At 36.1% G+C, this 72,089-nt stretch overlaps 4 protein-coding genes across 4 annotated transcripts; 3 read left to right on the plus strand and 1 right to left on the minus strand.

The window, feature by feature from the left end:
- The first annotated feature begins 5,279 nt into the window (after positions 1 to 5,279).
- Positions 5,280 to 20,938, plus strand: LOC113732628 (ankyrin repeat protein nuc-2). Its single transcript, XM_027258541.2, has 13 exons — positions 5,280 to 5,449; positions 5,561 to 5,623; positions 5,725 to 5,895; positions 7,284 to 7,415; positions 10,555 to 10,694; positions 12,469 to 12,555; positions 15,447 to 15,572; positions 16,920 to 17,072; positions 17,763 to 17,807; positions 19,288 to 19,389; positions 19,785 to 19,955; positions 20,041 to 20,120; positions 20,524 to 20,938. Exons 1-13 carry the CDS (start codon positions 5,416 to 5,418, stop codon positions 20,576 to 20,578), a joined length of 1,359 nt encoding a protein of 452 aa, XP_027114342.1. The 5' UTR covers positions 5,280 to 5,415; the 3' UTR covers positions 20,579 to 20,938.
- Positions 20,939 to 29,479: 8,541 nt separating this feature from the next.
- On the minus strand, positions 29,480 to 30,805 carry LOC113732629 (PRA1 family protein E-like). Its single transcript, XM_027258543.2, has one exon. It carries the CDS (start codon positions 30,725 to 30,727, stop codon positions 30,095 to 30,097), a length of 633 nt encoding a protein of 210 aa, XP_027114344.2. The 5' UTR covers positions 30,728 to 30,805; the 3' UTR covers positions 29,480 to 30,094.
- Positions 30,806 to 32,838: 2,033 nt separating this feature from the next.
- On the plus strand, positions 32,839 to 33,870 carry LOC113729265 (protein FAR1-RELATED SEQUENCE 5-like). The gene has a single exon (XM_027253583.2). The coding sequence runs from the start codon at positions 32,839 to 32,841 to the stop codon at positions 33,868 to 33,870; it is 1,032 nt and encodes a 343-aa protein (XP_027109384.2).
- Positions 33,871 to 51,181: 17,311 nt separating this feature from the next.
- Positions 51,182 to 52,234, plus strand: LOC113729267 (putative F-box protein At1g67623). Its single transcript, XM_027253585.1, has 3 exons — positions 51,182 to 51,306; positions 51,406 to 51,568; positions 51,827 to 52,234. Exons 1-3 carry the CDS (start codon positions 51,182 to 51,184, stop codon positions 52,232 to 52,234), a joined length of 696 nt encoding a protein of 231 aa, XP_027109386.1.
- Positions 52,235 to 72,089: the final 19,855 nt, after the last annotated feature.

Below are 72,089 nucleotides of genomic sequence, written 5' to 3' on the forward strand. Positions count from 1 at the left end.
CTTGGAACCTAGTTAGAAACTTGGAACCTTTAGCTTTGAACCTTTAGCTTAGAAACTTGGAACCTTTAACTTGGAACCAGGTGCATTAGTTTAAAAACTTGGAACCTTTAGCTTTGACTCCATTAGTTTAGAAAATATTAACGCTCCTTTATATTCTAAAACTTGGGTATGAGATTAGAAGTTTTGAGAGATGAAAACCATCTATCCTTTTCGCGATTTTCGTGCCGAAAGTAAATATGGTACTTTCATTTCGAATTGAGAGTTCTTGCTAAGACTTAACTCGAAAACGACTTTTGAGTTTCCTTTGAGCATTATTTCAATGATTTAGTGAGAAAAACTCCTTTAACTTGACTCGAACTTGTAACCTTGAGAATGAGTAGCAAGAAGATGTTTTTCTTTTTAACCTTGGTCGAGTACCTAGGTAATCGTGATTGTGCATATCTCAGATGGTCACGAGGACACCGAGGAGCTTGTCTGACCTCTCGCTTTGCTCTTGTTTTGCCTTGACTTTTGGTGAGTGTCAAGTGCACGTTCAATGTTACTATGATTCAAATGATATTTGTACAAGTGCTATATGATACATGAACTTGCCGAAGCGAGAATGTACTTTACCGCTCTCGTCATCTCTCTCTCTCTATTAATTAAATGATACTTGTTAAATGAATGTATATGACTTGCACTTGTACTTGAACATGTTTTCACTCGTGAGCACTGAGCAGTAGAATGTACCATGCTCTATTCGGGTGGGAGGTGTCGCTCATCCCGACTCAGTGCTATGAACGATTCTAAATTGATTGGAGCGTTGTCTCGTTGACCATCATACTTGTGGGGCGCCCCAACCTATTGGCTAACCTTGTAACTCAAGCCGGTAAGGGTTTGGTCGAGAAGTTTGGTGAATCTTGAAAAATTTTATAACTTGATCTTTTGAGATCTCGCTTGATATACTCGAATAGTATTTCCACCTCATACATGTTTGGTTCCGGATCTGAGTGGGTGTTATGTTGGATGGAGAAAGTAAGTGGAGCGCTATGGTCTTGTTGTTACTTGAGTTGACGGAGAGTCAACCTCGGATAGCTTGAATCGATCAGACGTGAAAATAGCTCATGAGAGCTCCTGTATCCTTTTATGTGTGTTTATTTTTTACTTGTACACTTAAATAAAAATTCATGTTAAAGTTGCTTTCAAGAATGTTATTTGATTAATTGGTGCCACTTGCTTGCTTGCTTGATTTTCTTGGCCTCATGAGCGTTAGCTCGTCCCTTTAAGTTTGTTTTCCTTAACAGGCTTTGGAGGTGGAAGTTGGAGATTCTAGACTAATGACTTTTGGTTGAAACTAGTATATTTTTGTATGTTATTAGAGACCGTTAAAGTGTAAATTTTGTTATACTTGGGTATTTTGGATTGTAATTGTAATGGTATACTTGAGAGTTTTGGAATTATATATTCGAAGTATTTCTTAATTAAGTCGATGGTTGACTTGCGATCCTTTATTAAACTTGAATGAGTGCGTGAGTCCTGACGAGAGTTGGGTAGGCGTTCCATTGATATCCTAAGGTTCGTCCTAGAGAGAGGTGGAGGCGTCACAAAATCACCAATCTTAGCCCTTGAGAGAAGAAGAGATGCGTGTTTCTCAGATGAGAGAGGACAAAGACTTAGTCTAAACTACTTTCTGTAGCATATCAGTATATATATGTCTATATAAAAGTATTATCCCTTAGACTGTGTGAAGCTTCTGAATTTTGAGGGAAGGATTTTTCAAAAAATTTTTTTTTAGGGAAAATTAAAAAATTTGGAGGGAATAAAGTGGGTGAGTTCCAACATGTAAAATGATGTCGTTTTGTGTCTTTCTTTTTTTTTTTGGTATATTTCACATTTTCTCAAGCGTCATGATAGGTAGTCTAAAGGCACATTATTATTTTTATATCAGATAAAATAAAAAAATTAGAGTATATATTATTGAGTTGATAACAAGTGTTATGATAGAAAGTGCTATAATGACACAAACCAACAAGTGTCCTTATAGGTATGTCAGGAAATGCTATTTTTGTTGTAGTGTTGCTCATGAATAACTCAATCTCGCAATCCAAAGTTTAAACTATTAGGAAGAAACAATTTCGAGAGAACCCGATATATAAATTAAGAACCTAACTCTAATCTAAAAGTTTAAACTGTTAGGTTTCAGACTCTTACTTATATATTAATCACTCTTTTTTTATCTCTCGAATCAATGTGGGATATAATTTTTTATTCATGAACCTAACATAGGACAATTAATCATTTTAATTTTGATGGGAAATGTATTTTCTTTCATTAGGTACAAGTGTTCTAAACATTGTGGTTCGTTGAAATTATATTGGTGCCCCTCTCTTTTGCTTCCAACATGCTTGTCACTTTTGAACGGTGGGTAATTATAGTCTAATAACTTTTGAAATCACTTTTATGTCTCTATCTAAGTTGTATTTTAGAAGTTTAGATAGCAAAATCTTCATGATTTTTATGTAATTTTGACCTTCTCATTAAAAATGTAATAAATATGCAATTGTCCAATTCTTCTATTGTGTATGGAAGTAGAAATTAACACATAATTGATCCCATATTCATTTCCTAGTCTATAATACAAAATATGCCATTGGCTTTCTCAAAATACTATTTCCATGTGTTGATTTTTAGGTCTAAAAGAGGGTAGAGATTAGGAGTGTGCAAAATCGAAAATTTCCGATTTACCGACCAAATTCGAATTAAATTCGAAATTTTCAAAATCGCTAATTTGGAATTCAGAACTGAAATCGGATTTTCCGATTTTGAATTATGTGAATTTGATTTGAATTTGGTAATGGGATTTTTCAAATCGGAATTTCTGATTTCGAATTCACAATTCGAAATCAGAATTCAAAATTCCTATTTCAATTTCAAATTCATTTTTCATATATATAATTTTTATATATATATGTAATATAACATTTATATTATAATAATAATTTTTATATTCCTAAATTCGGTGATTCGAAATTCCTATTTCGATTTCAAATTCATTTTCCATGTATATATATATATATATATATGTATATTATTTTATATATATATATATGTAATATAATATTTATATAATAATAATAATTTTATATTCCTGAATTCGGTGAAATCGGAATTTACCGAGTTTCGAATTGAATTCAGAACGAATTCGAAATCGAATTTGATCTAAAATTCTGATGCCAAAATTACGAAAATTTTCGATTTCAAAATTCTGAATTATCAATTTCGATTTTGATTCCGATTCACACCCCTATTAGAGATGAGTGAATATGGGAGGGCTAAAGAATTTGCTAGATGACATTTGCACAATTAGGATTTTAATGTCAAAGTAGTTTATGCAATAGAAAAACAAGATTATGCCTTTCAAAGTAGTTTACGCCTTTCAAGTCTAAATGCAACCTAAGGGTGCGTTTGATAAAATTAAAATTTGAAATCTAAAATATGAATCCATTAAGTTATTGAATTGTTAAGTATTAAATCTAATACATTTATATATATATATTATATTCAGTGATAAATGAATATCTTATTACTTATTTTTAGGAGCAAGATTTGTCTAGAAAATTCAGTGCTACTTAATTAATTTAGATGTTCAATTTTTTGTTATTAAACGCGTCTAAATATGTTAAGATCTAAATTCATTAAATTTAAGTGTAGAATTGAATTATCAAATAGGATCTAACTTGAGAAACAAAAATTTGATCAACTGCACAAATGAAATGTTAGTATATTCAAAAAAGTTAATGTGGTTTCAAATTTGGAACTTTGGAATTAAAAATATGACCTCAAAAAAATGTTAAGAGCCTATTTGTTCGGTTTTCCCTGCCTGATTTATTCCACTTTTTTGACCTTTAAGACAAATAAACAAGGGAAAATTGCAGAAACCTCCCCTGAGGTTTCTGACACTTGCACTCGCCTCTCTCGTGGTTTGAAAAATTGCACTGACCTTCCTTAAACTTACTAATTCTTTGCATATTCAATCCAGAGGATTAAAATATTATTTTAGGGAATGAAATGACAGATTTGAGCCAAATTTGCCCTTTGTATTATATGCCAAGTAATATTACCAAATGAATAACAAAGTACTACAAATCAATTAACAATTAATAAACTTTAAGAGTTGTAGTTTATGGGCAAATAGATATTACCTATTCAAAGTACCAACTCCTTATGGGCATTTTACTCTCAAACATTTAATTTATGATAAATACATCAATATTTGTAAGTAAAATTCAAAAAGTATTACAATAATATTCTTATAAAAAGGAAACTTGTAACTAAAATTGAAAAAGTGTTACACTAATATTTTTACGAAAGAAAAATTGGTAGATTTTATATTTAACAAAAAATAACTATGTGAAAGTAAATACAAATTTAAATAGAGGTTTTAGATTTTGAGGCCATATCATGTGAATAGAGGTAAAATACAAATCTTTTCTTTTAAATGTAAATTGCCTGATAGAGATTTTGAGGCCATATCACGGGAATAGAGGTAAAATATAAATATTTTTTTAAATTTAAATTGCTTGATAGAGGTATCAAATTTAAATTTGTATTTACTTTCACATATTTAATTTTTGTTAAATACAAAATCTACCAGTTTCCCTTTCATAAAAATATTAATGTAACACTTTTTCAATTTTATTTACAAACATTTATGTATTTAACATAAATTAAATGATTCAGAATAAAATACCCATAAAAGCTGATACTTTGTTCATGTAATTGAGGAAAGCCATAAAGAATTAATATTTTATGGGCCATTTCTTTTTTTAAAAATATTCAATTTATATTAAATAAATAACCTACCGATTTCCTTTTTGTAAGAATATTACTGTAATACTTTTTGAATTTTACTTACAAACATTGATGTATTTATCATAAATTAAATATTTGAAAATAAAATGCTCATAAAGAGCTAGTACTTTGAATAGGTAATGCCTATTTGCCCATAAACTACATTTGTTAAAGTTTATTAATTATTAATTGATTTATAGTACTTTGTCGTTTCTTTGCTAATTCTATTTGGTATGTAGTACAAAGGGCAAATTTGGCACAAATTTCTCATTTCTCATTTTAATCGCTTGGACTGAATATGCAAAGAATCAGTAAGTTTAAGAGAGGTTAGTATAATTTCTCAAAATATGAGGGAGGTGAGTGCAAGTGTTAGAAACCTCAGGGGAGGTTTCTGCAATTTTCCCAATAAACAAATGCTAACTCCCTGTTCCTCAAATTCGTTCAAGCCCTTCTTCTTTCTCCTTTTTACGCGTGCCTCCTAGAATCTTCTTCCACAGCTTTTACCACGACTAAAACCTCAATTTGCAGTCAGTCCGTTAAAAGGATTTTAGAGTCTTCTTCTTCTTCTTCTTCTTCTCTCACACTATGGTTGGTCCTGATGCTTCTGATGCTCTAGCAGGTTCCTCTATTTTTCACATATTTGAACATAATATTATGTTTTTCTATCTTTTTTTTTTTTGCATTTATGATATGTGGTTTTGCTTTTTTTTTTTTAATCAATTTTCCACAGTGAGGGACACAGTTCAGCAGTTCTTGAATGCTGCACGTACTGGGAATTTAGACCTTTTCAAGAGTAAGTTTGAACTTCAGTTCCAATTTATACTTACAGATTGTTCATCGCTCTTCTGTTATTGATATTAAAGTTTTTTTTTTTTTGGTTGGGGGGTGGTATAGAATTGGCTAAACAACTTGATGATGGGAAGGGAATAGCTCAGACAGTGGCAGATGTTAAGGATGCGAACAAGAGAGGGGCTTTGCATTTTGCTGCCAGAGAGGGCAAGACTGATATGTGCAAGTACTTGGTTGAGGAGTTGAAGCTTGATGTCAATGCAAAAGATGATGATGGTACGTCCTTTGCTCTCTGAGTTATTCTTTCCATGTTAGTTTTTCTGTTGGTTGTTTGGAATATTTGAATAAACAAGATTTAAGTTGTGCATGGATTTGTACATTCTGGTATTTAATGTCAATGCCAATTGTAAAGATTGTAACTTTTTCGTTCCATGCTCTGTTATCTTGATTTGATCTTTTGCCTAAAAAGGAAAGGAGAGGGTGTGCATATCTTTTTGCGAGCAAGTTTTGGTATCTGAGAGCTTGATTGCTTGATGAAACACATTAGGATGGATGAAACATCCATTATAGGGAATTCTAAGGTTGAGCATCTTGGAGTTACCCTAAAGAGGTCTCCTGAATTTGGGACAAGTACTTGTGTGTTATTTTTCTGACCAAACACGGTAGTAGGCTAGACATATTTATCTAGTCCACCCGCTTTGGATAAGGGTAGACATTTTCCTTTATCTGTACGATTCTACCTTGATACAAACCTCTTATCTGGTTATGCAAATTGAAAATGTCAAAGCAGCATTTGCCTGAAGGTGAGATTCAGTTGTACTTCTTAGCATTTGATGATTGACTTGTAATTGTTGTATTTTCTAATCTATTTTAGCTAGACTGGGTTTTTTGGCTGAATAAGTTCAGAATTGATGGATCTTCTTCAAATACATAATGGTAGAGGTGCATTACTATTTTACTAGAACAAAGAGGCGAAAAGATAAAATGTAGATTAGGGGACACCTGCACTTTGTAAGTAGCTTTGCTACTTACATTGCTGCATGGTTTTTATACGAGCAATACAGCAATAAAGGCAAGAGATACTTGAGCTCCGTCACATTCTGGCACTGGACAGTCTAAACAAGGAACATAAGTTGTGATGCCTTCTCATTAGAGGTTTCCCTAATTATTTGAGATGTGTACTAGAATTGATCTGCCAATGCAGAAGATGAGAAAATCGAGTAAAGCTGGTATCTGTTTATTGTTATGTTTCAGTGATTGTTGAGGTCGTTTCTTCCCTGCAATAGAAATTTATTCTGTGGACTTCTGATTTTTGGGGCTTCTGATGCAGTTGTGAGGCTATGGATGTGAATCCTGGATTCTGCTACTTTTTCTTCTTGCTTCCTTCTTAATTCCTGATATAACAATTCAGTCATTATTTAGCTGCTTTCTTGGGCTTGGCTGCCTGAAAATTCTTCTTCTGAACCTAACAAACTTGGTAATTGCCCAAGCATTTGGTTCTGAAATCATTTTTTTTTAAAATTTGTTTAACTGTAAACGTTTGCCCAGATGAACTGAAGCACCAGTGCCTATTCTGATTGCCTGTATAGATTTAAATTGTAATTTTGTTGGCTTGTGTCCTTGTCACATGAACAACTTTGTAACTTGTCGGCTATGTCCTGCAGGTGAGACTCCTCTTCTTCATGCTGCGAGGCAAGGACACACAGCTACTGCTGAATACCTTACTGAGTGTGGTGCTGATCCTAGTATACCCAGTCAATTGGGTGCAACGGCTCTGCATCATTCTGCAGGAATAGGTGTGTGGATTATCTGCCTCAATTCTCAGAAGCAACAGTATATAAGTCTTGTTCAAGTACTGTAGTTTAGTTGATTTAAAACTCTCTTTTTCCTTCTTCATTTGGGATTCCATGTAGCCATTACGGTCATATAAGACCTTGATATCTTGGCACTATGGCCACCAATTTAGAAGGATAGAAGACAGACAGGAGATGAAATGAGCAGGAAAATTTTCATGTTCTGTACGATTGCACTATTGTCTGGCATGGTAGAAAAGATTTTGCATCCACTAGATAAACACATCCCCATATAACATGGTATAGAGCTCTACACTATTGCTCTACAAGTGCCAATGAATTTGACTAACTATAAACGCAATGAACCAAAGAACCTAGTAATCAAATAAGATTCTGGAGTGTCAGAAGTGAGAACTGTTTTGAGGGAGATGAAATAGATCTGGTACATTTTATGTGAAAATCGTCTAAACTAGTCATTGAAGCAGAATTGCAAGCTCAAAGTGCAACTCAAGTTTAATGTAATCTTTGACCTTGAATGTGGGAACAAGAAATGTTGATTTCCTAGCATTTCTAACCTTTAGTTGGTTATGCTTTTTTTTTGGTTAGTTTTAAGAGCTTAACTGAGTACAAAAACCATTTTTACTAATGAAATTGAAAATACGAGGATATGAATTTATTTGCTTGTAACAGTGTGTTTTAGATTATAACGAAAAAATATGTGCTCAAGTTCCACTAAGTAAAGCTTATAAGAGCTGAGCTTGTCTGGTAAAGAAGCTGAAAATTAAGTCTGATCAAAGGGCCAGGCCTAGTTTTATTCATGCATCGTTCAACAGGCTTACAGCTTTCTCAAAAACAAGTCAATTGAGGACTTTTATCCACCAATCCAGTATTCTCATGAACATGAAACTGATATTAAGGTGTAATCTTCACATTATAGAAGTCATGGAAAAGTATCAAGAAGATTATATTTATACTGCATTCTCTGTTAAATAAGCTTAAGGAATAAAATTAAGTTGATATGTCCTTCACTTTAAGGTGGGAAATATCTTGTTTTGGCAATATCTGGCAACTTGCAATTGGAAGTATATCAGTCAAATAAGTACTTGAATCAAACAGTGGGCACATAAACTGTCTTTATTTTGATGTACATTGTTGTTACATATCTATAGAATGATGCAAGTTAAAGTTGCTCCCTTGCTGCTCCAGAAAATTAGATTTGGCGAGATATGCAGAACGTAGTTTAGTTTTTTCCTTTACACGATATGATACTATTATTTGCTCAACATGCTACTGGATATTTGATAGTTCAACAGGTTTGAAGCAAAGAGAACTACCTTTCACTACTCTTTCTGTTTGGCATGGGAGCCTTAAGCAAACTAATGGAAGATCATTAATAAAAGGCCTTCCAAAAGATTTTGAATCAAAGAGAGGATATCTTGTACTTTAGACCAAAGATGCATTATGTCTTGGTTGAGCTCAAAAAGTTTATTGGACATCAAGGCATCATGTGCTTGAAGCAGATTCTGGTTTGAATAGAGTTAACTTTTTCGTATGGGGATATCCTTGATGTGGTGGAGCTGGCTGTAATGTTAGATTCTAGTTGGGAAACTTTCGTTATCTTAGGCTGGTTCTTGGGCTAAACACAAGAATATAGAATTGTGGAATTGTGTGGTTGATAAATTTAAGGGAAAAGCTGGTATGGAGAAACATCATCATTTCCAAGGGGGAGCTGACATCCACCACAATCACTTGTTCCAGCATGCCCACTTATTTGGTTTCTCTACCCTTTTGTACTGCTCAAAGTTGCCAAAAGATTGAAAGGCAGCAGAGAGTTTCATTATGGGAAGGATATCCCAATGATCAAAAGATACAGTTTATTCATTGATAAGTGAACCTCCATTTTTATTAATGTAGGCCTAGGGTGAAAGTAGTTATGGAGATGTGGTTTGGAACAAATTGCCTGTCAGAAGAGCTAACCTGTGCAAATAGTCAAGTTAATTGGGAATTGAAAATCTGGAGGTTCATCAAACTTGTGGAGTCATCTTGAGAGAAATTATGATCTTTGGGGATTTTTTTAAAATAAATTTCAGTCAGTATTGTGAATGGAAACATTGGAGCAAATCTGCCTGTGGCTGAATTTTTTTGAAAATGGTGAGGGTGTACTTTAATGACTTTCAGAAGATCCATGGAGGATCATAAATATGAATTTCTTACTGACACTGTGAACAGGATATGTAGTTAGATTATCAATGTAGGTGGAGATGAAGAATCGGGTGCTGAATTATTGTTAGGTGTATCTTTTTCCAAGTTGAAGGTTGAATCATCTTGCGGAGTTTTTGTGTAGTGAAATGGAGAATTTCCGTGAATACCATTCCAAAACTTAAGCCTCCTAAGAGGTTGCTTTACTTACCTGGTTGACAAGCTGGATATATCTGAACTGCTGAAATTTTGAGAAAAGAGTAACAGAAGTTACATAAGGAATTATTGTTTATATTTTGGCTGTATGATTACCATAGAGTGCTACAATGAGGCTGCTTAGAGCTCACGTTTACAACACTTAAGCTCTTTGAAGCTTTATCTTGTCATGCTGGAGGCTACCTGAAAGACGTGTGTAGGCTTTTGAAGATAACAATGACAAAAATAACAAATAATTTTGAAATGTGAATCCTTTGGGTATTCTCTGGATTTATGGAAGGCTATAAAATCTTTTTACGAAATCCAAAACCTTTTGCAAAAAATAAAATATCAAATCATTTATCTTTTTGTTTTTATTGGTTTATAGAATCTGCGTCAAATGTACAGAAACTTGGATCAATATTTGCAGCAGCTTTGGGGTTGAATCGATTGTGTGTCACTCATAACAATAGATGCTCGTATGCTGTCTTTAATTGATTAGTGTTGCATATCATAGCAAATAGATCATTTTGCAAGATCGATTTAAAATGTATCAACAAATAAACTGTAGTCTTTTATCTTAAACACTTTAATGAAACAATAGTGGCCAAATTATAATGAACTCAGGTACATTATCAGTGGATATGAAATTCACCTTATACTCTTACCAGTAAGTAGTTAATTATAATTGGGTATACTTCGAATTAGTCATAAAATTAGCTATGGTGGCATTTGTTCTTTCTTGCAGGAGATACCGAGTTATTGAAATTCTTAATTTCACGAGGTGTGGATGTTGATTTACAAAGTGATGCTGGTACTCCCCTTATATGGGCTGCTGGTCATGGTCAGCAAGATGCTGTCAGAATACTGCTAGAACACCGTGCTAATGTTAGTGTACTTAGACTTTTTTCCCCCTTCTTTCCTCTTGTTCACCCAAGCCATCGAGTTCTATGACGAGGCTTAGGATCCCGTCCTACGGAGTCATATGATCTTGTCCTTTATAAGTAATTCTCTGTTGCTGCAAGGTTGATTCCTTGCGTTTTTTATTCCTTGGCTATGTTCTAGGAATCGTTATATGCAGTTTCATTTTTCACATTTTCTTTTACGCCAAATTTTTAATATCAGAATGTTATACCTTTTTGGGTTTTTTGTTGGTTCTGCATATCTTCTAGTCCTTCTGTTCTTCTTTTGTTATTCTTCTTTTGCTTTTTCCATTCGTCAAATATTTTCTCCTTGTGGTGTAGCTTTGCTTTGTATACCCTTTAAATTCTTTTACTTTCACTCCTTTCAATTATGTTCTTCAGTTATTGAACTTTTCTCTTTAACCTGTAGGATCCTTTCGAGTTGTGTGTTCTTGTGCTCCCGTGTTACAATTTTGTGTAGTATGTTTCGTGTTAAGTTTAAAATGACGGATTCTTATACATCTTAGACAATCCTTTCTTCACAAGGTTTGCTTGTTATGGAGAGTAGAGATCTTGCAGACTGTGTGGCAATTTCATTGTCTATTCTCATCAAGTATCCATACATTCAATGGCTGAACTTTGTGTTTCGGCTAAAATGGTCTGAACAATCTGGTCAAGCGATGCAGTAGGTGTAAACTTTATTGCCTCGGGAAAAGCAACATATTGTTGATGGGTCTGTTTGGATTGTGAATTATTAGAGATATTTTTACTGTAGCACTTTTTGTGATGTGATGTATGTGAGATAAAAAGGTAATTGGGAAGGTAAAAAGGTGTATTGAAAATTGTAATGATGATGTAAGTAAATAAATTTGGGGAAATAAAATCCAATCCAAACAAACCCGACGTCATTGGCACATCACCAGGACACAAACAATTAGTTTTGCAAGCCAGTCATAATTTTTTGCAATTATCAGATTTAAAGTTTTTTTGCTGATTGGTTTTCCTTTATCTTTCTTTATGTGGAAAGTCTGAAGGATAAGATTGCAAAAGCTGAAGTTTGATTTGTCAAAAGCTTTGACGTTCTGTATTCCCCTTTGACTTTTATTTGCTAGCATAAGTACCATAAAGGGAGTTTACTGTGGTCACCAAATAGCCTAGATTGGACTATGACTAATAGTTTGGTCTAGGGAGTGGAGTTTTCTCTAGTTGGAGATGCTTGAGGTTTAGTTGAGTATAACAAAGTTCCAACTCTGTCAAATCTTTTTTAATCTTTGAAGTGCACTGGTTGGGTTAGTAGTTGGGGTTGACAAAAGCTTTTGTTGCTTTGGAGTGCCAAAGTAGGTTGTGCTTGTTTTGTCTAGTGAAATTGCCCATATGTAAAATGGTTTCCACTTATACTTCTTTCTCTGATTTTAGTTATTATTACTACTGATATGCCTCATTCACTGAAAGATATGTCAGTTACATATACAATATGATTTCAATTTCAATCCAAAATAAAATGTATACTGGGGTTCATGGCCCTATTGTTGAAAAGTTTAGCAAAGTGTTCTTTAGCAGGCTTACCATATGAATATGGGAAATGTATCTGGATGTACTTTGTTATAAGATAAGTTGGATTATTACTTTGTCATATCGGTCGCTCCAAATTTATGGTTTTCATTATTCTTACAGTGTGAATTCTAGGACTGAGAGTTAAAGGAAAAGATGCATTTTTTGTTGTGGATTTTCATCTTTATGTTGTCCGATTGTTTTTGCAGCCAAACATTGGAACTGAAGATGATGTCACTCCTTTGCTGTCTGCGGTGGCAGCAGATTCATTACAATGTCTAGAGTTGTTAATTCAGGTCTGTAGGTCTTGTAGCCTGCATTCTTTCTGAATTGTACACAAATTTTCATGTGCTTCTGCTATTATGAGAATGCTACTAAAGTTCACTTCTTATTAAATCATTTAGGATTTTGTGAGTTAAACTTGCTTCATCTGATTGCATTTGGTATGGTGCTTCACAATTCTATTGCAATCTGCTATATTTTCAACACTTGCATGGGGTTTTACATCTTTGATTCATTGCAGATGTATTCCTCTTTTTGACTTGAAGGAAATTTTTTGTATTGCCACTTGATTTCATGTATCTTGCCACTGGATGAAGTTACTTGAATAGAGCCCTGATTTCATGTATCTTGCAGATGTATTCCTCTTTTTGACTTGAAGGAAATTTTTTGTATTGCCACTTGATTTCATTTATCTTGCCACTGGATGAAGTTACTTGAATAGAGCCCTGTTATGAGTAATGGAAGCATAAAGACAAACAAAAGTTGTGATAGACATTGTTCGAAATGATTAGCAAGTTGTTAAAGTTTCTTAATCGTTTATTGCTTAATCATTTTAGTTGTAGTTATTTTCTGGTATGATATGTTGCAATCTGTACCTAATGCATTTTATAGTTTATACTCTTGTGAAGTTTTACGTTGTATTATCTTCAATTCGTAAAAGTGGTATTTGGGCAAAAAAGAAGCTATGCCACATATTATGTCTCTAGGATTTCCTTAGCTCATCTTCTGGGTGAAAATGTATAGATGATAATGTTTTCTATTTATTTTTTTATTTTTTTAACTTGTGTATCTAAGCTGCCTGCAGCATGCTTATTATCTTTGATGTGTCTTGGGTCTAGTACCTTTTCTAAATGCAGTAATACTCATTTAGTGTTTAGCAAGAAACCTGCATTCTTCTAATTGCAATTGTATATATCGCACAATTTTTAATGAAAAATAAAGAAGTGCCAAGCTTTTCTTGTTTTTCTTTGAGAAGGTAAAGCTTTTCCAACATAAGAAGGCATCTTGGACCGTGCAACATAAGATACAAGTGCAACTTATCTGCGTTTTCAATACCTTGTATTTTCAAGAACAATGCAAAGAAAAAACTGTCTGCAGGAACAGTGTTCTTGATCCATAGGTACTGAATATTTCAGAAAGCCGTTCCTAGCCATCTGTGTTCTTGTTTACTCTTTTAAGGTTCTGTAAATTCTCTCTCCGTAGAGTCAAGTAAGTGAACGGTGGATGTGTCCCAACTTTTAATTTTTTTTTCGTACAAGGGCTCTACCACAACATCGAGTTTATCACGCTCCCTAGCATTGTCTTTTGCACTGTGCAAGTAGCTAATGCATCTGTCTGTGAATTGTGGGCCGCTGGACAATGCAATAGCAGATGACAAGTTGTTTCTTCATTGTTGAGATGCAAAGAGCAAATATTGGCATAGATTTTGTGCATGTCTCGAGATAAGATTAGATGCTTTAGCTGGAGCTTCCCAGGGGAAAAGTGGTACATTTTTTGGTTTGCTAGTATTCAAAATCTTTTTATAGGAAACTTGTTTTACTTTTCCAGTTTAAAGTGTCTCTGAAAACTCGTCGTTTGAAACATAACTTGACCATCCCCACTTGGTGATTACTGACTGCAGACAAGGACGTCTTCTTGGAATAATCCAATTGTTTCAGCTGCTGGTAATTAAAATTTTTCTTGATCTGTGGCTGCTATGCCACTTGATTGAATAGTAGTAAGCATATCAGCGTTGGTTCATCCTGGTTGTCACCAATGTCATATAAGTGAAGAGATATATATACACATATATTTATATATTTATCTTTTAATTCTGCACTCCGACAATGTCTCCAAAAATGATTCTTGTTCATCCACAGCATTGAAATGCTGTTGGCTTTTGAAATTGACCATTTTCTTGGAAATTAAGATGCTTTTCCATACAGCCATAGTGAAGTATCGTTAGTACTTGCAGTGGGTCCAAAATTATTTCCTAGTACCACCCACCTTGTTGAGGGTTATCAAAATCGTTTCTGATGTGCCCATTTACTTGAGGAAAAGTAGGTTTGCTTCCGAACTGTTTGCCTGATATTTTCAATTGACTATTCTTGCTTGGTTAACTTCCTTTTGCTTTGTTTTTCTTCATTATGTCAAAGTAGAGTAGTTCTCAAGGGGCTTATAACAACTTTTTGTGCTTGAGCGTAGCAATATGGATGAAATCTCATGTCTCTTTCTTTGTCATGTCATTGGAAATCTAATATTTTGTTCAACCTTAATGCGATAATAGAGATTGATTGGTAAAATTGTATCATCCCCAGAATCTGTAATTGGTTTTAAGTCCAGCATGCTGATATTGCTTGCTATCACTGGTCATTTCTTGAGATTGATCAATTAGTTGATAAATCTTATCAAAGGGTAATGAACTTAAGGGAACCTCATTTGGTCTCTTTGTATGGTTTATGGAACCTCATTTGCCTGTTTGCCCTAGTCCCCGATGATTTAAGCTTCTGGAGTAGATATTTATTAATGAGATAATAGAAGTTTAGATCTGTAAGGTACTTGTTTGATGTAATTGTACAATTGAGCTTCCCCGTAAAATTGTATGTAAGCATGTTCATGAACTCTGCAGCATTTGTGTGAAGAGTGAAAAATATTGATTGTTTTTTTAGTCAGTGTAGGTTGTTAGGCACTACAAGGTTCTGGATGAATGAAGAGATTATTTACTTGTTTACAAGGTCTTGTAATGTATTATATTCCTCATTAATATGTAATTGTTGCATAGGTGTTTTTGCCTATCTTTGTTTTCATAGTCCTCTTTCCTGAGAAATTTTGGAAAAGTAAATGTGTGTGTAAGGTGGCAAGGGTGTTTCTTATGTTAAAGAATTTCTCTGTGTCAAGCTCTGACATTTTCTTCTCCTTCATACAGGCAGGTGCTCATGTTAATGTTACTGCTGGTGGAGCGACTCCTTTGCACATTGCTGCTGACCATGGTAGCCCTGAAATTTTAGAATGTTTACTAAAAGCCGGAGCTAATCCTGATTCCCTTGATGAGGTAATACTTAAAGACGAAGTAGTCAAACATCTGGGTTGATTTTTCAGTTACTTGGTTTAATCCTTTTACCAAAGCCTTTCTCAAAATGACTTAACAAGTTAGTAGTGTGAGGTAGGTAGGCACCGTTAAATTACCTGCAGGAGACAAAAGGATAGTGTAGAACAGGATAATTCAAGAACTTTCTTGCAATTTTGAGAGTTATGTGTTTTCATGATGGAACTAGTTTGATGGTGGAAGGAATAATTAGATTTATGATGGGGATTTCACTTTTATATAGCAATATTACAAATACTGTTACAAATAAACCCATTACTTTAGAATCAAGAATTTTCTGTTGATGTCAACCTATTCGCAGATCTACAGGCATATGATTTGATTTTATGTTTCGTTGGTAATGTACGTTGAAATGCTTGTTTGCTGAAAATTTAAAAGGTGTCATTTTTTTTTCTTTGTAAGTGGTGTAATTGACACAAGATATGTGTTATATTATGTACAGAGAGAAATGGGCAGACATCTTCAATCTAATGTCATAGCGTATACCTGAATCCTAAATTTAAATTTAAAGAATCTGTGCGCTGTTTATGGTGATCTACCTTTCTTTTGATTTAAGGCAGGAGACCAGAAAGCCACTCCCACTCTGCATTGATGGCTCTCAAGTTGATCCAGGATAACTAAAATTGCAATTTTGAATTCTGCTATTGCTACTATGGAAAAACAAATAAGCTGGTCTAGTACTAGGAATATAAGTAATCACAATTTCCCTTTCTGAAAGTCAATATGTACCGGTTCTTCTGAGAAGCATGCTAAGTACCTAAAGTCTTTGAAGAAATCTGATCTTACTCTTAGTAGGATTTCAGAAAACAGTGATAAGTAGGCATTTTCTGACATAGAGTGATTTTGATTTCCCAGTCCTTTTTGACATTTACTTTTTGAGGGAAGTAATGTGGAATTCTTCCCTAGTGATGAGTTGTCCAAACTCTAGCATGAAGGTTGTCTGGTGTATGTGATTTATTGCATTCCTGCCATTTGAAAATGTGTGTTATTTACTTATTTAAATTATTTTTCAGCATACATTATATTGTCTGATTTGAATGTGTTGAGGATGTTCTAGTTATTACAAGGAAATTGACTTGTCTGATTTGAATGTGTTAAGAATGTTCAAGTTATTATAAGCAAATTGACTACTTCACCAAAAGGTTAAAGATGTTATCTGTTTACAATCATGCATATTGGTTCATTCAGTTTGAGACAAATTATGAGTATCTAGTCCACAAAACAAAAACATGTATTTTAGTATAAATTGGCATAAAATGATCTTACTTGATGCTTAATTTTATCATCTAACAGGAGGGTGTGAAACCTATAGAAGTTGCTGCTGCAAGAGGTCATCGAAGAGCTGTGGAGATTCTATTTCCTGTAACCTCACAAATTCCAACAGTCTCAGAGTGGAGTGTTGATGGAATACTTGAGCACGTTGAGTCTGAAACTGACAAAGTGAAGGTATTTACTTCTGTTTTAACTAGTTAAGGTCTTAAGATGTTCTTTTTCTGTGTCATAGTGCCTAATTTAGAAACTTTTGCCCGTGCTTAGTTATTTCCTTCTGATCAATTGCTTTAAACATTTTAGTTATCAAAGTTGAGTTCTTCAAATTGATTTTCTCAATCTTCAAGTAAGAAGTTGAATGTTCGGCATACAGCTATCATAGGCTTTCTGTACTAAGAAGCAATGTTTATTGTGGTTAAGGGCCTGTTCTAATTTTGTAAACACAGTTGAATGCTGAAAGGTGGCTATTGAAAAAGTTGTTCGAAAGGTGGAAAGCATGTTCCTTTTTTTTTTTCAAAACTTTTTGAAGCTAGAGGCTATTTCCACAAGTGCCTAAAGGGTTGCTTCTTGATATCAGCTTTTGCCACTTAAAAGAAACTCAAAGGAGAAGTGAAAAATGAATAAGAACACCTTGAAAGCTTTTAGCTCTAAATAAGCTATAATTATCTGATTTTAAGCTACTAAGAGGCTCCAAACATACTTGTAGTGACTCCCATTTTTTGGTTTTTTATGTATGTAGGGTTCGTTGAGACTAATTGAAAATCAACACGAATCTGATGCTCACGCCCTCTTTGATCGTCCATTTTTAGGATTTGGATTTTTTACTCTCAGTGTTTGCTAACTGATTTTCAATTTTAACAATTACAGGAAGTAAAGCAAGTTAATAAGCAGAAGGCTGTTTCTGCGCCTGAGGTACAGTTTTGATGTCTATTTAAACACATATGATTACGCATTGTTCTAGCATTGTTTCTTTTGTTCATACATGGTTTATAAAGTGCGTCGTTATCATTAACTCTCGCTCTGTCCCCCCCCCCCCCCCTCCTCCCTCCCTCTCCCTCTCCCTCCCTCGCTGCTTCTTCCAACTTAGTTGAGAAATAAAGAAGTTAACAGTCATCTGATGCTCCCTTATAGCTATATCCTTTATGATTTTTGTGATTGCTGTAGTGGAAACTAATTTTACAAAGAGAATGTGCATGTTGCCAGCCTCTCTCCATGTCTGAATAATGATTGCACCCAATCAATCTGAACGTAGAACTTTCAATAACTTAAAATTTGGTGTGAGGTTTTGCATATATTAAAATGGCATAATTGGCTTGAATTTCAGAATAGATAATTGTAGACCATTTCACTCATGTAGCATCAGCAATTAGGATTACTAAGATGGGCTATTTGAAGCTTTTCTCTCCTCTGGAACTTCCTTAACTGGAAGATCATAACAAGAAAGTAAACTCCATTACTTTCATGTAGTCTTTATGTGAATAACACGGATCGCTGTTTCATTTTTGTGATATCTTTTCTGTGAAAGTTTAATCAGTCAATAGTGGATATGTAGAGTAAATTCTGCAATGCATATTCATTATCATGATATCAATCTGCTATATTTATGAAAACGAATGTAATAGTCTGTAGCCACTCCGATTCTGCTGCCATCACTTGCAAAATTTCATGTTCCTAGGCAAATGCGGGCAATGAATACAACCTCATGCTTTCAGTTGTATCGAGTGGATCACATTTCCTCATTTAACCCTTTGGTTGGAAGGGCAAGCAATTGACATGCACAAAAAGTGTTCAAACTTTCCTACATGTTGAAATGAATAATGGCCAATTTGCTAAATATTGGCTTACTGTACAGGGCAAAAATCTTACATGGTCAATAAAGTATATGGATAGTGTACTTTCAGTCGCTAAACTTAATTTGTTCTGAAATCACCCACTCAACTTTGAAATGGTGTACTTTTGGTCGTTCTGTCTAAATGCGTAGCTTGTGTGATGATTCTTCTGTTAGTGGTTACTTTTAAGCCTAATGGAATGGCCAAAAGCATACCACTTGAAAGGAGTGGCCAAAAGTGTACCATTTTAGAAATTTAGTGGATGGTTTGGTATCAAAACTAATTTAATGGCCAGAATTAGACTATTCAAATAGGGTAGTGGCTATTTAAGTAGTTTGCTCTACAACAAATGTTATTTGACCATTACTGATCTGAATTTACTATCTGGTACTGTTTGGTTCACTTACAAGAGAATGACTGGACATTGATTCATTTCTCACTTCCTTTTTCTGAATAATAGCAAAGTAATTAATTTGAACAAAGCAATGGCTGTAATATAATGAAAACTGAATAGCTACATTTAATTGTATTTTGCACTTTGCTTGTGAATGCCTGGTTATCAGGTGACACCTGAAACAAGAAAGAAGGCTTCTGAAGCAAAGGCAAGAGGAGATGAAGCTTTTAAAAGAAAAGATTTTTCACTAGCTGTGGATGCTTATTCACAGGTAGGTCCTAATCTTTTTATTGTTCTTTTGTTTCTTTTTGACTTATAAATCTCATCCTTTAGTTTGCAAGCCATGTGAACGTAGGAAATATAATAACACAAAGGCCTTAGTGGTAGTATCTAACTAAACAGGATCTCATGCCTTTTTTTAAAATAAATTTTATTGTTTGACCCACAAAATTACTGCTCTCAAAAGGGTCCACTAGATAGATTTCAAGGTCTTAAAATGGTGCATAAGAATGGAGCATCATGGAATTACTTGCACCAAAGCAGTGCCACTCCAAATTTTCGTTTATAGTAGCCAGCTTAGCATACCTTTTTTGCGTGATCATATGTTGAGTCTTCTAGCTTCTGTGGACATTGGACTCGCATTGATTTGTGCCGATGGATATACAGGCTATTGATTTTGATCCTACGGATGCAACTTTACATTCGAATAGAAGCCTTTGTTGGCTCCGCTTGGGCCAAGCTGATCATGCCTTGTCTGATGCAAGGGCCTGCAGGGCACTAAGACCTGATTGGCCTAAAGCTTGCTACCGTGAAGGAGCCGCTTTGCGTTTATTGCAGGCATGTTTCACTCAGGTCAACTCTTTAATCTTTTAGTAATACATCTTGTAATCATTTTCTCAAGTCTCCATGATGTATGTTGCAGAAGTTTGAGGAAGCAGCCAGTGCTTTCTATGAGGGTGTCACGCTTGACCCTGAAAATAAGGAGCTTGTAGCTGCTTTCAGGTATAATGGACTGCTTCTCACTGTCTGGATCTTACTGTTTAGGATGGTCTGTTTAATCACATAAACGCTTCATGAGCTTTTGAATTATTTAAATCATTATTGTGTGCGCGGGTGTGGTGGAGGATAGGACTATAGGTTGTATGGAACATGAAGCACAACAGATGTATTGTTGTAGATTTTTCAAGCTTTGAACTTGCAACTAGGTTTGAGTCACAGTACTTCGCTTCAAGAGCATGAAGTTTTATTCAGTCATCCACAAATTTGGATAACATGTCTCCATTTCCCATGATTACATGTAAAGTTCGGCTTGACGTTTTGTCAACTCGAAGAACTGAACGTCTTTTGGTGAAAAAGGATGTTCAATTTAAGTCTGCATATTACGAATAATATTACTTCACTGCAGGGAAGCTGTTGACGCAGGGAGAAAGTTTCATGAAAAAGAAAAAGAAAAATCCTAATGGAATTTTTAGCAGCAGAGGAGAAAGAGGTAGGAAGAACTTGGATAGGATTCATGTAAACCAACCTGCACAAGGTGACGCCTGGCATTTTCAGATTGCAGTTATGTGGGGAATTCTCATGCAGAAACTGTGCTTGTGCAAAGAAACCACACCTAGATTTTGTCAATGTACTCGTAAAAGAGGTGAGGTAGAGAAGGAAAATTATGTTTCCATTTTTTTTATTCGAGTATGTGTGTGACTGTAACATTATTCAGTGGTTTATGGATAACTCTCTCATATATTATGTAGAAGTACCAGTATCTTCAGCAATTCAACAATCAACCACATATGCACATGCAGTTTAGTTTCTGCATGACTTAATTATTTTTGTCAAAGTTTTGAATAATTTTAATAATATTGTCATTTTATACCAGGTTTGAAGCCCATATTAGCTTATGTGGTATAGTTGTTTAACACACTTACTGCAAACAAAAGCATTTGAATTCAGGGTATTGTGAAAAAGAGTGCAAAACAAAATTATCTGTTTCTCTTAGTGGGAGTTTTCTTTTTCTTTCTCTTGGGAGTTGTGTAAATCCATCTTTTATGAGAGAAACTAAACTGAATTTTTCTTTCATTGAAAAATTCATGACATATGTGCAAAAGTTGAATTTAAAATTCAAATTTTGCGTAGTTGTCATTTATCTAACGCTGACAGTGTAGGAAAGATTAATCCATAAGTTAAAGCGTACTTTTGGTATGAAATATTCTTCTCATTCTTGAAATTATTTTTTTTACTGTTGATTTTTTTGAATTGGGCTAATTTGTTACAAGAACATTAGTTTTAAGGGAGGTTAATGATATTTTGAAAACATTAAGGGAGAGCAGTGAAACTGTCAGAAACTTTAAGGGAGGTTTCTAAAATTATCCCAACCAAAAATAAGACTAGATATATGGAAAAATTTTAAAAAAAAGGCTAAATTTTGAAGAGTGCTATGTGGTGAAGGCAATGGATAGATCCATGGAATGACATTGCTATGGAATAATGACATTAAAGTCTTGCATATCCAATAATCAGCTCTAACTATTGAAGCTCATGTGCTAGACCCTGAAACACAAACAAATTGTTGGTTCATTGGGATCTATGCAAGCTATTTGGATAAAGTAAGAAGGAAACAATGGAAAGTGACTGAAGAAAAAAAGAGGATTTGGGGAAATAAGTGGGATTATAGATGGGGAGTTTAATGATATTGTGTCAAATGAAGAGAAGAGGGGTGGAAAGACAAGAGAAGAATGGACTTTTAGTGACTTCAGGAACTTCATCTTAGACAATGAGCTGGTGGATGTAGGCTTTGAGGGCTAGCTATGGATATGGTGTAATAACTAGGAAAGTGAGGGAGAAGTAAGACAAAGGTTGGATAGAGCCTTAATTCTGGTTCGAGACTTTTAACAAAACCAAATGTACTCATGTGAAAAATAATGGCTCTGATCACAGTGCTGATTGACACTGGCCTACATTCTCATAGAAGAAAGAAAAGGTTTTTCTTTTATAAAAAGTGGGTGCAAAATTAAGAGATACAACAAGTGATAAGGGATGCTTGCAACAAGGAATGTGAGGGACCTAAAATATTCAAAGTGACAAGGAAATTTGCCAACTGTAGAGTGGCTCTCCTTAGATGGAGGAATACTTTTCAAGGGAATGTGAAGTTGAAAATAACAAAAATTACACAACAACTTGAAGATATGCAAAGATCAAGTAGGGACAATAGAAAAGACAGGAGAAGGGAACTAAAAAGTTAGTTGAAACAGGAGGAACAATTATATTGGGGTTAAAAGACAAGGGTAGTTGGTAGAAAGAAGGGGATAAAAATACCCAATTCTTCAATGCCAGTGTTAAAGGGAGAAAGAAGAGAAATAGAATGCAAAACCTACAAAAGAAGATAGGTCTTGGATTGGCAGTGAAAAGGAATTGTGAGTGGAAGTAGCAAATTAAAATCATTAGATTTTCAATAGCTCAAGGGTGGAGTGTCTAAATGAGATTTTAGATGGTATACCACAAACAATCTCCCATCAAATAAATGATAGTTAGAGGAAGTGGAAATTAAAACGATACTAAAATAGTAGAGGAAGTGGAAATTAAAAATGCAATTTTTTCCGCGAACCCAAACAAATCTCTAGGTACTAATGGCACGAACCCCCTCTTTTTCCAAAAGTTTTGGCACATTATAAAAGATGATATCATTAGGACTATTCAAAGCTTTTTCCATTCTTGTTTTATGCTCAAATTCATGAATCATAGTGTGATTTCTTTAATTCCTAAAGTAGATTACCCCATCACCTTGAAGCACTGCAAACCAATAATTTCTTGCCAATAAACTTAAGAAGGTATTGGATGTTTGCATTAGTAGAAATCAGGCTGCTTTTGTTCCTTGTAGGCAGATTTTAGATTTTAGACAATATCATAATATCTCATAAATTTTTGCACTAATTAAAAAATAAAAGGTAAGGAAAAAATGGATATTATGCTTTAAAATTAGATATGTCTAAAGCATATCATAGGGCGGAGTGGAAGTTTTTGTAGGAAATAATGAAAAGAATGGGATTTTGTGACAAATAGATCGAACGGATTATTAATTGCATCAAAATAGTCACTTATTACTTCAATATCAATGTGAGCCAAGAGGCTATATGACTCCTAAGAGAGGGATTAGATAAGGAGATCCTTTTATCTCCTTATCTATTTTTACTGTGCTATGAAGGTTTTACCAACTTGCTCAAGAAAGTAGGGAAAGAGAAGTAGATCACAAGAATGAAAATATGCAGACAGGGACTAGCAATTACTCATTTGTCTTTTTTGGCAGATGATTCCCTTATTTTTAGCAAAGCAAATCCCAAGGAGGCAAAGGAGTTGATGGGGATATTGAGAAAATATGAGAAAGGATCTGGTCAAGTGGTTAACCTAGAAAAGTCCTTAGTTTTCTTCAGTAAGAATGTCCCTCAGTCACAGCAAGTACATGTATGCAGAAAATTTGAAAACATCCGGGTAGTGACACAAGGAAAATATCTAGGATTGCCAATGGTAATATCTAGATCAAAACAGCAGATTTTTGGTTTCATTAAGGAAAAATGTGAAAAGAGAATGAAACACTAGAAGAACAAGCTGTTAAATGCTACTAGCAAGAAAGTTCTGCTTAAGGCAGTAACTTTAACAATGCCCACTTATGTCATGTCATGCTTCAAACTACCAGTTAGATTGTGCAAAGAACTGAGTACTATGATGTCTAATTTCTAGTGGGAAAAGGAAAATGAGAAAAGGAAAACTCATTGGTGTTCTTGGCAAACACTCACCTAGGAAAGAAAAATGGTGGCCTATGCTTTAGAGATTTGTAGAATTTCAACTAGGCTTTGTTAGGAAAACTAGTTCAGAGGCTAATAACAATGCCTAACTTCTTGGCAAGTAAAGTTCTGAAAACCAAATACTATCCAAAGGAGACAATTTTCAATTGCAAAGTCCACAAAAATGCTTTCTGGATCTGGCAAGGTCTGATCCCAGTGAGAGAGAATGTTGAGAGAGGCACTAGAAGGAAAATAGGAAATGGCAAAAGTTAAAAAATCTGGGAGCAGAATTGGATACCAGAGAACCCACAAGGAAAGCATATATCATTCAAGTCTTAGGATTGCAAAGCTTAGAAACTGGAGGATCTAATCTAAAACTTCAGATGGAAATGACCATGTTCAAACTTTTCAATGAAGAAGTGGCCAAGAAAGTGTTGAGAATACCAATAAGCTTAGCAAATAGAGAGGATTGTCACTTCTAGATACACAGTGGAAATGGCCAATGCACAGTTGCCTCAGGATATAAGGAACTCAGTAGGCAGAGGGGTAATTAGAAACACAAAGGACAACTAGGAGAAAAGGCAAGTTTGGAGGAGAAACATCTATGAAAACATCTGTGGAAACTCAATATAGATCACAAATTGAAGCTGTTTATCTGGAAATGCATGACTAAGGCTCTCCTTGTAAATGAAACTGCATTTCAGCAGGACTAAGAAGGGGACTCCAATATGTGAAGGTTGTGGTGAAGACATAGAAACTGTGGAATATCTGTTCTTTCGCTATAGGAATGCTGAGGAAGTATGGCACACATATCACCAGTGAGATGGGATGGAATTGAATATCAAACAAGGAATTTCAAAAATGGTGGAGTGAGGCCAGGAGCAAACCTAAAGGGATGGAACACATAGCACTATCTGTAAATATATTATGCCAGCTTTGGAAGGCTAGAAATGAAAGAGTATTTAAAGAGTATAAAAGACCACCCATCAAGATTATATAGAAAGCACAAAGAGAACGGCTTGAATTTCAAGAAGCGGTAGCAAGAGACAGAAAGATGAGCATGCCAGAAACAAGAGCTGGAACAACACAGCAAGGAAGCAGAGGTAGAGATAACTCCATTCATCTCAGTATAGTTGTGAAAACTCAAGGAAATGGCGGTCAAATGGGTATTGGAATATTTACTGAGAATGAAGACAAGCAAGTGGTAGCTCAATGGCCCTTAAAGGAGCATAGCTCAAGAAACAATTTGATGGACAATGCTGCGGCCCTTAAACTTGCATTAATCAAAGCAAGGGAATAATAGTGGAGGAGAATCAAAGTGGGAGTCCCACAACAACAACTGATGAAAATGATAGAAGAGCAAACATGGCCAAAGACATCAAGCTCTATTCTCACTTAGAGGACATTCATGATTTAAGCTCTATGTTTGTGGAATGCTCATTTGTTTTGGCTAGAAATGAGAGTAGCAATTGAACTAATTATATTAGTAATCATGCTCTAAGCATATCTTTTGGTGAGGAGTGGTTTAATCTTCAATGTCTTAGAACACATGCATAGCTCCAATTGAGCCTTTGCTCACTAAATGTATAGTTCATACACAATTCCAAAAAATCATCTATCGATTTTGGAAAAAAAAAAAAGAAGAAGTAAAATAGTGCAAAACAAAGGCTCATGGGACAAATCCTTTCTCATGAAAGTAGTGGATGGGTTCCTTGTTTTCTTTTTGAGTTTTGCGTGTGTAACATAATGCTTGCAGTCGTTTAGTGTTAGCACAGGGGTATCATTGAGTCGAGTTAAGAGCAAATAGTACTCTACTCGAGCTCGTGAGAATTACTCAAACTCGAGCTTGGTGAACATCACATTTTGGTGCTTGAGGTCATATTGAAAAAAAAATGAGGAGCTTGAGCTCGAACTTGAGCTTGCTGAATAAGCAAGTCAAAATTTTTCTTGGGCCCATTTTTATTAGATTTTATTAATTCTACTATTTTATTTGAAATTAGATCTAATTAGACAAAGATTTTTCCTACACAAAAATAAAAATAGCTAAAATCAATGAGGTGGATCATATTTCACTTTGTCTCTATTGTGTAGGGTTGTTTGCTGTACAGAGTAGTAATTTCCTTGTATAAATATACTCATCTCGTAATCACATATAGAATATATAGAATATGTAAAGCATGTAATTTGTCCAAAATGAAAAGACATTTTAGTGATATCACATAAATATATAAATATTTGATATATATTTTGATATTCTCAAGCATGCCTGACGTGCTTCAAGGAGAGTACTACCATGCTTGAGTTTGACTTGAAAATGCAATGAGTATACCTGAATTCGAGCTCCAACGAGCATTTGCTGTTCGCTAGTTGCTTGTTTCATTGTCCTCGCTAGTGTAGCATTATTATTCCATTCAATTTTTCTCTAATTTCATCTATGACAACACCTTATCGGAGATCCACTTATTGAGCAATACCTTAGGATGACATAGCTATTCAATAAAAGTGACAAAATTTAAACAGGAAAAGACTTATGGGAGATGTATAGCACCCAAAACATAGAGGAAAGTGCAGTAATCAATGAAATGCTTCATATAGTTGAACATGAACAGAGATTGCTGAGTTACATTTCATAATGAAATTGAGGACAAACTAAAGTAGTTAGAGGCATCCTTAGGCCTTTGTTTAAGGGAAATGATATTAGCACTCCTTAAACTTCATCTAATGCAAAAGAAGAGTAGTGCCCGAAATTTTTCGTAGAGTGCTGATATTATTTCGCTAGTTTAAAAAGGCTGCTTGGTTTTGGTTGCTACGAATAAACATTGTAGCATAGCACGGCCCTCGTACCATGGATAACATTGAATGTGCTTGGATTGTCTATTTTTTGGGAATCTTTTTTAAATACATTATAAATATATTTTTCAATCACTAAGAGGCGCGTAATGAAATGGTGCTTTGTAAACGTTAATTCAACCTGTGCTCTCCAAATTGAGGCCTTGACTTTTTTATCTGCGCAATCAGCTCTCATATCTAATGTTCGGGTTAACATTGATTGTCTTGGTCTTATTTCCCTACTTGGAGAAGATACGCATGCAAGTTTGATCGCAAGCCAATGCTTGCAGACCTTTTTCATTTTGCTTCTTTCTTTGGTAAAATATGCATCATTGAGGAAGATACGGGGTAGAACAGGACCTAGTCTTGCTAGAAATGTACCTTCTCCCATGTCAATGAATTTGTTTGAAACAACAAGCTAAATCAAGTTTTATCTTTCTTGAGTTAACATGCTTAATTATGCTGCAGCTTGCAAATCTGTTAACACCGGATGAAGCACAAAATAGGTACACTGATAAGGATGAGAACATACAAATCACAAATTATATGGTTCAAGAATCCAGTTGCCAGATACAATAAGCAAAAGAAAAATTCTCATTTGGAGACGAAACAAAGGGCGGAAAAAATCACCATCACTAATGCTGAACAAAGATATAACGAGTCACCTTATCACTGATCCATTGCTAAATGGATTCGATCAGTTTTGACATTGTTAATTTTATTTTTAAGAATGCGTCCTTCCAATTTCCACAAAATGTCAGGTTGGCTTTCATGCTCTCTATGATGAAAACTACCCCTTCACAGGGCTGCCTATGACAGGAAATCTCTCCTATTCAGCTACGAAAACTTCTGAAAGATCTTATATGGTACTGTATTCCATGTTTAGGCCTCTAGGGGTGCAAGAGCAGATAACAACTAATATGTACACAAGGGAGCCTTTAATCACCACATCAACACCTCATCCATCACGCTTATACCAATTTGGTTACAGCTGATGATATGGAAAAAGGCATAGCAAGCATGTCCTAAAGCGTGATATAAAATAGGGTCTCCCAATATTTGATTTCAAATTTCAGTGATTAATAACTCAAGCATGTTATGCAATAAAAACTAACAAAATTGAGATATGAAAACTACAATCTTCCATCCTCATTCTAAAACAAAAAGGAAAGTTCCTGTTAGGTGTGGCTGAGGTTTCAAATTCATAGAGAGGATGGAACTTTAGCACAGTTTCTGAGATGGGCAATTGTACACACTTCTGTGGTGAATGTGATCGTACAACGATTTATAATTGCCATTCTTACAAATTTAGTAAAACTTCCAGCCTCTTTATGAATTAACAGAGCTCTGACATCCCATTAGAAATCTTCACAAACAACAAACAGAAAAGGATTTTGCAGCCAAAAGAATTGAAACAATTACAAGTATAAACAAACCATGCAATAGTCCACTTCAATTTCTCCCACTAAGTATTGAGCTTTCAGTTAAGCAAATAAAAGAGTATACCTTCTAATATACATTTAATTTTCAAATTGACATGGCCATCTTCTTCCTGCTACATGCATCGGGATATTGCAAGAAGGTAAAGAAAGCTAGAAAGCATTAGAGTAAGAATACAATGAAAGAAAGTTCAATTAGCAATTGCTTACAACTACTGTTAAAACACGAAATCTGATCAGTATTTGAAACGTTGAGCAGTAGATATCAGATCTACACTGTAGCCTTTACTTTCTCAGGACCTGGGAAGATCACCACTCTCTAAACGGCATCTCTTAAACTACCCTTACTCCATATGGAACTCCCAAAGAAAAAGAAATTTTTGATAGGTATCAAAGAAAGGAAAAATTAGGAGGAATGCATGAAAAATAGAGAGACACAAATAAATATATGGCGAGCCTTGTGAAGAGGAATAAGAAGCATAAGACATGTTTTCTGTCCAAAGAGGAAAACATACCAGATCAACCGAGTGAATGGTATAATTCACCTCAAACAAGAATTCATTTTCTTGAATGGAAAATATAACAGGTTAATAGCATCAATTCACAAAACAACCTATGAAAATATGTCTAACAAACATGCTACCACATACATACACACACTGGCTGTGGATGCAAGCTACATGTTTTGCACAAAATCAGCTGGAGAATACACTGATCAGTAACATATACAGACCTCAGATCATTCATGACAAAAAACTTATACATGTTTCTAATCAAACATTAAGACACTAATGGAATAACAGAAATCATTCAGTAAAAGTTATAATCAGACAGCAACTTGCAACCATACAAAAGGACAGACTTTTATAGATAAACATAAGCAAACATGTGAAGACAACCAACATTCAGGAAGACCAAAAATAGATGCCACAATTTGTTAGAAGCTTGAAAATAGTTCATCCACTGAATACTTGTAGTTTTTACCAGCAATGTATCCATTCTCCCTACAACCTCTTGCCATTCTCACACTTCACTTAATTCCCTTTACACCTCCAACTCCAAACCGTCATCATCTTGGTTCTCCACCGAACCTCACCAACCCCCCCCCCCCCCCCCCCCCCCCCCACAAAAACACCACACCACACCACAAAAAAAAAAAAAAAAAAATCATACAAGAATAATATGCTAAAAGTGGGGAGAGGGAGAGAGAGTGAGAGAGAGAGAGAGAGAGCAAATCAATCAAATCACAAAATGGTGCAAACTGGCATATGCTTTTGTACGTCACATTAGCAAAGTTCGAGAGAGAGAGAGAGAGAGCAAATTAATCAAATCACAAAATGATGCAAACTCCCATATGCTTTTGTACGTCACACTAGCAAACTTCATGTTTGTGAGCATTACTTCAGAACAATACATGAGGTGAAGCAACCTAAATTTCTACTATAAGAAACCGTGCCATTAGAAAAGGGCCACAGACACATGAAAGAACAAAAGAAAACAAGCATTTCTCCCGTATGTCAAATTCCAATCCATGAAGCTCCAAGTAACAAAAAAGATACATGGCTACCTCCCACTTAACCAACAGCAAAATAAGAAAGCTGTAAGCACACTCAAGAACTAAAGATAAAATAAAAAACGCATTCTCTGAGATCCGACAAAGCTCATGAACATTCACCTTGCTCTCTTGTTAATACGAAGTTTGAACACCCACTATAATTTAGCTCCTCCATATTGCAACTTCCAAATAAAAAAGCCAAATGACAAATCTTCAATAACTTTCGACCAGAGCCTCCTTCGCTCTATCAAACCGCAAAAAACGAAATTCCTCGGAAAGCTATTCCCGCGCTGATTCCACTTTACAATCGTACAAATTCGGGGAAGAACTTAGCCTGTATTCCCAAAATACTCATCCAAAACTTGCCCACTCCCATCAAAACTAATAATAATTCTGCCGCAATGGCCTTTGCTCCCCTGCAACAACCGAAAGCAACCCACCTTCGGCTGCCTCGTTTTCATCCAAAAACAAGTCCTCAACGCCCCTAAAAGTGGCATGTAAGCCCACAATCACAACTCCAACAATCAAAGCAACCAACACATTCAATCCAACATGGGTAAAAACAAGAGCAAAAACAGTAACCAAGCTCAATATAATCATGACAATGCGATCATCGACAACTCTTCCAAACACCATAACTGGATCGTCCCGAAAGAAGTACAAGAATAACCAAGCAACGAAAATGGCCAAGAAGATTATCATCGAAAAGGGGTGGTAAATTAGGCTGCAGAAGAGAATAAAGAGCATTACCAAGGCGTAATTCATCCGAAAATAGTTGAGATTTCGCCGGACCCGCGACATTATCTCGGCGTAGCTGTAAGGGAGGGAGAAGGAGGAAAGGTCTAGGAGCTCTTTCCATGGGCGAAATGTGGCGATCTGGGCTCTGGCACGGGTGAAAAGGGTTTGTGGCGGTGGTGCCGGAGGAAGCCGGGGTGGTGGGAGTGAGGATTTTCCGGCGGAGGCGGAGCTGGAGGTGGGAAGGGAGTTGTAATTGGAGGGAGAGTTTAGGGGCATTTTGGGAACAAAAGAAAAGGAAAGAAGAGATTTATGGTTTCGAACTTTGAAGATGATGAATGGAAATGGGTTGTGATTGTGACCGTTTAGACTTTTTGAGTGCATAGCTTGATATTTATTGGAAAACAAACTATCAATTTAGTCCCTAAATTATTTTATTAAAGTCAAAATAGTTCCTAGACTTTTTTATGAGTCAATTTAGTCCCTCCCCTATTTTTACAAAGTTGAAATAGTTCTTGAACTTTATTATGAGCCAATTTAGGGTAATTTCTGTAGTGTATTTGCAAAGTTCAAAGGCGGGCGTGGAAAGCAAATAATATGGCAAAGAAGCCTCCATGTTGCAACCTGACAAGTACGGACGCGAAAGGGAATAATTCTAGAAAAGGAAGTGATGACCTATAACCGCGGTTTGGACATTGGAAATGTAGCGTACTGCACAAGCTGAAAATACATTGGGGTGAAACGGAATTAACATAAATATAATGGGCTAAGGAGTAAAAATAAACCTGTTAACTTTATTAAAACAACCCCAATTTTCAACTCTTTCGTCCATAATAACAACGGAGTACCCATTTGCGTTGAATACAAATGTTAGCGATCGCACAATATCATATTCAAATGCATTTTTGAATAAAGAGCCAACTCTTTATGGCTTTCCTGCACTACAACTAAAGATTAAATCCATTTTGAGGACCATTATTATATTCAAACGGGTGTGTCAGTTTAAAAGTTTCAGCTCCCCTTGGCTTTCTTCCATTACAACAACATAATACCCAAGGTACCATAAAGACAGACTGATTTATCGGATAAAATGAAATTAAACCCGTTGGTGAGTAAAAGACCAGCTCTTTGTGCCTTTCAACCATTACAGTGACAGAGTAGCCAACGTCCCTTAAATACAAATGTTGGGTTATGGGATAAAATTTAGTTAAAACGGTTGTCTTATAAACGACCAACTCTTTACGGCTTTCGTCCATCAAACAGTCAGGAGACCCCAATTTCGTTGAATATAAAATTATTTATCGAAAAGCATAAAAATTAACACGCCGGTGCCGGTTCTGTTGTATAAAACAACGAAGACGAAGCTTTGTGTACTAAACAAAGCCATGCTGGGGCCACCGAAGAGGAAGCGTATTAGGTACTAAACACACAGCCATGTTGGGGCTCGCAGTGATGCGTGTGTTTGCAGACAGGTGGTGAGGTCGGAATCGAAGGCAAAAATTTGGTAAAGAAGAAGTGAAGGCGGAATAGACAGAGGTGGTGTCTACCGGCGTAAATTCAGGCGCAGGCGGTGACGGTAGATATATCTGAGGAAGGCCCTTCCGAAGCTGTGGTGAAAGAATGCAGCGGCGTGGAACAGAAGTAGAGAAATCAAAGGTGAGTACTTTTGTCCATAACTTAGAAAAATGGAGTAAAATAACGAGTAAAACACCTGTACGTCTAGTAGAGTGATTTCTACAGTTCTTGTAAGAGGCAATGATAGAGGAATAAGGAATACGAAATACGGGGTGTAAGACCCAGCGTCTTCGAACAAAGATGAAACGAAATCGGGAAATTATCGCAGTTTATTTGTGCACCGAGCTTTGTGTACGTATGTAGGAAATGTTGGTCCTCTAATTTGTATTAAATTGTGTAAAGGAAATTAAGCAGAAATGAGTGAAGACGTGAAGAAGACGTTGTAAGAGAACTAAAGTCTTAAAACAGAGTGATTTGGATGGCCGTGTGGACATCGATAATGGCCCCCATACTGCATTGCGAATGCTTATGTGAAAAGAATTAAAGAAACACACAGTAGAGGTTGAGTTTGTGGGTGTTAATGAAAATGCACGTCGATAGTGGTATTTTGTGCTAAAGGTTGATATAATTGCATCAGCCACACTTATAAAAACTGTGTATATGAATGTTAGAGTAATGTTTATCGTCTGCATTTTGTGAAAGTTGTGTCATTTCAGTATGGTTTGTTAACTAAAATGATCGTGTATATATGTTTTGTTCCATTAGTAGACGATTAGTACTTATGTTACAAACGAAAGCATATGGGGAAGCTAAAAAAAAATGTTAAGCGACCATGGTTAGAAAAAAAATTGAACAACCACACAGGGGTTGTAACTATGGGGCAGGATGAGGCGCTTAAAACTCATGACATGGTGCAGGAAACAGAGAACGGAAGAATGGGGATGGATGGTTGCTGCAGGTTAAGGTCATTTGACCTTAACCAAGAACCTGAGTGTGACCGAGACACATTCATTGAAGAAAGCGATGGTTCAATAGGAGGACACGAAGATGAGGAGACAGATGAATTGGTGGGCGCAATAGGCGTGGATGACGTAATGAAATTAACATTTGACACGGAAGAAGAAGCTGGGGAATTCTATAATTTGTATGCGAAACTAAGCGGATTTGGGATTCGTAAAAGTAATGCCAAACGAGATGCAGATGGCATTTCAAGATTTAGAAAATGGGTATGTTGCTGTGAAGGTTATAGGAATGAAAAGTGGTTTAACTATGAAGACCGGAAAAGAGAAGCAAAACCAATCACAAGAACCGAGTGTGGGGCTTGCTTTCGCGTGAAATATGACATAGAATCGGTAAAGTATGTGGTGACACGTTTCATTATGGAGCACAATCACCCGCTGGCATCAGAGGCAAGTGTGCAACACATTAGGTCGTATAGAAAAGTGAGCGATGCAGAATATGCGCAGGCAAAAAGTCTAAAGTTGGTTGGGGCCAGAATATGCCAGATAATGAAACATTTTGTAATCAAAGCCGGAGGGTATAGTAACGTGGGATTTTGCATTAAGGATCTGTATAACCGAATGGACGAGGAACGTAGAAAAGATATTTTTAATGGCGATGCAGAAGGGGCACTTGGGTTCTTGGCAGCGAAGAAGGATGCCGATGACATGTTCTTTTATAAATATCATGTACATAACGAAGGAAGATTGGCAAGGTTGTTTTGGGCAGATTCTAAATCTCGTGCGGACTTCAGTGTATTTGGAGATGTATTGGTGTTTGATACAACATACAAAATAAATAAATACCGCAAGCCACTAGTTGTACTTGCAAGGGTAAACAACCATTTGAACAGTACTATTTTTGGCTGTGCACTGCTATCAGATGAGAGGATTGAAACATATGAATAGGTGCTAAGTACATTTGTAGAGGCTATGAAAGGTAGAAAGCCAGTAGCAGTGATGACAGATGGGGACAGTGCAATGCGAAGAGTTATAAAGAATCTTCTCCCAGATGCTTGTCACAGGCTATGTTCGTGGCACTTGCATAGAAATGTACGGAGTAATATTCGCTGCGAGGAGTTTAATAACAGGTTGTATAACATGATGGAGAGAAAGTATAGCACTCTTGAGTTTGAGGATCGGTGGGCTAGGTTGGTTAATGAATGTGGGGTGATACAGAATGAGTGGGTGAAGAAGTTGTACCGTAGGAGAAGGTTATGGGCAGAGGCCTATTTACGCGGTCATTTTTTTACAGGTATGAGAAGTACTCAAAGGTGTGAGAAAATGAATATTTTTTTGAATGAGTATTTGAATGAAAAAATGCGACTATATAAATTCGTTAGAAGTTTTGATTTGGTAATAGCATGGCTTCGACATACTGAGAGCAAAGCAGTTCACACAAGCGAAAACACAAAACCAGTGTTAACCACAATCCTACCCGAATTAGAGAGGAGCGCAGCGGAGGTGTTTACAAGGAATGTGTTCTTCATGGTGAGGAAGCATTTGAACAGGCAATGACTTCTAATTTCTGAGGGCTGGAGCGAGGATGGAGGGAGTCGTACATATTATTACTCGAAATATGGTGGACACGGAATAAGTTGGAGGGTGGATTATGATAGGTCAATGGAGAAGCTAATCTGCTCTTGCATGAAATTCAAGTCAAAGGGGATTCCTTGTGCTCACATGTTTCGCGTGATGGTGGTAGAAGGAATGAACAGGATCCCAGAAGCATGCATTTCGAAGCGGTGGACAAAGGGAGTTTACTGTACTAATAATGGAATGAAAGCATTTGTTGTAGACGAACAGCTGACACAAATGGCCAGATATGGCACTTTAAAGTCCAGCTGTAATACTATGTGTTACTATGCCTCCTACATGGATGATGCGTTTAATGACCTGCAGCAGATGTTTGACAAGCATTCTGTGGACCTAAAAGAGAAGAGGATTGACAGGGGATATGGGGGAGACGGATTTGCAATGGATTCAAGAGTGAGGAACGATAGAAGTAGAAGAACATTCGGGCTGTTAGATCCCAGGGTGTCCCGGTCTAAAGGTGATCACAAGCATGCAGAAGCAAAGAAGAAAAGAAAGTGTGGTCATTGCAGGTACTATCGGAATTGCATACGTAGTTATACAGTAGTTAATTGATAAAATACATGAAGTAGACAGTGAAGGTAATAATGAAGAAGTGGGTATTTTTCGTTCTTATTATCAACAGTAGCAAATAAACACATAATTAAAAGTGCATCCAAAGTTATTGGCAATGCAAGAAAGTTGAAGTGGTGTAATGTTATCATTGTGCTTAGTTGACGTGATTACTTGTAGTCACAAATGATTTGACATGTGATATATGGGTTGAAGATTGCAGGCAGGGCACAACCAACAAACATGCCCATACAAAAAGAATTCGCACAACACAGCAGTTCATGATGATTATATGAAAAATTGTTTGGATGACTCACTGGAAAAATCATTTGAAATTGGTACGGGCTGGAGCGACTCAAGTGAATGGAGAGGACAAGCATTTGTACCACAACCATTCGGTAGCGGTGGAGGGACACAAGTGGCCAACAAAGAAGTCCATGAGAAAGATGAGGCACTACTGTTGTGATGCTTCGGTTTGCAGTTACGTAATAAATAAGGCAGGTTTTGGTGAGTAGAGGTGCAAGAGTAGTCTTTCCATGAAACAAGTACGAAATTGTAGAAGGGGAACGGTTTGTATCTTTCCTTCGCATTAATTTGTTTTGAGAACGAGAAGGCTACAAGGTATTCGTGAATGCGGGGAATGCTGGATACAGGTTGTGGTGGTGTTTAAAAAAATTTGATTCCGTTACCATTGAAGTGTAAATAATGTAAGTTTGAATGTGTCATGGGCCATTGTAAGCTGTTATGACTACAGCCACTGAAAGGTAGTAAATAGTCATTGTACTGATGCAGTACCTGTTGGTAAATGGTTTTGTTGTTCTTATTTCACTGTTGTTGCGTGTGTAAATCCTATTATATATTCTTTTAGGTGTGAAATGCAGAGGTTGAAAGAGATGGTATGGTTGTGCATGGAAGTAGCAACCGTGACGACAGACAGGTTACAGAGCAACACCGGCTTGAGGGATTGTCTTTTGTTATGTATCGGTGGGATGAAGAGTATTCAAGGTTGCTAGGTCTAGATGGGTAAGTCATTGTAGTTCCACCGAAGGGGTCATGCACAGAAGGATCACCAGATGCATGACTGTCAAGGTTGCGTCGTAAGCACTGCTATAGCAAATAGTGCTACTGCACTTGGTTAATATTTTTTTTGTCAAGCCAGTAAGACTTTTTGACAGTTTATACTAACCTTAACCCCGAGCTAACCCTCAAAAGCCGGCAACTCTTGTTTATAGGTTAATAGGAGAGTAAGTAGTTGACAAATTGTTTATTAGACGAACCAAACTTGTTCCTTTTTTGTAAATAGGAAATTAAGTGGAAGCGTATGTTGCGCAAAATCTCTTCGTGGGATAGACGTTTTCCGAAGCGGCTACTTGGGAATCAGCTTCAGTTGCCCAGCTTTTGTAAATTGGTGCCTTACGCTGCTGCTATAAACTGCTTTTACGATATGGTCTGTTTGTTCCTCTCCTTGCTATCCTAACCAATGACCATAAGGCCCAATGCTTTTTCTTTTGCCCATCGTTCCATTCAGGTGTAGGAACAGTAACTTCTGTTTCTCCCCATCTATTTTCATTGCTCACAATGCTTATGCGTCTCTTCAGTGCACCAATAACAATGGTATTATTAGTTATATGTATTATATATGTATATTAATTTATGTAATATAATTAATATTATGAATTATACTACTAATTATACATATTTACTAATAGAAATTATTAATTAGTTCGAGTAACTTTACTAATACATTTGTACTAATATATTTAATTAGCCAATAACTATCAATTACGATGTGGTTTGTAATATATTTATTAGGGATAATTTAAGAAACCTCCCCTGAGATTTCTGACACTTTCACTGGCACCCCATGAGGTTGTCAAAATTTGACCGACCTCCCTTGCCTTTGAGTTATTGGGTCCCTTAGCTGACATCATGAAGGCCAAAATTACAAATATATGGTATGAAGTTGGGATTTATTACTGATGTTGGGGTTTATTATTATCGTTTAGTTGGAGAAAAAGGCATCTACAGTGATTAATGAAGCCTAACAACAATGTCACAAACTTAGAGAGTAATACATGAAGTAAAGCTGGATTAGGGAGTAAGGCACCATTTTTGTGCCATTATTGTGGCTGCTATTTCAGTTAGAAATGTTTTTAAATTAAATTAAAAAAATGGTACAGTAATTTCTTATGAAACAAAAAAATGGTAGGTTATCTACGTAATATAAGTCAAAAATAGTTTAAAAAGGAAATATCCCATAAAGTACCAACTCTTTATGACTTTTCTGTTTTACATGAATGAAGTACCATGTTTTGTATGAACATTTTATTATAAATCATTTAATTTTGTTAAATACATAAAAATTTACAAATAAAATTCAAAAGCCGTTACAGAAACATGTTTACGAAAGGAAAACTAGCATTTTTTGAATTATTTAATATAAATGAAACATTTTAAAGTAAACAAAAAAAATTGTTTGCTATAATATACCAGTTCTTTACGGGTTTGTTCTCTTATATGAATTAAGTACTAGCTGTTTAAGAGTAATTGACTTCGAAATAGAAGCGCAACTTTGAAATACGCTATTTTAATTTTAGTAAATTTGTTTATATATGAAAAATTGGTTAACTAGCGCAGTGAATTCAAACCCTGCTTATATATCGGATAAAAAAAGGTTCGTGTTGTTCTGCACTAAAACACCAGCTCTTTATGCCTTTTCTCCATAAATTATCCGTTTTCCCATTTTTCCATAAGCTAATTCAGGGGATGTTTCTGAAATTAGCCCTTACAATATATATGTGTATGTAAGATTAATAATTTATATAATAATAAATATGTTTATTATTATGCATATAAGGTTGCAAAATGATTAAATTTAATATCTTATATACGTTATAACTGTGTAAAATATTAGTTAATTAGTATTTATATATATATTATGTAATTATAGATAGATATTTATAATTTCTTTAAGGGGGTTTACTCTCGGAAAAATGTGCAGTAGGAGCTTAGTCTCGAAAATTTGCAGAGGAAGTTGTTGAAGTGAAAGAAAAAGGGAAAGGTCTTGTGCACAAAGTAACGAAACAGAGCTGAACACGATTAATTTTTTTTACAGCATTTGTACATTTCCAATGGAGTACAATATTTCACGTAACTTGTTTGCACAAACTTGAACTCATATTTTTGTGTTGGAGTTGCATTCATACAAAAGGCTTTTTTGTCATGATATAAATAAGTTGAAAAAATGTAATGCATTAAATGTGATAGTAACAACAACTTGCATTTAAATTGTTTTGTTGTAAATATTTAATTTCACTGCAAACTTCAGCTGCAGGTGAAGAACAATTTGGGACAGACGAAAAATAAGAACAGGACTATAAATTAGTTGTGGGAATTATCTGTCAACTGTTAACATTTTCCGTGTTCAAGTTTAAAATTGTATCAGAATTACACAACACACGTGGCGATTGCTCACAGCTTGGCTTTGTTGGTGGGGACTCCCAAGTAGTTTGCATACTCATTCCTTCGGCTACACAACCTTGTTTGCGGTTAGGGGCCATGGGTGCTCAGTCTTTGGCATTATGAATTCCCTGACATTCGTGAGCTTTGCCTCTACCAAGCTCATCCGTAAATGTCTGTGTCCCGGCACTTGTGTTCGGACGCTTACAAACACAGGATTCCCGTCCACCAAGTCCACCATGAAGGCAGCATTTTTCTGTCCCCTTTTGGAGATTCAATGCACTTTCCAAAATTACCTGTATTTGATGTAGTCTTTGGTCTATCACTTGTGAGTTGTCCGACACATTGGATGCCAAACGAAATATTTCTGCACTTTTTTCTAAGACTTTCTTTCTCAGGCCCATGCACTGAACAAGCAGGTCCTCGTACCAATGTCTAGGCACCTAAGCGGAAACAACATAGATGGCTGTATTAATTTTACACAAATTGCGCAAATTAAATGGCGGGTGAAGTACAGGGCGAAGAATGCCATACCACATCACCAATAGCACATAGAAGAGGCAACCCTATTACATCGCCACCAACTCTGTGAATGTCCTCTTGCTCCAGTGATCCATCAGTTTGTATACACAACACAGACCAGGGAGGGTAATTAATTGGATGTTTCAGTGACGGTGTTGTAGCCTCACTTAGTGGCAACTGGTCACATATATGAATTATGCACTCCTTCCCACTGGGTGCCAACGTGGAGGAAGTCATTGGTTTCATTAGCCTGCTGCGCACAAACTCGTCATACGTAGCATATGGAGGGGGATCTGGGTATAGGCTTGCAATGGGCAGTCCATGAAGCACATCATGTAGCATGTTTTCCGAAATTGTATCAGTGCTGTACATATCTGATGGCCGATGGAGAGGTTGCTTTGCACATACACCTGCATACACCTGCCTAATAACCCTCTCGCCCAGGTAGTAAAATCTTTCCATGGGGTCATCCAAAAACAATCTCGTTGCAGTTAGTTCCTTGGATTTGAGATACCGACTCGGCAATGCCATTGCAGGGAAGGGCAGCCAGTTGACCTATGACACATAATTAACAAGCGATGTAACATTGGTTTGTTCAATAGGTGGAACAAATTCATAACAACTGTTAACACTTAGGCGGTAGAAACTATTGGATGTTCTATGTACGGGAACTAACGTTTTCCGGGTTAATGGTGTCAATTGCGCGGCGAAAATGTTCGACCGTAGACGGTGATTGTCGGTTGGCTCTATTACACGAGCGCCATCGCCACATTCTGGGCAATACGTCCCTCTCATCTTGTTTCAGTTTATACGGACTTAACTGAAGAATTTCATAAGCCCACACCTACACGTGGTCGTACAAATTATGTCCACCGTTCGAGATGAACACTAACTGCCAGAAAAGTTTATGTAACGGAACATGGAAATGTCGAATTGACACAGAGTGAAGGCAATTTTGGACTTACCTCCCAAACGAAGCTGTAGCCGCCAAGGCTTTTCATCAGGCGTCGGGAGACGGCGGACATAAATCTGTACAAGGTTGCCATCCCTGCCCCTCCCCAGTTATAATCCCCTATACGATCTACGTCCTCCAGCGCAGGCAGACAGCACAGGTGAATTGTTTCTACCGTGTTGCTAAGTAAAGTGCGGCCAAGCATGTATAGAAAGAAAGCTCTAGTCAGATGTGCCAGCTGGACGTCATCGTTCTCGTCAATCGTCTTGTCTTTGTAGAATGACAATATATCGGTAACTCTGATGGCACCGACAGAAGCAAAAGCTGGCACCCAACCCAATTGCTCCTTGATGTAATTGACATTTTCTCTAACATTGTAATCCCACGGAATGGGCAAGCCGCCCACTGCAACACCGGTTATACAGGTGAAGTCCAAGGGTGTCAGTGTCATCTCTTCGAAAGGCAAGTGGAAGGAGTTTGTTGAGTCCCATCATCGCTCCGCAAGTGCGACAGGCAACTTCCTATCTCTATCGGCCACGGGCAAGTGGCTCAGAAAATCCCCAAACCCAGCACTAACAACTTTCGCGGCCACCTTACGAGGCAGCCTCTTCCACCACTCCATAATTTCGACTGACGACGCTCTAGGATAAATTGAATAGACTTCCTGTGCATTAATGTAGAACCAATTCAACCATTTTTATATATGTATAAACCAAATGAGGACTTAGGGAAAAATAAGCACAAGTAATTGTCGACATTGATTCTGCAACATTTACCCCCTGTGCAAGGAAAATGTGTGATATGTGGCTTTTCCGATCAACCAGCAGTTCTTGTGAGTGTTCTTCATCACGCGGTAGCCGGTAGTGATAGATCCTGCCCATCGCACGGCTGTTGGAGTTGGATTTTGGACGAATATTGTGACGGCGCAGCCTATCACAAAATCCTTGTCGCCCCACCCGCGATTATGAATAGCTTTGCTGTTAAGTGTTGCGGCCTTGTAGGTGCGTAGGCGTCTTTCTTCGCGAGAAATTTGAATAGTTAGACATTTTGGACGACTGTGGCCAGGTTGGGCGCGCAATGCCCTTGTACCTTCTAAGTAGGGTTGCAAATTAGGAAATATGTGTTACAGTGATGGTCGGCGCGTGTGTTAAGCATGTTTTCATTGGCCTTTACATACATACCCTTTTCAGTTTTACTTGGACGACTAAGGAAACAGGTGGCCAACCTGCGCGTCGTAAGCAATTAAATGTCTCCGAACGTTTCATTATAGCAAGGGGAAATTAGGGATTAGAAAAGATGAAAAAATTTGAATTTAAAAACACAAACCGCAATTTTGGGACATTAACAGCTAAAATTGAAAAGCAACTGTAATGGATGGTCCGGACGATAAACGAATACGGGTTGCCACAACTCCAATGACACTACTATGTTGACACGGGTTAATATTTCAAATTAAAATAACATTCCACATAATTTCATACTAGAGGTACTCGGCTGTGCAACGCACAGCCAGGGCCCTCTACAACATTAGTTAAATACATAGCAACAAATATTTTAGTACATAATGAATAGACATATAGGAAAAATATTAAGTATAAAAACAATTAAAATTTGCTGTGAAAAGAAATTTCATATATAAAGTTAACCCCAATTTATTGTGATTTGGAAAAAGAATTTTTAACCAATATTATGTGTACGTAATGATACCAAAAAAGAAAAGAAAGCAAATCCATTATGAGTGCATTATCGGTTTAATAGTAGCATAGTTTTAGTTGTAATTAAATAAATAGTAGTGATAATGTTACTAAAATTTTAATAATTAGAAAAAATATAGAAAGCCACAAAAAACATATCACTATCTTCAACATCAATAAAAAAAAAATACAAACTTGCATATTTTTCTTTCTTTTTTGAGAGAAATAGCGAGTTAATCTATCCATTTAAATCATGTCTAATAGCATTACAAATTGATGAAAACATTATCTAACCAAATAGTTATAGAATATGTATAGCAAGTTTAAATAAAAACATGAATTGGCATATTTGTAAATCTACATATGCAAATTGAAATCCAACAATTTGTTTGATTGCAAATATGTCTTGTTAATCAAAATAGAATTTTCTAATAATATTTTGTAGAGTGACACTCTAAGTTAAAAGCCTCAATACTAACTTCTACCACCAAATGCATTCCTTTGAAAACTGCAATTGTTTTAGCTAGTCAAATGAACAAAATATTATTAACTTCTTTAGCCAAATAGTAATGACATGTCCATTTCTATGCCTAACAATCAGCTCAAACTGTAATTACATTATCTATCATTATGGGCAATAGAAAAGGATAAGAGTAAGTCATATAGAACCAGTTTAAGTAAAAGATTCTGAAATCTAATTTTGCACTTTTTTTATTTCCAAGCTATCATTTGTTAAAATTAAAACCATGAAAATTAACTACCTATCATGGATACAAGCTAGTCATTCAAAATGTTGAATGAAGAGATATAAAATATTATCTTCAAATTCTAAATTGCTAGCCCTAACAATTATTTTACACGTCATCCACCTTATCCATTTTCTAAGCATTTTTCACAATTAATAAACTTTATATAAATTAAAATATAATTACCTATCCATAAATTAAGAGATTCTGATTAATTTTTAATTTAATAAGCATCATTTTTTTCTTCCTGATCATCGTTTACCTTCGATTTTCATTTATTAGATTTTTTTGTCCTCTATTGTAGTATTATCACCCTATTATCAAATAACAATTTAAAAAAAAAATAAAAAAGGGTTGGTAATCTACATAATGGTGCTATTTATTTTATGAGCGAAAAGTAGTTACAATTCTTTCATTGTTAGCCTAAAAATTGTTCATGTAATCACCACTCGTCTTGTTGCCGACCTTAGTTTATTATTTTTCCAAAAATAAAAATATCAAAAAGTAGTTTCAGAATAAATAAAAAATAAAACACTAAAAAATTGTTTCTTTAGATTTGGGGAAAAATATTCACAGCATCACATACCTCTTTTGGGCAAAAAAGAAAGTCAGATGAAGAAGAAATAGGTGAGAAAAGCAATAAGTAAAGGTTGCTGATCAAGACGCAAAAAATGACAAAAAAAATATCAAATAGTATATACCAAAAAGAGACATTAAAAGCAGAAGATTATGAATCTTTCTCTTAAAGTATAATGTTACTTTTTTTAATGTGGAGTGTATAATCTCTCTGTACTGATCTAGAATGTTCTCTAATGGTACCTTTTTTATATTCTTTCCATACCAAACTAAAGTTTTATCACACTATTGTACGCACTACTTTGGATTTTAATACTGCCATGTTTGTTGATCTTTTAAATGCATGACATTATTTCCCTTTTATTTGCTAGTTAAACTTGCTCTTTTACTTAAGATTATTAAGTTAACTTCATAAAATATTAACAGCTAAGTTTTTTCTGTTGCTAATAAGTTTGACAATGCTTTCCTATTATTTATCCTTCCACTTGTCAACTTCATACCAACTTCGCATATTTAGAGAGAGTTGTACCATGATATAAGATATGAAAGTACTAGGAGGCGTCTGATAGATAGGGAACAGATAAACGAAGAAGGAAATAAAGATGCATTTTCACATTTTTGAAAACTCATCCGAACATATCAGTAAACAACACCATTTTTTTTAAATTTGTGTTCAGATTTATCGGAATTGCTACCATAAATATTCGCAGTCAACAATTTTATGGCCACGACATACCACTTACTAGGGGTGGCAATAGGGTCGGGTCTGGGTTGGCGGGTCGGGTTGAGACCTAGATATAACAAAGAACCTGCTGACCCGAACCCGAAACGGGTCAGGGTACCTGACACGAACCCGAAAATTTCGAGTTGGCGGGTCGACCCGAAATGACCCGAAACTTAATTTTAATTTATTAATTTATCACTGTAATTTCTAATAAAATCAATTTTTCACAAAATTATTAACATCATCAAGTAATAAAAATTTAAATAAATAATTTCAAACCAAATCTAAAATAAATTAAACACCATAAAAGTGTTTTATCTCAAACCAAATATAAAATAAATTAAAACAGCATAAAAGTAAATTCATTTAGGATTAAATAATTAATGCCTTTGGAAAAAAAGAATGATTTAGTTTAGTTAGATAAAATAATTTTTATGTTTATTAAATTAGTTGTAATTCGTAAACAGGTCATATCGGGTCACCACGGGTTGACCCGAAATTGACCTGTTTTCTTTTCGGGTTCATCGGGTTCGACCCGATTCTGACCCGAATTCCCGAAATCTCAACCCAAACCCATTAATTTCGTATTAGATTCGTGTCGTGTTTTCGGATCGTGTCAGGAATTGCCACCCCTACCACTTACACTTGTTTGTCAAGAAATGCAATGATCAAATTAGTTAAAAATTTTTATAATAGTGCAAGTACTGGTACATGGGTATTTCTTAATATAATTTGTCGGATATCGCTACATTTTTTAAAAACTATTTCTAATCTTCCCAACCAACCTAACCCTCTCATTCACTGTATTTAACAATCCTTCTGTTATGTAAATCATTATACATTACATTTTTTTTAGCATGTCATGCATCACTTATTTCAAATTTTCTGTATATATATACATATATACACATGTATATATATTTTATTTATTATTCTGTACCACAATATAAAAAGATGTAAAAATATTATTTTCATTTTCAATACAATCACGGGCCTAGGACGTGTCAAAATACTACTGTGTCGAACTACGCATAAGTTTGGGGACAAATTATGGAATAATTGTTGGATAATTAAGGAGCATAATGAAACTTTTTTTTGGATGATTCAGCAGCCGAATTTGTAAATTTCAATTTACGCAATCAACTCGTTGGGGACCATGGCAAAATAAAATGAACAACATCGCTTATTCTACCCTTGCAAACAAATAAAATGAACAATCCATTTACTGAACCCAACTCTTTAATTCTTTCGCTAATCTTCACAAGCCGCGAATTGTGAATTACTAACACTTAAGTTTATCAAATGTAAAGAAAACTGTGAATTTGCTGATGTGTTGCACAGTGCATATGGCCGGTAAATATTGGACTAAATTTCAAGGCGGGAACATGGTTTCGTTCTTTCGCCATACGCGATTGGGACCGCCAGTGTTGCGCCCCAAAGCATATGTGAAGGGCCATGCTCAGTAGTCATTGAAAAACGATAGTAGTGAAATCTCACATTGGAATTCACAGTTAAAAGTGGGCCATCATTGACGTATGACCGTTCTTTATCTGCCAACCGTACAACTTTGTGAAGGCTTCTCCTATAAGCAAGACTGGCGCCAGTCTTGTCATCTTGGGGAATTACACCCCAACCGAGCCAAATTTGCTCTCTAACATGTGCTCCCTGTAAGCCATGTGACTCGTATGATCACCAGAGCCAAATTTTCTACCGCCTTAAAAAATATAACTGGTGTGCCTTACACCAGTTGTTGAACCTAGTTGGGTCTTATTAACCCACTAACTCGTACAACCGCTCCCGTAGGCTCCCATCCAACATAGAGAGCAAAAGATACAGTAAGTGATACAAATGTATTCTTACTAATGATAAAAAAATCTCTCTTGCATGCCCCATTCGACCTAGATTAGGAAACGTATTTGTTGACTTGAATGGAGGAAAGCCAAGTATGGCCGGTGTTTTATGCGAGAACTGCCTGGCATTTTATGTCATCCCAACTTCATAACGCGATTTGGGAAAACGGGTAGTCAAAGGTCATGAAGGAGGAAATACTTAAAGAGCTGGTGTTTTAACCTTTTCAAATTATTTTGGAGAGACGATACTCCGAATTCAAGCAAATTCGCTTTGATCCCTAAAAATGGGTACTCCGATTACAATGGAGCAAACCCAAGAAAAGCGTAAGTTGAAGTGGACAAGGGTTACTTTATAATTCAAATACATAATTTGGTTAGTGGTACTCTGCTAAAATGTGCACTGTGGTATTACTTGTGCAACATGAAAGCCACAAAGTCCATTTTGTTTAACCGTCTTTAATTCGTTTATTGTAATAAGCGAGCTACAAACTTGTTCCAAGCAAATAGGGGTAGGAAAGGTTGTTCTTGTCTACCAAAATGGATTTATTATTGTTTCAGCCAAAGGAGGAACTGAAGCCGTTAATGGGAAAATGAGTACCGTCATCTTAGAACGGAGGATAGGCAGAAAATATCTGGTGTTTTATTCAAAAAATGTTTTTATTTGTATTTTATCCCTTAAATTAAGTTGTGTATGGAACAATGGGTACTCTTTTGTTGTAATGGAGGAATGCCGTAAACAGCTGCTATTTTCTTCGAAAACGGTTGCATTGTTATTCGACCAAATGTTTTTGTAGAAGGGAAAATGAGTACCCTGTTGTTGTAATGGCGGAAACACATAAAAGGCTGGTATTTTTTTGAAAAAATCATTGTTATTATTGTATTCGTAAAAACATGTCTGTCTACGTCAAATGGGTACTCTGTTCTCATATTCCTAGTGAACCCGTCCACAGCTGGTCTTCTATAGCGGAGTAGTGCAATTCAGAAATATGCATGCGATTTGGTTCTTCTATTTTTCCCAAATAAAAATTTAGATGCAGTGCCAACTGTGACTTATTATCGCACTAACCTAACTTAGGTTCGTTAACCGTAGTCCGGAAAAGGAATCATTATAGAGGCCAAACTGTTCTTAACCACTCAGTCGATGCACTGCAAGCTCCTCCATTTAAACTCAGCTCCGTCATCCATATCTCCTCCTATAAAAGTTTCACACAACTAAACTTCTTCCTTGCATGCCCATTCACCCCCGCATTGGTTTCGCACAACAGCCTTCGCTATTGCATGCCGCTTCAGCTTCATACAACCACGTTCTATAAGTTTCGCATCTTTCTTTACCACCTGTAACATGTAACTAGACGAAAGATTCGCTTCGTTCTGTATGTTCTAACCCCTGAACCGACCAGTCTCCTCGTAACATAATCCTTTTCCAGACTGACTCATGGCACTTGGCCGACTTCCTGAAATACATGTCCTCAACAACGGAGGCATGGTCGGCTACTTTCAAAATGAGGTCTTACCACTTCACCACATTGGAGTGAAGTGGATAGTTGAGGAAGCGTTGGTTCGGTTAGATAGGTTTCCCAGAGCGGAGTTTCCGCAGTCGATGTTGGTGTCTTGCATCCCCGTTCGCAACCCCATTGCGAACGAGGAAGTATTCCGGTCGCTGGTCAAGTGGCGCCGTCGTCCACTCCCCCTTATGCAGAACCTGAAGGCGTTTTACATCATGACCTACAATGCCTGGTTTGTGGGCAAGGAGGAATTTGTTGCATATTTTCTCGGTCTAAAACCACTGCTCCATACCGACGTGTGGATCCTCTTTGGTGCCAATTTTGAAGATTGGTCTGTAACACGGTTTCTGGCTGAACAGCGGTATCCCGCCAGTATGACACGCAACGTTGCCATTGCGGACAACCTTCACACCGCAACCATTTGCTGGAATCCATCAGCTGTAGAGATCACGTTTGAAGACAGAGATGCTATTGATAGCCTTCTCCTCACTGTGCGGCGCAAAAAATACCGCAACTTTCTCAGGGTAGCTACCATGGTTGCCTCCTAAAACCCTATGTTTGGTCTTATTGTGGAGCGTTTCGAGTGAACGTTCGCAGGTACAGCAGTGTGCTTTTAAATTTTTTTTTTCAACATCATATTTGAATGGTGGGCGGTTTTTTGTTCATGGCCCTTGCTGTTTTTGGGCGTACCATGCATGGTTTTGATTGTAAGCGTATGAAGGGTAGGGGTTAGGGGATGACAATATGCAAGGCCTGAAAATTAGGAGTGCACCGTTTGTCGGATATGTAAGCGGAGGTACTTAAATCCAAATATATAAGTAAGAACTTGTTTCGTCGTTCAACTCCACAAATTTCACTGTGATAAACCTAACAATGCTGTGCCACATCCCAATTGGTTGTACGTAAGTTTCAGGTTGTTCAGTTGGCTGGCTAAGCTGAAGTTCATATTTAACAACGCAACAGTTGTCAATGCAGTGACTAATGACGTTCATCGATCAATCAACGATCCCTAGTACCTCATCCGCACACATATTTCGGGGGACAAAGGGAACAGGCATTTCTAAAAATCACATAATGCACAATGTAAACAAAAATCAAATACGGAAACCTAGTATGTCATATAACGCAAAATCATCATTTACACAGTAACACTCCGCCGGTTGGGCCAACTCAGTCGCACATGCGGCAATCACCGGTTGACAACGGATGGACAAAAGGCAATGCCACAGCAGTAGCAACCAAAAATACAAGAGCCTTTAAACGAGCCTAAATGCCCATTCTATCCTTATGGACACCATAGTCCAGTACTGTACAGGGGGGGTTTGGAGGGAATGCAATCAACGCCAACACATTAATTCACGGTTTCAGAACCAGAACAAGGACTACCGCCACCACAGCTACCACATCAATGTTAAGGATCGTCATGTTCCTTTGCATGCTTCTCAGTTCATCTATGATGGCAGACACCTCGGCCGCGGGTGTATTGGTGACGGGGGCGGTACTTGACGGGGCGGGATCGGGAACTTCAAACCCCGTTGCTCGTGCAAACTCATTACACCAACCAATGAACATTCGACAGGGCCTCTGCAATACAACTATCTTAGCAATTCGAAATATTTGTTCGGAACAGTTATACCGAAGAACTTACCAGGGCATTAGCGCAGCAATAGTAGTGGCGCCCCCTGTTTGCTTCAGACATCCAGACAACACGAACCGCACAGCTTCGACCACAATTGCAATATAATGTAGGCCAGACCATGCTATTAGCCGACCCGGCTGAAGACGAAGAAGCCATTCGCAAAGGTTAATCTCCTCCGGTACACCTGATAACTTTATCCCTGCCAAACACAAGGACACGACGCTCCCACGGTGTCCACGGACAACGCCTTTAACAAGAATTTGGGGGTTGGAGGGAATAGGTTTTCCCCAACAGTAGTCAACACATTTGTTTGCTTATTTAGTTGATGTTTCGGAACGAATACAATAAATATGAATAATCTCACAAACCTCTCCTGAGATTTCTGACACTTTCACTGGCATCCCCTGAGCTTCTTAAAATTTCACTAACCTCCCTTACTTTTGAGTTTTTTTGTAACAATGCAGTCCAAATCTGATTACAATATTATTTTCATCTGTGAGAAGGTATTTTTATTCCATGGATGCCCCTTTGGTCCTTGTATTGGTAGAAGATTGAAAGAAGAATAAATTATTAGAATGATTACTAGAGTTGAGGGGTTATAAGTACAATACAAAAAATTGTAAGCACCAGATGTGGCAGGAAAAATGCCGATTTTCATAAATTTTAAGTCAACTAGTAGGTTATCTATTTAACATAAAATAAGTAACTAATTAAACTAATTAAATGGAAGAAACTCGTAATAGAGGAAACCTATACAAAACGGATATATTACTGGGCAATCACATTTTTTTTTTAACTTTGACGTATTTAATTTATGTTAAATACAAAACCTATTAGTTTTTCTTTCGTAAAAATATTAGTATATCACCTTTTAAATTTTACTTACGTTAACTAATTGACAAATGTATCTGGTGGTTGGTTATTACATTTAACTAGAATAACAGAAGTTTAATACCTAATGAAGGTGATTAAAAAATTGTTACTCCTAGGCGGCAATAGAAGAAGTAATCTGGCGCCAATTTCTGAAAGTTAAATTTATGTAAAAATACATAAATTTAGTATGTTAAAGTTAAAAAAAGAAAAAGAAATAGCGCATAACATACTAGCTCTTTGTGGGAAATTGACAGTTCTTGCGAGTGTGTATTGTACCGGCTTTTTATGGGAAACATACCGGCTCTGTATAGGAAAAATTTGGTTAAATAGCGTCCCAAGAAAAACTAGTATGTTTTGTACCAACTTTTTATGGGCAACATACTAGCTCTTTACATCAGCAAATACCGGCCAAGACAGACCTAGTATGGTTTTTATTTAACATAAATTAAAAATATGACGGTTTAGAAAAAATTGAACAAACAACGCATACTATACCAGCTCTTAATGGAAAACTGGCATGTTTTGTAGTACGTTTTGTATCGAATTTTTTACTGGAAACATACCAGCTCTTTATAGGGAAAAAGGGTTTAATAGCAGCCAAAAGGAAACCTAGTATGTTTTCTGTGTAACATAAATCAAATATGTGAAAGTTACATTAAATAAAAAAGGTTATGAAACAACTAAAAGTGTGGATGTCCCTTTGTATTCCCAAGAGGATTAATTCATGAAATATTGCTATATTATGTATAGAAGTTACAATCCATTACAGGTACAATCGTCTACTCATTTTCTCTCATATTTCAATTGAATTATAGTATTTCATTTAATTAGTTTATAACAAAAAATAATACATAAGCATATTATAATAGAGAAAACCCTTACAGAGGATAAACAACAGCTCTTTATGCTATTTACCTCACTTGGCGAATAAACACCAGCTCTTTATGCCTCTTCTCAATTAATGGGTTCCAGTTCGGATATCCGTGATAGCATACGAGGAGTCAGTTTGGCGGGAGTATATGCATCGGACGTGACCTTTTGGTTGCCATTTACCCCGCCGGACCTGTCTACCAAATCTATGCTAGCGACTTCTACAAGCTGGTTGACGACCCATTACAGGTACGAACTAAGCCTCCCTGTTTATCACTGTGGAAGCTCCTTTGCTCTGCGATGAACGTCGGTCAATTTACGATGTACGTGTACTTCATGACTGTTCATGTTCCCTTGCTATCGGTGTATTGTTACGGTTCGGATGAATTAACCGTATTGACAGATACGTTAGTCGGTTTGTAAAATTGTTTCGGATGATTGTTTTTTGATGACAGAATGTTGCGTCGTTTGCAGGAGAAGTCGCCACTTTCCCATTTCTGTTTGTTTATCGCTACGGTTAGTCGGTCTCCTAGAAATTGGGGATATTACACCTAATCAATCATTATTGGATTTTATTAGGAAGTAGGTGTTGTTTGAAGTTTACTCCATTCTTGGGGCTTTGACGGATTCACTCAATTGTTGGCAGTAAAAGAAGTTAACCGGACATGGCCAACGAACAAAAACGGAATTCAACAACCTCCATCCTCTCCCTTTCGACCGAGGTGCTATCCGAGGTGCTTGCACGTGTCGCATCTTCTTCATCCACTGATCTTTTTCGAGCAAAACTATAGTTCGTTATGCTATTGATGATACAAACAGGAAGAGGCGTATTCTTGTTTGACATGTGCTTTTCGTTTGAGTTTAATGGATCATTTCTCTTATTTTGCAGCTGTAAGTTGTTTTATGAAGTTTCGGACGCAGACAACATTTACCACCGGGTGTCACTCGACAAGTTTGAAATCGTTTCATGGCAAAAAAATGACAAAGTGTCGAGATTCTTGAAGAAGTGTAGCGAAAGCAAAAATCCAGAAGCCTTGTGTCGAAAAGGAGTGGTAAGCATCGGGCCGATGTCCCGTTTGCTTGAAAATTTCTAGACTAAATTCACATCATCTCTTTCATTTGAACTTCATTGTGATTTTGGTCTGCACACTTTACCCCTAAAAGATATATACAACAAGTCCCCTGCAGCTTTGGTCATGACTAAATAATTCTTGTCCCGCTGCCACTGGTCCGCCTGGACTTTTTGACTTTTTTGTTACTATTTCAATCACTTTTACGCAAGAGTGTAATATCAACCTTGCACTGCTTAGGTTGATTATTTTTCGAACAAGCATGAGGACTCAGCATTGGAATGCCTGGAAGAAGCTGCCAATTCAGGTCATGCCGATGCTGCATATGCGTTGGGAATAATTTACATATTTGTTGGTGGAGACGAGTTAAAGCACAAAGGTATGCGACTGCTGAGCGGGTTGAAGAAATCCAGAATTCTGCAAGGGGGAGTGAAACTTTGTCGTGACAATTTGCGAGCGCTGCTGAGGATGATATGGGTCAAGAATCCTGTGTTTCTAAACCCAACGCCCATTTGTTGTGCCATGACACACGAGAGGAAAACATCTTCATGGCCTATGGATGCCGATGACGTGGAGGAGAGTACATGTGAAGGCTGCGCTTGCGATGAAGAAATTGGAGCAATTTGTGCTGCCCTACCTTATCGTTAGTGTATAAGATTGAATGTTCAGAATTCCTTTTACTGCACAAATTTGTCACCATCGTGTACAAATTAATTATGTTTTTTCACTGAATTGACCGCTACTTCTTACTCTCTTAATATTACTGGTATGAAAAGCTAAATAGCTTATCTTGGCCCTTTTATGTTCTGTAAAGTATCACTTTCTCGTAAAAGCTCAACTCTTTATGGCTTTCCTCCATTATAAAAACAAAGTACCCGTTTTTTCATAAATTATTTTTTTATCGGGTAAAAGTACAATAAAATCGATTTACGTTAATTGACCAGCTCTTTATGGCTTTCCTCCATTATAAGAACAGAGTACCCATTTTTCCATAATAAAATTTTTGTATCAGGTAAAATAAAAATAAAATCGATTTACGTTAATTGACCAACTCTTTATGGGTTTCCTCCATTATAAGAATAGAGTACCTATTTTTCCATAAATAATTTTTTTTATGGGGTAAAATAAAAATAAAATCGATTTACGTTAATGTTTCTGAACTCTTTATGGCTTTCCTCCAGGCAACAACAGAGTACCCTTTTTTTCATAACTAAATTTATTTATTGGATAAATTAAAAATAAACTCGATTTACAATAAAAGACCAGCTGTTTATGACTTTTCTTTACAATAAAATCAAATTACGTAAACAAATTTATTTATGAGATTAAATGAAAATAAACAAGTTCTTGAATAAAACGCCAGCTCTTTTTGGCTATCGTCCATAAATTATCCATTTTCTGATTTTTTTCATAAGCTAATTTAGGGGAGGTTTCTGAAAGTATCCCTTATAATGTATGTGTATATAATATTAATAAATTATATAAATACATAATTACATTTGTTATTATGAATAGATTGTAATATAACCCCTTGTAATTTGGCTTCCGCATAACCCGCTTCGGAATACACGCTGGAATACCGAATCGGGTTGATTTTCATTTGACGAAATCGGATTTGCCTCCCCTCCACGCCCGTCCCCGCCTGATCAATTATCCTACAAAAAATTTGTCTTTGTTGAACTTCTCATCGTTTCTCCTGTTAAACCCATCAAAAGCTCCGTTGTTGTGTAAACGCGCTGAAAAGCTTCGGTTTAAACTTTTCCCCCTTCTGAAATTTGGAGCAGTTCGAAGAGTTTTAGGCGGCAAGGTCCAAATAAATCGAATTTATCGCGTTCGCTTCCTCAGTTGCTCAACGTACTCAACAATTGAATCGCATCCCGAAGCAAGCATAGGCAGTAAAATGGAGGCCTGTATGAGTCTTCCAGTGTATGCAGGCATGTGGGTCGACGTAGAAGCTCTCGCTGGTGAGTGTATCGATATCACGGAATATCTTAATGCCCAAAATTTGTTAAATTTGCTGGGAAATAATAACAAGTGCTATGATGCAATGGTTAGGGAATTCTATGCTAACTGTAGGGCAAATAAGCAGAAGTCTGTTCTACGTTCAGTGGTTAGGAATGTACACATGAAATTGTCTGCTGAGGTTTTGTGTTCAGAGTTTGGGTTGGTTGACAGTGGATACACTGTTGACTATAAACGGATTAGCGCAAAGAATGTAGATAAGGTTACTGTGAAGGGGTACAATGACCTAGAATTTCTTGGAGAGATTAGGCTAAATGGTGACAGAGTTATGAACATGGGCAAAAAGAATAAGTTTTAGGCGCCGTATATGAAAGTGTTGCCACGGCTGTTACATCTGATAATAACGCATAACATTGTACCTAAAGTCGGAAGTATCACTTCCGTTAGTGCATTAGAAAGAGTTATATTGTGGCATATATTACACAAATAACCCGTCAACATAGGCAATTTGATCATTGCAACAATGCTCAACAGGATTAGGAAGATTAAGAGCAGGGGGAATAAGAGAACACATCTCCCTTTTGGTATGTTGCTGACTAGGCTCTTTAGGCGCTTTAATGTGCCATTCTTGGCTGACCATGTTGACAAAGGTTTTTACGCCTAAAAAATGGGAGTATCATACTTCAAAAAGCTGGCATTCAAAGCTGAAGATGGTGGTTGGATGTGGAAGAAATCCCACACCTCTGATGCTGTCATTGGTCAGACTGGGGACGCAAATAGAAAAATTGAAGAAATAAAAGAGATGAATAAGGGGGGGAAGTGTGCTGGGGTCGTGGTGCGGCCGGTTGTGGGGGAAAAGGCACACCTTAAAGATGTTGTCATACTATCTGAACAAACTAGAAAAGGGGCAACTGTATGTGACATTGTTATTTTACTCCTTTTTGTTTCTTCTTCTCGATAGCAACACAGGAGCATAACCCAATATTTGTATGACTAGGTTGTGGATAAAGTGACACAAATTTTACAAAGGGTTGGTGCCATCGAAGTGAAGGACTGCGGACTTGAGACATTGCCATTTCTACGACATGTAAGACATGCTCTTGCGCTTTCCTGTAATCCCTTTTATATATGCTAATACCTTTATTGTCCAGTGTCTACCACAAGCTTCCGGCGTACCACCTGATGAATTGAAAGAAGCCGTATGCTTTCATGTCAGAGAACTCGTTCCGCACATGTATGTTAAACTATCGGTACTGTCAATGGCTAACAATGATCTCGCTTTCATCGGATTATTGTAATCATGTCAATCATTGTTCACAGCTGTGTCAGTACACTAGATAGGCAGCATCTCTTTGATATTACTAGAGAAGAACTGGAGCAAGTGATGCTTCAGGAAACATGTCTTAGTGACAAAGTAAGTTTTTTATGCGATTGCACAGGCCTACCTTGTTCACTGATCTCGCTTTGTATTTCCACTCTTATTGAATGTTTGAATTTGTTCCATTCTGTGAAGGTTGTGACCCAGTACCTTCACTTACTCCAGAAAGAATATAAGCAATTTGTTTTCTTCAATCTTATGTTTTGGGTACGTAAGGAAAATTATTGTATGTGCTGTTGTGCCTAGCAAAATGTGGACCTAATACTTGCTTCTCAATCACTTCGTTGTAGCTAAAATGCGTGTTAGACTATCCATGCATATCTCCCGCAACCAAAAAGCCATTCGTTGATCAAAGCAATGACGACTCCATGACAAATCCTGAAAAGGTAAACATTAGCTATCATTCTCGCCTTAACATTCTTATACAATATGAGTAGCAGCTGCATGTTAGTGGAATTGGATTCAGCCTAATATGCCTTAGCTTTTAACACATTCGACATTGCTTGTTGTATGCAATTGCAGATTTTTTTCCGAATCATTTATTCAAATCATTGGTTGCTCATGATTGCACATGTCAAAGACAAAGAAGTGTACATTGTTGATTCTATGGACAATTACAAAACCTTCTACCAAGGTTTGATGCAATCTGTGGTGAGTAAACTTCAAAATCGTACCTTAGCTTCATTTCCGAAGAAGGTAACATATTTCTAACATTCGATACTTACTGTATTTATTTCCTTTTTAGGAATGGATTTTGATGAAAATTTTCCACGAAAATCAACCCTGGACATTTATTCTTGTAAAACACAAACTAAAACAGTTTGTAAGTGCAAAGGGGTTGTTTGCGCAATGTTTGCGCAATGTTGAAACTAAATTTTCAAGGTGGAAAATTTAGTTTTCACCTCGAAGAACTAAGTTCAACAGAAGAACTGGGTTTTCACCTTGAAGTTTGTGCAATGTTGGGCAAAGGGGTGTCGGCCACAAATTGTAAGTGCACAAATGGACAACCCCTTGTGGCAAGCTCACTTTATTGCGTCTGACATTGTTTCTGAATGTATGTACAGCTTGATGTTGTCATTACTAGAAAATTTATTGCCTGCGAGATCGTTTTGGGGAAACTTGTGGACCCGTTCGCTTATGCTGCTTTCCTGATAGAAAATAAACAGGCACATGAGGCTGTAACCAGAGGTGATTTGCAAGATGATGCTACCAACGATGTGGGGCATCAGGAAACAGGGAACGGTACATTATGTCTCGCCTTTACTGTAATTGGTTCGTTGCATATGAAGGCAATATTAAATTTTAAATTCTTTAGAGCTGTAGCAAATTATTGGTACGAAATTAATCATTGTATAAAGGGAACCATAAAAAGTGTATGTACCTTTGTTCCGATGCATCTCCCCGTGACCATTGCATTCACAAATTGCTTTTCTACTCTCGCTATTCCATTATTGCAGGGCTGCTGCTCACGACATTGTAATAAATTCTCGACCCCAAAACTTTGCTTTACACTTTCCAATTCCTCTTGTTTGATTTCGCATTATGACATTCAAATTGGATCTCAAATGCAAAATTCATGTGCTGAAATGCTGTATGCTTTCAATTTTTCCCCAGTCGAAGGTACAAGGGTAACAAAAAGCCCGCCAGAACTTGCGTCCGCCAATGATTCAAAGAAGAAGTTTCTTATTCTTGATTTGAATGGAGTGCTTCTGGGCAGTGCATTTACAAGGATGACCAGAAATCGGGACTTTAACTTCAGACCACATTGCTTTGAATTTTTGAAGGTCTGTCTGTCATATTTTGAGGTGGCTGTTTGGTAATCAAAGCAAAGGTATCCGCCAACCTATATTTGAATTACTTCATTAATTGGAACTTCAATACAAGTTTTTCTGTTATCATTAGAATTCAAGACATTTGTGTTTTCTGCAGCCACAATATTCAACCAGTGTTGGACTGTCTATCCAAAAAAATGAATGAACGTTTGGAGTAGAGACTATTATTTGTTTGGGTGAGATGTAATTCACATATTACTTCGATTGTGTGTGGTCAGTCCATATGTAAGACTTCTGATAAATGAAAGTCAGAAACAATCAATATTGTGCAGGATCAGTCGCGGTGCACTATGACACAAACCAGCCTTAGGAAAAATCCAACCAAAACGGTGATGTTTAAGGACCTGAAACATGTGTGGGGAGAATATAAGTCATACAACAGCTCTAACACGATATTAGTCGATGATTTTCCGTATAAATCATTCCTTAATTCTGTAAGTGCACCATACGCACTCATCGTTATGTTGTATATGTTCGGTATGCACAAATAACATGATCAGGGCTAACTGTTTCCATACTACTCATTCTTCAGCCGTACAATGCCATCTTCCCCACCTCTTATACATGTTACACTGTACAAGACAATTATTTGGGTAAGACGCGGTTCGCGATGCTTTGAAATGTGGCTTTTGCTACGGTAAGCACAGGGTGTTCAGCTAGCCTGACACAAAACTTATTTGCAGATTCTGAAGGAGATTTTGTACGACACCTGAAGAAATTGGCCAGTGCTGATAATGTACAAGATTTCATTAAGCGAAACCGTTTTGGACAATCACCCGTAACAAAAGGCAGTGTGGATTGGAACTTTTATGTTAATGTTGTCACCAAGCTTGGACTGCAGAACACAGTAAAGCAAGTGACGCGCAAACGGGAAGCCCCAAACAGATATTCTCCGGAGGTATCCATTGCATTCATGTTCAGGAATATGTTTACAATAGTTCAACACCTCGTTATGATAGCTAAAATTGCGTCTGATCATATGCACAGAGCAAGAAAAAAAGGAAAATTTGAAAGCATGAGGAAGATCAGTTTATGGACCGTTCACTGTACGGAAGCTTCTCCAAACCATTGGAAGGACAGAACCTCTCTTCTGATGGGACATACAAGCAAAACTGTTGTGCTTTAGTGAGACACTGGGCCTGTCTAATTCATATATGTTGGTACTACTTTCTTCCCCTACTTCTGTTTTTGTTTGCAAATGATACAAGCTGAGTTTTTTTATGCAAATGTAAAAGGCCAGAAATGTCGAAGTTGGGAATGACGTATGTTGTCTGCAGGTTCCCGAATGCATATCAGGAAAAATTATCAGATAAAATCTGTAATTGCTGTCAAATGCAGGATGCGTCAGCCATATACTCCTGCTACAAACGTTGGCATGTAGTAAGTTTAGCCTGTTTTCATTCTAATTGTTTGTTGGCAACTTCTCGTCTAAACATTAAGGATCTAAATGTCACTCACAAAATCTGTCCGTCTGGTTAACCTCTCGGATACGTGCAATACTAACAGTTGGTCAGGGAGCAATGGTTGACATTAATTGAGCTAGGCTCCTTGCTTTGCGTCTGTACCAAAAAAAAGTCCAGCAATGGAATCTGTTAACCAACACGAAGTCTGTATGAGTAATGTATTCCTTTAGTTAACCTCTGGTTGAATATGTCATTGGGTAGTGAAAATTAGCTGCTGGACTAGGAGCTTAAGATTGCCTCACTTTTGAATGGGGATGTCTATGCTGCTGACAGGCTTGGAGAACTTACAATACTTTTGTGGGCTTGTATTGATGCATTCGTTGGACAAATTGGAATACGTTATTGAAGGGATGCACATGACGCAGGCACAGATGTTTCCCATCATGCAAATGGTTTGACGGAACAGGTAACATACCCAGCAGCTTGGACATACCCCTTGTTGGGGATGTGACTTCAGGCTAGAAGGTTGTCTTGCATGAAGAAAATGGTTCAATCTATTATTGGAATATTGAAACAGGAGAAACTTCATGGGAAGTTCGTGGTTTGCCCAGAGTCGTGTTTGTGTAGACAGTGCAAGCGATGCGTTTATTGCTGAACGGTTTCATGCAGAAAATGTAATTGGCTGGATTCTATGATTCCTGCAGCAAATACTGCTATTATATTCTTGTAAATATGCCATGGGTATGGAGACACGTGCAGGGTACGGAAGCAATTTGTAGCAGAGCAAGACTGCTGTGGTGGTGCTCTTGGTTTGGTGTTGAATTCATTGTTAACATGAAATTATTGTTCATTACACCCACTTCCATAGCTTTTCACTGTCTGGTTTGCGTACAACAGCAGAATTTTGTTAAATTCATCCGAATGCAATATTGATAGCTTCGTCATGACCACCAGTATCTACAGTCAACAGGGTTCTTAACTTGTTTTGCCCCGTCACGCGCGAGCACTAGGTTTCTGAATGTACGGTTAAATACCCCTTTCTCTTAAACACAAATTTAGATATCGGCTTTAGGCTTACTTTGGGAGCTTACGAACGAAGAGAAGAGAAAAGAAGAGATAACTTAGAAAAGAAAGGAAAAGATGCATATTTCGTTTGGGAGTTCAACGAAAGAAAAGAAAACAAACATCTTTCCCTTATTTGAGAGTTGGAGAGATGTGGAAAGACAGAATTTTATGAGAATGCAACTTTACATATTTGCCCTTTCAATTTTTAAATCAAAGTCCAAAAATTAGTTTTCTTGTTCCAATAAATAGAATATTTGAACAAGACAAATTTCTAAAATAATTGCATATGCATTCCTACAAGGTGAATAATAATAAGTTGCATTTCCAAATAATAAGTTGCTGTTTTTTCTTGCATCTTGAGCTATTTGTCCAATTTTACTCAAATGTTAACCTTCAGCTCATTGAGATTCCACATATATATTTATAAATGTATATTATATGTGCATATATTTATAATATATATGTGTATGTGGTAATAATATATTATATAATTATACTTATATTTGTTATTATAAATATACTAATATATACTTAAAATTATACTAATTAATATATAATATTCTCTATAATTATAAAAAATATTAGTACAATGATATAATGCATTATATAAATATATATTATAATTATTTAAATAAATAAATAAACTAATTCTAAATTTTTTGGGATAATTTCATAAACCAAATCGCAGTCACTTCCGTAATGTATCACTTTCCCATAAAAGACCAGCTCTTTATGACCTTCCTCCATTATAAGAACAAAGCACCCATTTTTTCATTAATAGATTTATTTATCGGATAAAATATATAAAAACTCGTTTTTCAATAAAACCCCAACTCTTTATGGCTTTTCTCCATTATAAGAACAGAGTACCCTTTTCCATAAAAAAATTTATTTATCGAATAAAATAAAAATAAATCAGTTCTCTAATAAAACACCAACTCTTTATGGCTTTCCTCCATAAATTATCCAGTTTCCCATTTTTCCATACGCTAATTCAGGGGAGGTTTGTGAAATTATCCTGTATAATATATATGTGTATATAATATTAATAAATTATATAATTATAATTATATAAAATATTAGTTATGGGTGAAGAACGGAACAAGAGAATTACGGGTGAATTATAGGTGAAGAACGAAAAAAATATTAGTTATTGATGAATTATGGGTGAAGAACGGAAAAAAGCCCAGTTTTCTGATTTCTCAACTTGCTGGAAATCCCATAAAGTACATGACACAGGGCCACTGAGAAACCTTTGCAATGCATTTAGAAATTTATTTTAGGATATAATGGGAATAATGAATTTTTGTATCAGACAAAATTTAGTTAAAGGCGTTGTGTTATAAAAGTCAACCTCTTTATGCCTTTCTTCCTTCATACAGGCACCAGTACCCAAGTTCCTCAAATACAAATTCATTTATCGAAAAGCAAAAAAATAGACCCGTTGTTCATAAAAGAGTAGCTCTTTAAGGCTTTCTTCCGTTAAACTGACACAGTCCCCAACGTGCATCAAATACAAATGTATTTATCGGATGAAATATAGTTAAAGCCGTTGTTGAATAAAAATCAGCTCTTTATGGCTTGCGACCGTGTTACACTGACAAAGTATCCAGGTGTCTTAAACACAAATGTATTTACCGGATGAAATGTACTTAAACCCGTTGTCGAATAAAAGAGCAGCTCTTTATGGCTTTCTCCGTTATAAGTACAAGGTAACCATTTTCCGTTAAAAAAATATTCATTTATCAGCTAAATGTAAATTAAACCCCTTTTCCAATAAAACACCAGCTCTTTATGAATTTCCTCCACTATGACAACAGAGTACCAATATCCCATACTTACAAATTCACTTATCGGATAAAATTTAATTCAACACGGTTTGCAATAAAACACCAGCTATGTATGGCTAATTTATTTGTTCGATAAAATTAGATCGATATTATACTTGAGTGCCATTTACCCGTTAGCATAGAATGCAAAGCAAGAAACTAACCTATTGCAGGTTTAAACTCCGTTTTAAGACAAATTGTTTCGGATACGTCAACACACCTAATTCATAAACTCTCACGAAACATAAATTTAAACGCGTTAATTATTAATTACCACAAATCAAATATTTCAATCTTTTTTCATTTATTTCTAATTAGTGCATACCATGGATCACTGTACGCTAGTCATAACCAACCACAAATCTTCTCTTAACTTTCGACCACATGAAGATTGTGGTACTCGTTATCCCCATGGCAAGGTCTCCCCACACCACCGCTGGCGAGTTTGCTCGGTTGAACTTTGCTTTCTCTTCCTCTAATGAAACTCATAGATACACACTAACCGCTTGCCTTACTATAGCAGCTTTTGGACTCTCTGTCTCTGACTTCTACATTTTGGGTTACGACGACGTGCATCCGAGTATGATAGCCCCTATTACATGCCCCTTTCCACAAAATGCGGTTACTTTGTTTCTCTATCTTGCTACCTTCATCCAACCTCAACTTTATTCATCTCCAACCTCCTGTGCATGTTCGTTTTCCGCATAATTTGATGACGGACAACGTTGGCATCATCCAGAACCAAAGACAGTGCTACTTTGCGCCGCTCTTGCTCCGAATCATACTGCATCGATAAATTTGTTACTATCTCCATCGTTTGCAACCAAAGCAAGCAAACACACTTACTGTTACAGCACACGACGCCATTCCTTTTTGCTTACCTGATTCCATTTCCAGCTTCCAATTCCACTTGATAACATATCCATGTACTTCAGCATGAATAACCCACAATCCCACCTGTATTACAAACCATAACCACAAATTTAGACACAACCGTTGCTGAACTATGGAAAAAACTTCCAAACCTATGCAGGTGTAACTTACGCATTCCGTTGCTATGGACATGTGGCTGTAGCTTTTATTTTGTACAGCCAAAGGCATGACGAATACTACCCCTCCAAACCATAAGTCAGCGCTGCTTCCAACCTTTCAATCTGAGGGCCATACAAGAAAAACATATGCGATTTTAAGTTTACTGCCACCAATTGTAAAGGTGATGGTCGTGTTCATGAAATGTTTGATGACAAACCAACTTAGTTTACCATTGTCTCCACGGAGCTGCGCCTATTCATATCCGTTTTCTCGTGTCCTCTCATTGAATCATAAATTAATACTTCTTCGCTTGCCATGTCCACTACACACATATACCAATGCTCATTGTGCCACATTGGCACGAATATCTGAAGCATAGCAGCGGTTAGTTAGTCATCATCATGGGAATCTGTATCTATTCCATTATGCTACATAACATGGCAGCTTCTCGTACCTTCTCACACTTTTTTATATTACCTCCTACTTTACATTCCTGTAGATATGTACAGTAGAGCTCGTCTGCTAATTTGTTGAACTCCAAAATCTCTTGCTACAATACGACAGTAAAATATGATATTTTCATATGAATGTACGTACTCACACCCCCCAACTTTGGCCGAACACTTGTACCTGAAACCAAGTTGGCATGAACCACCATCGAATTGACTGATCTACAGCATGCCTTTGTTGCCTTGCTGTTTTCATCGCACAATAGCAATTTATTATCTGCACCAAACTCAAGTCACATCACTTCGTCCTCCATGAAACAGTCCACATAACACCACCCAATTTCAATCCCTCGATTTACTCACATCGCATGCCATGGGTTTTTCAGGAAGCAAGGACCCCATTGCATCCCGACTTGCTGTCTGCCCCTTAATTGACACCAGTACTTCCCTGTCATTACAACAGGGTACATTAATCTTTTCTCTATGTGTATTACGGTTTCATAATCTACAAACTTGATATCATCATTTTCAATGATGAGAGTTAAAATGGCCAGAGTAGGTTCGCTCTTCCTCTCTAATACAACCAGCAATCACGGTTTCAATGACTCAATCAGTCCTTAGGGTCATTGAGTTAGCCTAAGGCGGTTATGTACTCACCATAAGGGTCATTGAGTTATCATTGTAGTTCCATTCTCAAACTTCTGGAATACTCACCTTTTATTTTATATGCAAGCATGTTACCTACCCTTGCTTTTTATATAAGCAGGCATGATTGACAGTACACTAATTGTAAGTTTTATGCTCACTTGTAAACCAATTTTAACTGCTTCCAAGATTTTAGTTGCTATGCCCTCTCCCCTATGGGGATAATCATACTACATATTTAGTCAACCTTATAATTGTAAATACTTTTCTGTCCCTTTTGCCATTGCAATTTCAAATAAAGGATAAAACAAAATAGAACTGTTGATTTAACAAATCCATGATCCAGTACATACCCTTGCGACAGTTGAGTGTCAAACAAGAACTTCAGTATTTTTGCTCGTCCCTCACTCAATTTTTCGCCGATAGATGCCAGCCTCGTTTCCTGCTACCACAAAAATATGTCATCTTTCATTGTCTATATTTTCCCATACTTTAGTAATTCTAGAACGTTGGAATACTCACCTTTGCCAATAAAGCAACCATCTTCGTTTGACGCTCGTTCATCCCACTGTTATCCATCTGTACATAAAACTATAATTTATACTTTACTTTTCTAATGCCACGAAATACCTTGCCACAAACCGATGCATACCTTTATTCTTTTACCTTGCCTTCTGTTTTGTTTGTCTTCCCACACAGGCTTCTCCGTATTGTCCATCCTTAGTCTCTTTCTACTCCTCCACTTTATAATTTTCGATGCACTCTTTTCACCCATTACGGTACTATTCGTAGTTACTCTATCATTTTCACTCCTGCTTTTGGACCTAACATTTGGCGTTGAAGGACTAATTTTATGTAACTCACTACCTCTTTTAACATTACCACGCCAATCGTCCTTCTGCCCACCCTCCACACCAAGTGCCCGGTTTGTTTTGCACACCCTTCCACTTTCATACATGCTCCTCAGCCTTTCAAAATGACATTCAATCATTGCTTCCATTCTACCAATACTATCCTTCACATCTTTATTACCACATTCAATTTCAATCAGTCTTCTATCAATGTCTTCTCTACAGCTTATGTTATTGTAAAACTGCACATTGCCCTGTCACTACAACCCTTCAGTTTTGTACTACTAGTAACGTCACAAAATGCAGATTGCAAATTCAACAACAGTTCACACGAAAGGATTTTACATTACCTGTTCCCCCTCAAATATGTGATTCCTCCTCAATATTCGCACGCTTTCATTAATCTCGTACCTTCCCCAAAATCTTAGCCTCGGCCCTCTTGGCTGGAACTTGCGAAACTAGTCCTCACCCTCGATATAGAATCGTTCCAAATAGTAAATCTGCACGGACAAACACGACTACCATCATTTACAGGTCTTTTATATCAAAGTTTAATTTCATTATTCCAGCAATTCCTATCTCTAATACAAAATGATGCGTCTTTCTTATACCATCAACAAAAGTGCACATCCCGTTATTCCGTTGCCATCTCTATCACGGATGCTCTTCACCAAATTGTCTAGTATGAATTTCGACCAGTTCAAATTTTCCATATTCTCTTTTGTAGCCCCTACAGCCACCAGATCCCGGCTCACTGTGTCATCCAAACTTGGTGCTAACAACCTACCAACAATAAACAGTACGAACTTCACTTTGAATTCTAAGCCTTCGTTATGCAAACTACATATATTGTGCCTCAATTCCTCCACTACAATTTCACCGCTATTTATTATGATATTCAATTCTCTTTCCAACTCTGTATCCATCTCTTGCCTTCGCTTTTCGCTTTCAATATCTTTCCCACGGCTGCTCAAGCCAAGTACACATTCCACATCCTCGGCTGTCACCTATAGACAGTACCCATGAACGTTCAGTGTCCTCCGATCTACATCAAAGTTATCCACCAGCCAGTTCAACATCTCTTCGTCAACCTCTACTCCCTTCACATTCAAAATTGACCCGAATCCAAAGTCTCTGACAGCCTGCCGCTGCTCATCCGAGAGCCAATCCACCATATTCTTCACGGAATGAGTTGAGTGGCTTACCATTGTTTCCGCCGTCCGACGAATGGCCTTCATTTCACTGCTGCAACTTTTATAATTCGAAGGTGTTCCACTCTCATGCATCAGCGATACTACATTTTCGCTTTCTCCTTCACTATCCCACTGCATATCCGAAGCATCTATTTCGGCCGCCAGCTCCATAACAAATCCCTATCTTCTGCTATTCCTCCTGCTCCGGTTTTGGCGCTTCTTCCTTTCTAATACGCCTACACTGTTTAGCTTATCCAGTAAGATTCGCGCCTTCTTTCCTTGTCGTACTTTTGCATACAAACCCTCACTTTGCCAGTTGCTTAATTTCGCCCCCTCCACATTTCACATGCGCGGTTGGAGTCCCCTTCAACGCCCAATAGCTCTTCCGGTTGCACGTCACAAAAGCCCGTTCCACGTGCCCAGCCAACACACTTCCCCTACCGTTTGTGGCCACAAATGCTTGAATGTCTTTTCCCTTAACTTTTCACACCTCTGTTTTGACATCTAAACATACCGCAGCAACATCCGCCAATTTAGTCCTACGACTATTTTGCTTAAGCCAAAATAGTCCCTCATCCATGTTTACATGATCAATTTGGTCTTTATTTAGCTAATTGTCCAATTTATCAACTTTTGGCATCGACAACCAACGGCATAATAGGAAATCTAACCATGGTCCTTATTAAAATAAAGAAAAACTGATATTCGCCAAAAAATTGGATCCATGTGAAATTTTAGGCATCGGCTCCATTTTTTAATTCCAAAAGAAGCTCTATAAATTTTTTTTGTTCTCTATATGATTCAATTTAGTTTTTTATAAATATTTTTTTTTATTGTTTTGATAAGGGCAATGATTGAATTCTTATTTTGCCCTATTTGTGAGTGCAGAAGGTTTGATAAATTGGGTGGATGTACCAACATGGTCCAAACTGGCCATGTAAATAAAGGTGAAGGACTATTTCAATTTAAGTTAAATAGTTGAGGGACTAAATTAGCTCATAATAAAGTTTTAAGACTATTTCAACTTCGTACAAATAGATGAGAGACTAAGATGACTCATAATATAGTTTAGGGACTATTTCGACTTTAGCAAAGTAGTTTAGGAATTAAATTGGTGTTTTGCTCTTTAAGAAAATTTTATTCTAAATGACACACTCACCTTTTTAAATAATCACCTACTTCCTTAATTTTAAAAATTCTCATATTGGTATTTGTCATTTAAACATGTCATGAAAATTAGTTTATTTTTTTATGCAAATTCTAATTATTATGAGCGCATGATTGTAATAGTTTCTCTCTATCCATAAAGTTTTTGGTTTTCTTTACTTTAATCATCTTTCAATTTTAAAAATATATTATCTTTTTTTTAAATAAAAAATATTATCCATAGTGTGGTTTTAAATTGCATATGTACCTCAAACTTTAAATTTTACAAATGCATTGCTTCACTTCTAGTCGTATTTAATTGGTTATTTACATTTAGGCTCTATTTGATAACTCAATTCAGCACTTAAACTTAATAGATTTAAATTTTAACATATTCAGACGCGCTTGATAATAAAAAATTGAACATCTGAATTGATTAAGTGGCACTAAATTTTCTACGCAAAATAAGTAATAAACTATTCACTTATCACTGAATGTGATATATACTCAATTATATTAGATTTAATACTTAATAATTCAATAACTTAATAAATTCAAGTTTTAAATTTTAGTTTTAAAACTTCAACTTTATCAAACGCACCCTTAGAGTTTACGTTGGATTTTCTATGGATGATTTTATTCTTGTTGAGGTGCTAATGAATCTCTATAAACAATATGATTCTTAAATCATTTAGAAGGCCAAACAACTATCCTAGATTAAGAATTTGTGGACAAAAAGGAATATACCTATCAAACTTTTTTATTAGTTAGGCGTTTCCAATTTTTTTTTTAGTTTGGTAGGAAAATTTTTTTCTCCATGCACTTTTGGAGAAAAGTCTAATAGTGCTTTACGGTTTTTTAGAAATTAATTTCTATCAGCTTTATACACATGCACGATTACATTAATGACACATTACCTTCACTCATATTTAAAAGGGAAAAGTTACACTTTACTCCTCTATAGTATAGCTAATTTTTACATAACCCCCTCTAGATTTAAAAACTATATATAACCCCCTCATAGTTTCGATTAAAGTGTCAAAGTGATGAAAATGATCATTCGTAACGGAATCTATGAAAATGTCAAAATTATCCTTGTTTAAAAACTAAAATAGCTTAAGTAACCAAAATATATAAACATAATATGTATAACACTCTAACCGCATATGATTTTATATTTTATTATATAACCCCCTTACGGTTTTGTATTTTACCATATAACTCCCTTATGATTTTCAATATTTATACATATGAAAATGTCAAAATTACCCTTGTTTAAAAACTAAAATGGCTTAGGTAACCAAAATATATAAACATAATATGTATCACTCTAACCCCTTATGATTTTATTATATAACTCCCTTATGATTTAGTATTTTACCATTTAACTCCCTTATGATTTTCAATATATATACATAACCTCTCTGTGATTAATAAATAATTTTTTAACTTTATATAGAGGCAACATTTTAGTTGACTTCGTTACATTTTAATTCAAACTATAATGGGGCTATGTATAACTTTTGAAACCATAAAGAGATTATGTAATAAAATACTAAATCATAGGGGGTAAAGTGTAATTTGCCCTATTTAAAATCCTCTTCTTGCATGTGGAATCTCATTTGGGCAAACTCGCACATTGTGTGAGCCAAAAGACTAGTAGATCTCCAATTTTTCATCAAAATACCAGTAATGTTTATATAATTTGAAACACTTTTCACAAAATATGCATTTTTTATACTATGTGTGGGTTGTGGTCTGTATCTCTTTTAGAATATCCTTGCATTAAGTGCAGAAAAATGAGCATAAGATGGCTTCGTGAACAAAAAAATTTGGAGTGGGAGAATTCAAATGATACAATTTTGTAACCTGAAAAATTGTAAATTAAACTATGAGAACAAATAATTTTTTTTTTTAAGAACAAAGCCTCATGCAGCTAAAAACGTGTCAAGTATAATTTTTTGTTTTTGAAAAATGCGTCATGTGTAATGTTAGAATGAGGAAAATTCATTCTTGATGTCCACTTACTCTAAATTAAATTTTATCTTAGACTTTTATATCTAGTTTAGTTCCCTGCTTGTGTCACATATCCATGGTATCTGTAGACCACAAATGTTTTAGACAGCAGTTGTTTGAATTGCTACATGTAAGCCAAATCAATAAATATAATTTTTTTTCTAATAGACATTCATTAATTCATTTATAAGTTAAGTGTAATCTATCAAGTGAATGCACATAACAAAATGTAAGGATCGAAGATAACCTAAGAGCGGGGTGAATTAGGTTATTTAAAAACTAATTAAGTTATTTTTTTTATCAGACTTTTGGAATTAGTTAATTAAATCTAATCCCAAATTTAACCCCAAAAGCCGGCATAGAAAACTCATAGACTAATGCATCGTAACGAAATTTGTAAAATTTTGAGACTACCAATGGATGGACAATTCAGTCGATTTTCGAATAAATCGTAAATTCCATCCAATCCATTTTACCAGTTTATTCATTTTAGGACATCCACTCAATTTTTGAATAAATCATCAATTCCATCCAATCCATTCAACTAATTTTTTCACTTTTGAATAAATCATCAATTTCATCCAATCCATTTGATCAAGTTTTCCATTTTTAGGGCAATCCAGTCAATTTTTGAATAAATCATCAATCACATCCAATCTATTTGACTAGTTTATTCTCTTTTAGGGTTTCGATCTATCGTTCGCTGAAAACCTAGTCGAGATATTGCAATCTTTTCAAAAGTAGGTCCTTCACACTAAATTGATTTTTCAACATCATTTTATGTGTCAATCAAAATAATCAATCCATTCGGACTTTGTTCTCATTTTGTTAGGGCAAATGTCTCTTGTCACTCCAATTAGCCAAATTTTTCAAATTATTTTTCACTCGAATATCAATAAGTTGATCGGATTCATCAGGTATTGTATGGTGTCTACCTTAGAGGATTGCATTTTCATTCTAGACCAACCCTTGGCATAAAAGGGCTTCCCCATAGGATATGTATACTGATTTTACTATTTTGCTTACTAACTCTGGGTATTTTTCTTTCATTTTCCCCCTCTCCTGCATTTACAAAAGATGTTTCAATAAGGTGAAAATATTTTTCTATATCTGATAATGATTTTTGTCTAATAAATCTTGAAAATTACAAGTATTATTTGATTCTTGGGCAGATCCTATAATGTAAATTTGAAGAATCTATCTGGAAGTGCTAGTTTAAAGCATTTAAGAGATTTCATGATTTAGTGTTAAAAAAAATTTCGTTTCAAACATTTACAACAATAAAGTTTTTCATTTAAACAATTATTGTTTTGTAGATATTCATATTCAATTCATTCTTTATTTGCTCATTGGGAGATTTCATGATGAACTTTAAGAAATAAGACTAAACTGAGATTTTTCAATCTCTTGCCTGAAAATTCACAAGTGTATGTTTAATTTTCTAAAATCTTTGCATACACTAGATTGGTGGTCCAAACTATTCAATGAGAGCATTCGAAATCAAAAGAGGTCACTCAAACATGAGAATTTGTCTCAAAAGAACAACAAGATACCTTTTCCCCTTTCATTCTTTACAATTCATATTTTGCCCACTTCCATCAAGCCTTCAAAGTCAGTCACATTAGTTGACAAACTTCAGAGTGAGGCAATCTTTATTTTGAAAATACCCACTAGGTCTAATCGGATTCAATTCACATCTAAGTGAAAGCAAAAATATATATTACTCTTGTTTGTTTTGAAAATTTGGAATGATATTTTAGACGTTCGTTTCTCTATCTATACAGATTTTACCATTTGTTCTCCTATTTGAGCCTTTAAAAAAGTACAACTTCATTTCAAATAAAAGCCTTAGTGATCGTAACCCTACATGGGAAAAATTTTTAAATATCAAAAGGGAATGGATTCTCAATGAGTTATTCTTTGCTTTGATTGTCATGTAACGTAAGAATGATACTTTGGTCATCGTTTCTCCAATCTAAACACTGTTTATCTCTTGCACCCTCATTTGAGTTTAAATTGGTGGTTTGTTTCAAAAACATTTATGATCGCACCCCACATTGGGGAAAGAGATTTGAGAATAGCAAAAATGCTAAAAGTAAAAAGAAGAGAGAAAATTACAAGTTGGGGGAACTTGATTCTATCATTGATATTTGGACTTCAATATTGGAAAGAGAGAGGGCACATATTCTCTAAAAGTTAGGGGATTTTCAACTTTAACATTAATATTTAAAATTTCGGTTTTAGAAAAATTAAAAAAAAAGAAGAAAAAAATGAAAAAAAAAGAAAAAGAGAAAGATGCAAAGCCATCTAATGCTAAATTCCCTCTAGTGGTTGATGATAAAAGTCAAAATGAAGTCCAAGATCTTTAACTCCAAAATTGGGGCAATTTTTGGGAGGAATGCGATCTCAAGTGCAATGTCCTTAAAAATCTTATTTCTTTAACTATCATTTTTAAGCCACATTACGAGCTCATAAAATCCATCGCTGACTTATCTTTCTTGACAATTCGAACTAAGGATCATGCTTCTAAAGAATCTACCAATCATTCGTGATCATAATGCCATAACCTGCTTCCATATGTTTAGCTATCGTTTCTATCCATACATTACAAACCTATAGAGCTTAAATGTTGATTGAGTTTTCTCAAGAAATAAGAGTGATAAACTATTCGTTTTCACCAAGATGTGATATTGAATAGGTTAGACACAATCTGGGCATAAAAAGCAAGGCAAATCCAGACATGCCATTTCCCTTAGCCACCTCAAAATCATAAATAACACCACTTGATTGGTCCTAAAGGATGAGCTAATAAGAAAAGTGTTCCTTCCCCCCTAAGCACATGGGCTAAAGTGAGGAAGAAATCTGTTGCAATTTGGTCTTGTTTTAAGAGATTCATCATGAAATCTTTTGCAAGAATTTAAACTTTTACATTTGAAAAATGCAATTTCTATTCACATTGCATGTTAGTATGTGATCATTTTCTAAATTTTAGGAAACACAATTTTTCTTGTTTTGTCCAAATAGATGGATAGCCATCCAAATAAAATTTTTTGCAACTAAATAGACTCACACTGGGGCAACATTTTATAATATATTTGTAAGATTTCGCAAGATAGGCTCAAACTGGGGCAAATTTTTATAATACATTTGTGAGATTTCACCAAATGGGTCCAAAATTGGGGTAAGTTTTCGAGATTTCTCCCAAGAGTCAAGTAATATACTTTCAAATCTATTGCTCAAAATTCGATTTTTGATAAGACCATTCCTTTCAAGAATAGTAAATGCATCATCTTTCAGAATAAAGAGAGAATTTTTTTGTCAAAACTCAAGTGCATGTTGTACTTTGATAAACCCCCCTCTGCGCAAGTATTCATGGCTGAAATCGACGAAGAAGCGCAAGTCAGAATACTGTGAATTCGAAGGTCAATCATGAAAAAAAAGAGAGGAAAAAAAACAACAAACCCTACGCTGGGGCAATTTAGAAAATAAAAAAGAAAGAAAAAGAAAAAAGAAGAATTTCAAAACCTATTTCTACCATTTTTATTTTGTTGAGTTTGGGTTTTATCCTACCAACCTCGGCAGACTCGGGTTTTATCCCATTGACCGTTTTTATTTTGTTGGGTTTGGGTTTTATCCCATCAATCTCGGCGGGTTTGAATTTTATCCCACCGATCGTTTTTATTTTGTTGGGTTTGAATTTTA

This window comes from Coffea arabica, chromosome 2e (genome assembly GCF_036785885.1).
Source record: "Coffea arabica cultivar ET-39 chromosome 2e, Coffea Arabica ET-39 HiFi, whole genome shotgun sequence".
NCBI lineage: Eukaryota > Viridiplantae > Streptophyta > Magnoliopsida > Gentianales > Rubiaceae > Coffea > Coffea arabica.

What these genes read in the sequence shown, in the direction of transcription:
- LOC113732628 (XM_027258541.2), top strand. Translation starts at nt 5,416, where the DNA reads ATGGTTGGTCCTGATGCTTCTGATGCTCTAGCAG. An exon ending in GAATTTAGACCTTTTCAAGA is followed by an intron (nt 5,624 to 5,724) that starts GTAAGTTTGAAC and finishes GGGGTGGTATAG; the next exon opens with AATTGGCTAAACAACTTGAT. An exon ending in GTCTAGAGTTGTTAATTCAG is followed by an intron (nt 12,556 to 15,446) that starts GTCTGTAGGTCT and finishes TCCTTCATACAG; the next exon opens with GCAGGTGCTCATGTTAATGT.
- LOC113732629 (XM_027258543.2), bottom strand. Translation starts at nt 30,727, where the DNA reads ATGCCCCTAAACTCTCCCTCCAATTACAACTCCCTTCCCACCTCCAGC.
- LOC113729265 (XM_027253583.2), top strand. Translation starts at nt 32,839, where the DNA reads ATGGGGCAGGATGAGGCGCTTAAAACTCATGACATGGTGCAGGAAACA.
- LOC113729267 (XM_027253585.1), top strand. Translation starts at nt 51,182, where the DNA reads ATGGCCAACGAACAAAAACGGAATTCAACAACCTCCATCCTCTCCCTT. An exon ending in CTTTTTCGAGCAAAACTATA is followed by an intron (nt 51,307 to 51,405) that starts GTTCGTTATGCT and finishes CTTATTTTGCAG; the next exon opens with CTGTAAGTTGTTTTATGAAG. An exon ending in CCTTGTGTCGAAAAGGAGTG is followed by an intron (nt 51,569 to 51,826) that starts GTAAGCATCGGG and finishes TGCACTGCTTAG; the next exon opens with GTTGATTATTTTTCGAACAA.